Source organism: Vicugna pacos, chromosome 30 (assembly GCF_048564905.1).
Source record: "Vicugna pacos chromosome 30, VicPac4, whole genome shotgun sequence".
Taxonomy (NCBI): domain Eukaryota; kingdom Metazoa; phylum Chordata; class Mammalia; order Artiodactyla; family Camelidae; genus Vicugna; species Vicugna pacos.
The window spans coordinates 1,090,303-1,162,047 of NC_133016.1; the positions used below are offsets into that span (position 1 = coordinate 1,090,303).

A 71,745-nucleotide genomic window follows, 5' to 3' on the forward strand; every position below is an offset into this window, starting at 1 on the left:
GGCTCCCAGCTGGGGCCCTGCCCCCAGGCCCGCCCAGGGGTGAGGAGAAGACGGGGGGGGGCCTCAGGTGAGAGCAGCTCGCTCCATCCAGGTATCCCTGACAGACGTCAGTGTCGGGGTCCAGGTGGGAGGACCTGTTTGCTTCTGGGCGGTCCAGTCCCCGTAGCTGTGCTCTGTTGAGTGAGGTCTCCTGTGGGACTGGCTGACGAAATTAAACACTGTTCACAGATGTTTTAAAATTTAAGACATCCCCCAAATTACAGCTGCTCTTTGCAGACGAGGAGACTTCAGTCATACCTGGGACCTGCAGATCTCGGTATGAGGTCTTCCTACCATTAGGTCTTTTTAATTTGATTTTTTTAAATTACTCTTTTCATTTAGGAAATACGAAATCAGAGAGTGAGTTTTTCTGAGGATCCCGCCTGAGGCGTGGCATGGCAGAAAGTGAAGAGGAAATGGCCAAACACTACAAATATGCCATATTTGAATAACTGGAGTCTCCCTGTCTGCAGGGGGGGTCGTTCATGACTCAAGCTCATAGTCAGTTATAAACATCTCGCTCCGGCTTCCAGCCCTCCACGGTCAGATACACTGTTCCTTTTCTGACTCTTTTCCTCCTGTGGGAATGTTTTATATAATTTTTAAACGTGAGCTAATTTATCCCTTTGAAAATGAGCTGTATTACTAACACAACAATGAAGAACCCTAAGCGGGAGGGGGGAGAGCAGAGCGGGCCTCTCGGAGTCGGGGGCTCCCAGCCGGAAGGGGCACCTGGGGCTCTGAACCGGGGATTTTCAGCCAGAGAGAAAAGAGCTGTTCCCCAGAATGGGGGTGCTCTGTCGGACCCGAGTCCAGCGTCCCTGTGCTGTGGCCTTGGGCTCAGAAGGCACGGTCTGCGTGTCCTGATGTGTTCATCGTTTTGGCCATCAGTACTTTAGTTCAACATATTTCTTCTAATGCTGCTTATTTTTTTCCTTTACTTCTGCTGGTAAACAAACAAACAAAAAGCAACACTGTAATGAGTACCTTCTTACCAAGCAATGTTCGATTATGGAAAAAAACAGCAGACACTGCCTGAGTGCTGGAGCCAGAAGAGCCGACTTTGAATACAACCCTCCCCAAAATATTGTGAGTTTGGTTAAACATAAGCACATGGGAATATTTCATATTTGCCTCTTTTGGCTAACCACTGTATCTAAGTAGATTTTCTAAGAAATACCGAATTACTTTTAAATCCCTTTAGATTTTCAGATGTAGCTGGGGCAGTAATAAACTGCTCCTTAGTTTTTGTTGTTAATTTTTTAAGTTGAAGTCTAATCAGTTACAACGTGTCAGCTTCTGGTGCACAGCATCACGTTTCAGTCATACATGCACATACGCACGTTCCTTTCCACATTCTTTTTCATTATAGGTCGCTTCGAGACATTGAATATAGTTCCCTGTGCTCTGCTCTATATAAATAGATTAAAAAACAAATGTCTTCTGTATAGCTGTTCCTTATTAGAAAGTCTGCGATCCGCATTCCTTTGAAGTGGGCCTGAGTAGTGATCTCCCCAAAACCTCTGCTAGCAGAGATGGAAGTTTAACAGCTTAATGAGTAGAGCTGATTTTTATAGGTAAACTGATACTTGCCAAAGCTTTTGGGACGTGTGTTGTTCCAGCCACTTGCTGAGACATTTTTCCCAAGAGCCGGCATCTTCCCAAAGGGACACATGAAGAGTGTGGAAGAAAGAACATGAAATGAGAACAGGAAGGGTCCCGCCAGCAAGAACGGAGAGCCGTGACGGGGAACCGCCCAGCGAGCGCAGTGCCGCTCGGGGCTGCCATCTGTTCTCCTGCACGGGGCACCCGCCGCCGGGCAGAGCAGATACCGCCCAGCGCAGCTCCTTCAAAGTCACCGCAGATAATCAGAGCACGGACAGCCAGCTGTAAAAGCCGGATAGGTGGGCGAAAACGCGGAATATTGCATTTCTAAAATCTGTGCATTTTTAGTCTTGTTCAAATACACTGTGTCATTTTATAAGCTTTCATAGTCCTTTAGACATTTTAATTCATATGCAGTCACAGTTGTTACATTGTTAGAGTTCTGACTGGAAATGATGTCTTATAGAATGTGGAAGTTTGCTATTTTAAAAAATTCTTTTTGCACTGTAGTTGATCAGCAACGTGTGTTAGTTTCTGGTGTACAGCAAAGCGATTCACTTGATACATATATACTCTTCTCATTGTAGGCTATTACAAGATGTTGAATATAGCTCCCTGTGCTGTACAGTAAGACTTTGTTCTTCATCTAAGTTCACTTCCTTTTAGATGAAATTAATGAGTTAAATTTTAGTGATCTCTGCAGAGCCTGAAACGTGTGCCTCCCCGGGGCTTGCACTTCCTTCAGTAAATGTCGGGGATACTTTGGGGGAGCCCTCTAGTCACAAACTTCCAGAAGAATTGGTCCCCAGAATGACAGTCTGCTAATTCGAGCTTTTTCCTGCGATTGAAAACCAGCCTCCTGTGAGGGACCCTGGGGGAGCAGCAGGGACCCGCAAAGCACCTTCAGAGACCACCTGCCCGTATGGAGGGTCGCAGAAGCACAGGGCTCAGGCGAGGTCAGACGGCGGGGCGCGTGGCAGCTCCATTCAGCTAGCACACATGCACGAGGCATCGCTGCAGCCAAGTTGAGGCGCCTTCTGTCCCCAACTCATCCTCTCAGTGCACCTCACACGGGAGTCCCAGGGAGACACACGTGTTTGGGAAACAGTCACCAATTCCTCATTTGTCAAATCCACTTACCAAAGATTCATGCTCACCTAACTGTCAGAACGACAATTTTATTTTTCACAGACTACGATGAACATAATTAACATAGCGTCCTATCTCTGCCATCAAAGCTATTTTCTGTGAAATTAAAGCACTGATTTTACTACCCTCAGGTCGTCCCACTGAAGTAGCTGAGGAATTGCAGCCTGATCCGTATTCTCGCCCCGTCCCACCATCACAGCGTGCCCTCTGAGGGTGAGTGCCCGCTTGCCCCCACACCACTTAGACAGCCACCGCGTGAGCTCTGTGTTTCCTTCTGATCATCTTTGCTTCATCAGACAAACTTGAAAATCAAAGTAATTGACCTGATGTGCTGTGAGTAAAAGCAGAAAGTAATGACTCTCCCCCAAACCTGATCATGCCCGTGCAAAGACTGCTTTATACTGTGAGTGTCCTTTCTCACAGAATGCGTCAGGTGGGCAGGTTATAAATAACTCCCTGAGGACGTGCACGCCGCGCAGAAGTCCTGCACTAGCCTAGCCAAAGGGGTGCCGTTTGTCAGAGGATGGTAAAAAAAAAAGTCATGCTTGGAATGCGGGTTCTCATTCTGGGACTCAGGGTGACGTCAGGTCTGCCCAGCTGGACCTGAGTCTGCATTTCTGGTGGAGGAAATAACACATTTTAAGTGTGTTGCATGTATAAAAACAGAATGTACAGACACATTTTTGGTGATGAAGTGTGCAGAATTAAGGTGCACATTTCCATTAAGTTTAAAGAAATTCCCAAATAATCTTCTGTTGATTTTGATGAAATCAAGATGAGCCAGGGAAGAGGGTCCCCTGCTCTAAAGATCTCCTCGTTCTCCAGTTGAAAACGTTGACGTGACAGATTAAATCATTAGCCTACATTAGTTTCCCAAATTTGATTTCCAGTTTCCAGCTCACCGGTAATGAGAAATCTTAAGCCATGGAGAGGGAATGGACTCCTAAATGATTATCTGATCCTGGTTTACTGATTTTGCCGTTTTCATTAAACAGTGGAACTATTAGCTTCTTTACATGATGAAGGGCCTGAGTTCGGGGACTAAGGCATCCTTCACTCGGGTTACCGTTAAAATGGGGGAGACGAGCCCGTCTCCAGACAGGGTGGCTGGGACGCGGTTCCCTGAGCGTGACACGTGCCGCCCTCGTGCTCAGGACGTGTTGCATTGTCTGCTTTACACAAAAATGCTCAAAGTCAAATGGAGGCGACACTGACCCCGAGGCAGAACTCAGATGCCTGCAGCGCGTCGCTGTGCGGTCCTGGGCCAGCCCTCAGGCTCCACCTGTGCGAGGCTTCTGTGGCCCGTGCTTCCCGCCCCCATCGTGGGCGGATCGTGGACACAGGGCCTCTGTCGAATGTCCACGCGGGTCCAGCCTAATTTCACTCTCTGATGAGCAGCACAAGCCTCGAAAAGGCCCCGAAAAAGCCTTGTTTCTGTCTGACGCTCTGATGTGCAGAGTTCTCCCTGCTGACTGTTTAATCCCAGACACCCCCTGAGACACGTGGTCCTCACCCTTCTGTGTTGTGATGTTTGGCTCTGCTGCGCCAGCAGGCTGAAGAGGAGGGAAGCGACGGGGACAGTGACACACAGGGGGACCTGCGGTTCTTGGCTGAGCAGAGGATGAGTGGGCGGCAGGGACAGCGACAAGCAGAGCCGCACAGGACTCGGCTCCACCGCACGTGGATGTAGACCACGTTTCTGCAGATTGCTGCCCACGTGGCATCACACCCCTCGGACCTCCATCGTGCTCTGCGTTTGGAGTGTTGAGTGTAGACAAACTCAGAGAGAAAGCGGTGTTGTCTACGCTGCCAGCCCTGATGGTCATTTTCATTGTTTTGCCACGTGAGGCATGAGGGTAACTTCGCAGATTCGTACAGTCTGACCAGCTCTGCCAGGACGTCGCACAGAATGACAGGGCCCAGCATCCTCCTGGAATCGGGAACCGTCGCATAAAAAGAAGGTGTGGTTTCTCTCATCCCTGAAGTGGTGCCTCCTGTCCTGACGGGCTCTCCGATTTGCCAAAGCAAAGTAAAGGAAGCAAGGGTCTCAGGAGAGTCACCGACGCTGCCTCCGGAGAGGGGTGAGGGGAAGCCAGCGGTGTGACGTGTGCACTGTGGTGGGCAGTGTGGGCGGGAAGCACAGTGTAGACACCGGGGTGGGGGCTGGAGAGCAGACCCACCCTCGCTTCTCCAGGGTCCCTGAGACCCCCTGGGACAAGGCTCAGTGTGATGAAACAGGCTTCCACAGCTCAGGGAACACACCCGAGCGAGGCAAGCACCCCGAGGCCCCTTGGTGGGGTGAACGTGACTCTGAATGTAAGGAGTCAGACTCTCCGTCAGGGCGGGTCCAGCAGATCCAGCTGATGGACGGGTCCTTACCCCCCTCACCTCAAATTCACGCTCAGACCAGGAGGTCTCTGAAGGGCGGTCCTCAAGTCGAGTCCAGGAGGGCCCGCCTGCCTGGCTGTGTCCTAAGACACTAATAACGTCCTTGGGAGGCACCTTAGAGGTGAAACCAGGGGCCCCTTGCACTCCTGCCTCAGCCTTGTGTCGAGGACAATGAAGCCTCTTTTGCGAGGCGGTTACAGAATGGAGATAAAGCAAGGCACGTGCGAGGTCCCCAGCACGTGGTAATCGACTAAACCGATTCTCCCTGAGGCACTGCAAGTCACACCAAGGCGGCTGGCAACACCAGCGTGAGTGCCGTGGGCGTTCTGATGACCGCCCGTCGCTGGCATTAGCAGTCTGAGGTACGTGTGTTTAAAAAGACGGTTTTAGAACTTTTACCCCAAGGACATGCATCTAAATTTCTAATATATATTTATAATACAAATCTCATAAAAAAAACAATCAGGTGAAACTTTTGCTGTTTTCTCTTGCCTTGTGTACCGAGTTAATTCTTACGGTGGTAAATGTCACGGGAAGAGTCTTTAAAATTATATGTTCAGAAAAGATCAGATTCCAAAAATTATGCAAATGACTCATGCATGGTGCACCCGAACCTCCTCCTCAAGCCTCAGAGCCCACCGCTTGCACTGGGAGCAGCAGTTTCTCAAGACAATCCAGTTTCCTGACACTTGCACGTGTCCGTTAGGTCCTACGCAGCATTCGTCTTTGTACCCTCGCTTCACATGAAAATGTCGCTAATGATGACAATAAGATGTACAGAAATCTTTAGTCTCAGTGGAGAAGAGGGAGCAGGTAGAAAAGGCCTTTTTCTAAAAAAAAAAAAATTACAGAATAAACATTTCTTTCTCTCTGTGGAAGAAAACTACACTGTGTATTCCAAAATGCTCCCTCTTCAAATTTAAAGCTGAGAATTTTAAATGTAGGACCTGCGCGGCGACCGTCTTCCCACTTCTGGTTGGACGGTTCACACAGTCAGCGCTGCTCCTCTCGTCAGCACAGAAAGAGCGTCCCTCGCTCAGTCAGAGACGTCTTCATGATGGGTGCTGGTTCCACCTTTCAGGGGTTAAACCCTGGCTTGACAGGCTATAGAGGATGTCAGCCGATCTATTTATTCTTCATATTTTAAACCAGCAGCTCATGTCTCCCAGGTCAGCGGTGTTCCCAGGAACTGTTCATGAACACGCAGGCTGGCGGGGCGCATGAGCAAACCGGTGGCAAGTATTTTGTCTAGTTTTCATGGGTGGACGTGGATTGGACCGTTTATCCTCAGGCAAACTCCAAGCGCAAATTGCATTATAATCTCCCCTAAGGATTTTGTGTCTTAATAGTCCTTCATTCCTCCTCAGCCACCCACTGTCAGCGACCCAGATCTCTTCATGTAGAACGAGCTGTCCTCTGCAGAGCAGGGGACACTGCTGGTAACGAGTTGCTGCTGAGCCATCTACACGGCCTGCTCCATCTCAGGTGCCTTTCCGTAGGGGCCTCCTTGGGCTGAGCATGACCCCTGACTCTGGACCCGAATTTTCCCGGCCTGAAACGAACAGACGTGGGCACTGTGACCTGGGGCCTCGTGAGGTCACACGATGAGACATGCTTTAGAGTTATGTGAACACCACGGGACAAACAGCCAAAATGAAGGCTGTCTGGAGCAAGAGGAGGTGAGGAGGGCACGGGAGTCGGATTCTGTGCCTGCGAAACCCAGCTCTCACGAGGAAGTGCAGAAGTGCCTTCCGGCGCGGCGGCGGGACCCCCGCTCTGACAGTTCTGCTGAGTGTTGCCGACGCTCGGGCGGCCTCACGGTGACATCAGGAGAAGAAGCAGGGTAGCTAACAAATTATGGCGACCGATTCTTCAAGTGGATGATCTGACCGTGGGTACACATGGAAGAGAGGCAGCCGGCACATGCAGGCGTTGTCCCCAGTGCCCCAGAGGGAAGGGCAGTCCTTCCTGAATGGGGGCGTCGGGGGGGCTCTCCTTGACTTTTACCAACGTGCGGACCGGGGTCGCACTAGGTCAGCTCTGGCTACTGGAACACGCGGCTTCAGGTGTGAAATTGGGTGCGACCCCATTGTGTGGCTGGGAGGAGGTCCACGCCCACAGGTGTCCCTTTACCGTTCCAGTGTACGTGGATCTAACCGGGGCTCAGGACAGGGCGAGGGGTGGGGCACGGGCCACCCCGTCTCTCTGCCTGCGCTTCCCGCTGAGGGCCGCCGTGCGAGCGGGACCGGGCTGGTTTCCGGGGGACAAGTCTCCTCCGGAGCAGTCGCGATGATCAGTGTCTCCCCTTCTTCCTACTCCTTCCTTTTTCGGTCAGATCATCTTGGCACAACCAGCACAAACAAACTTTGTTAACAGCTTTCAACTTGGAAGCCTCCCTTTTTAAATATTTGCCGCTACATAATTGAAACAGCTGTTTTAATGAGGTACCTACTGCCATCATTTTACCCCGGCTGAGCTGGGTGACAACAAAGCTGTAGTAACGGATTCAATAATAATTAACTCGGGTCATCTGCTCATCTGTCACGGCCCATCAGCTTTAGGGAGAGAAATCCCAGTGAACTTCTCTCTTTTGTGAGCTTTCCAAAACTCTGCAATAAAATGCTTCGAGAGGACTCTAGGTAGCCCTTCAAAAGTTCTAAGCAAACTGGTAAGTAGGTTAATTAAATTTTATGCATGTTTAAATGCTAATGATCGCATTCCTGACATTACAGTGTAATCTGATATGGAATGATGTCATGCAAGCAGTGGTTTTAGTGCCGGCGCGCGTCCCCGCCCCCACGCGAGCAGCAGCTCCGCATCGTTTATCGAAGGGCAGGGAGCTGACAGCTCCGGAGATGCCAGGTTTCACTCAGGTCCCCTAACTTGTCTGATGCATGCTAATCAGGGCCGTCGCCGAAAACAACTGCTCTCAGCCCAGCGGCAAACCTGGAGTGTCATCGAAGGGTCTGTTCTTTTTTTGTGTGCCCTGCTTCTCAATTCATACTCTTGGCGCCGTGGGATGGAGAGGCAGCCTGCTTGCTGGTCAGGATTCTAAAAATGAAAGTGAGGTCAAATTGCCTGCTTCCTCCAAAGCCTCCACCTTCTGCTGTGGGCTCCCCACCGCCCACCCGCCACATCTCCTCTTGCAGAATTTCACAAGACTGTCAGTATTTTTGAGCAGGAAAATTCACAGATGTGCAAGCTTTTGCTTAATTATAAGATAGGATGGACGTGTCAATTTTGTAGACAAATCGCCCCAGCTTCATTTTTAGTAGCACAGGGCAGCACCTCTCAAACCACCCTCGGCACGTGGGCCACCCAGAGACGTGTGAGGGTGAACGTCAGGGAGCTGTAGGCCTGCGGTCCGGCCTGACAGCAGAGGCTGATCTGCTGGAAGCAGGGCCAGGCTTTGTGGACTCAAGAGTGTAGGTTTGGTCAGTTCTGGAACAAAGGAAACAGGGACAGGAGACGATTACCCCAAAGCTTGGAAGCCCTTAATCATTTCAATTCACTTTTCATTCATTATCTTCGTAGCTTTTAACAAAGATCTCCAGGGCTCCGCTTGTCTGGACAAGGGCTGTGGTTCTCCACGTGTCATTCAGTCTGTCGAGCAGCAACTGCCAGAGCTGGGGGTCTCCCCAGTCCCACCATGAAGCTAAATTGTATAGTTTCTGCTTTTCCCTGTAAGGATACTGCGCTGACAGAGCACTTTGCTCTTTGGAATTCTGTAACGTGGAGATCACAACATACTTACAACATTAGCCATGCGTTCAGAGCACAGCCTCACCACTCTCCCAGCCACAGTTAGAACAGCAAGGGAGCCCCGTGGGCCTCCCTTCCCGGGGCTCGAACTGGATCCACACTTGAAGGAGCTGAAGCTAGCGCACACACACCTTCTGATGTGAACGCTGGCATTTCGACGTTAGCCACGTTGGTAGGTTCTCGGGGCATCTCAGCGTTCTGCTGGGCTGTGAAGGGAAGGTCACAGCTCCAGACCAAACAGCCCGTACCCTGCTGAATGCTCATCATGCAATTTTCCCAAAATTAAGCATTTTGCAACGTACTTTTTTTTTTTTCTTTTCCTGAAGAACAGGCAGCTCAAGCCTTCTGTGCATGGGATTTGAACGAGGATATTTAAGACGAGCAGCACCGGCAGGGAAACGTATGGTGAAGTCCCGAGTCACCAGTAAATCACCCCCCCGCCCCCGGTGCCCTGGCTCTTTCTCCTGATACATCAGGAAGACCTTTGAAACCCCGTGTGCTTCAGTGAGCATCAAGCTGGGGACGCAGCGGCGAGGCTCCACACTCACCTTGGCTGGGAGTTTTGCCTTTTAAGGTTGCCTGCTGACTTCACCAGCTTTTTGAAGAGGTTCAGGGAGAGTGGGTAGTTTTGCATTTCAACAGGAGAGCAGAAAAAAGCCAAGTGTCAGGTGACAGGCATTGTTTTCCTTGCTCTGCACATCAGCAGAGGAAGGTGTTCTCAGCTGCAGGAACGCTGACATGGGGTCTGAGATTCCTAGCTATGTATTACAGGAAATTTTACAGAACCACTCTGAGAGTAAACGCAGCCTCCTGACGAAGAAGCATCCAGGTCAAATATCCAGCGTGAGCTAAACTGTAAAACCCCTTGAAGACAACAGGAAAGCCCCACGGCACTGGATTTAGCAGTGATTTCTTGGATGTGAGGTCAAAAGCACAGGCAATGAAAGAAAAACAGACAATTGGGCTCTCAAAGTTATAAACACTTGTGCACACCTCAGGGGAGGAGAAAGGCAGCTCTCAGGGTGGGGGGAAATAATTGCATATCAGACGTCAGAAAAAAAGGTGATTATCCAGAACATCTAAGGTACGCCTGCAACTCAACAACAAACAAGCCCAGGAAGAAACGGGCGAAGGACACACATACTCATTTCTCCAAAAAAATATGCAGTCAATCACCACGTGAAAAAATGCTCATATCACTAATTATTGGAGAAATGCAAACAGAACCACAAAATACTACTTCACATAAATTAAAGCTGCTGCTGCTTAAAAAGTGTTGAAGAGGATGTGGAGAAACTGGAGCCCCAGCGTTGCTGGTGGGAATGTAAAATGGTGCATCTTTTATGGAAGACGGTGTAGTGGTTCCTCAAAAAACTGAAACACAGATTAGCATGTGATCCAGCAATCCCACTTCTGAGGGTAAACTCAAAAGAATTGGATCAGGGACCCAGCAGATGATTTGTACATGTTCATAGCAGCATCGTTCACAACATCCAGAAGGTGGGAACCATCTAAATGTCTACCTACTGACAAATGGATAAGCAGAATGTAAGGCATCCGTGTGACGGAATACTACCAACTACACGAAGGAACGAACCCCTGTTACACGCTGCGTGGACGGATCTGTGCACTGTCTATCCAGTCAGCTAAGGTTTCTTCATCTCCCACAATGGGTCTGACACTCCAAGATGCACTCATGAAGCAGACAGACACAGCCCTGGTCCTCAAAAAGTCCACGTTAGTTGAAAAACCAGTCATATAAGTAAAGAAATATAACACCGTGCTCCAAAGTACCACTGGATCGCAAAGGAAAGACCTTCACCATTGAACTAGTACATATAAGTTGGTGCATGCATTCACTCAGCAAGCATTTAAATGCTTACCACGTCCCAGGTGCTATCCTGGATCAAAACAAAGAGGAGTCCTCTTTGGCCAATAGGCACAAGAGAAGATGCTCAATATCGCTAATTATCAGAGAAATGCAAATCAAAACTACAGTGAGGTGTCAGCTCACATCAGTCAGAATGGCCGTCACTCAAAAGTCCACAAATGACAAATGCTGGAGAGGCTGTGGAGAAAAGGGAGCCCTCCTACACTGCTGGTGGGAATGCAGTTTGGTGCAGCCACTGTGGAAAACAGTATGGAGATTCTTTAAAAAACTAAAACCAGACTTCCCCTATGACCCAGCAATCCCACTGCTCGGCATATATCTGATGAAAACTAATTCAAAATATAGAACACTACTTACAAGAGCCAAGACGGGGAAACAACCTAAATGTCCATCGGCAGGTTCCTGGATAAAGACGCTGCGGTGTATTTATACAGTGAATACTACTCAGCCATAAAAAGAATAAATTGATGCCATTTGCAGCAACGTGGATGGACCTGGAGTCGTCACACTGAGTGAAGTGTCTCAGCGCCAGCCGAGTAGGCACGTACCACACGAGGAGCAAACACCCCGGTAACACTGACTTGAGGTCAGCCAGGTTAAGCCTGTGTCCGTCAACGTAAGCCGTGACGCTGAAACACTTGTTCGTGTGAATCAGGCCTATCGAGGAAGTGCTGACCAAAGCAGGTGGAACCGAGGGTTTCCCCCAGCTGTGATGAGAGACGTGGGAGAGAATGGAGCAGTTCCGAAGGTGAGCGTGCCCCCACCCTGCCCCGCCGCTTGCTCGAACAGGGGGACTGATACCCACACCTGCTTCTCTTTCAGCGAGAAACCTCTCACGTGTGTATCTCAAGTAGACTGGCTATTTGGTGGAGCACACACGCACCCTGTATCTCCTCAAGGAGAGGGACACACGTCCGCTCTCCTGTCGTTGGCGTCTTGCCACTCCGAGACCCACTCTTCTCAGCAGCTCTGCCACACACGCTGTCTTAGGGACGTGTGAAGGTGGAAGGCACGTCTCCCCGGCAAAAGGCCTCAGGGCGGCTCAGCACACCGCGGGGTCACCCGTCTTTCTTACAAGCCTTCCCGGCTGGGCTGCCCGCATCTCACAGCGGACCCCCCGCCACCTCTGAGCTCACAGCGCTCGCCGTTGGTGGGATCCACTTGGAACTTAATTTCTGGTTCTGCCCTTTCCTTTCCTTGTGCCGGAGGGGCCCCTCCACGTTCAAAAGAACTTAAGAGGGGAAATGACACCTCTCCTTTGTCTGTATCCTCATATTTCTTAGCACACTGATCTCCAGCGAGGTTTGCCAATTGCTTGCTTAGAACGACGTCAGAACCAAAGAGGCTGGAGATGAAGTGTGGACCTTTGTGACTGGGAGGAAAGTTCCCGCAGACATGGGAAGTCCCAACTCAGAGCAGCAGACAGTGTCTACGAAGCTCACAGGTATCTGGAGATGCCAGGTGAGGGGGCCGTGATGGACCTACCTCGTGCAAGGCAAAAACTCAGCCAACTTTAGGGACAAGCGGTGTGTTTCCTCCTAAAGCAGCCTGCCTCACGTTCCTCCGTGGGGCACTGCACCGAGGATTGCAGCGGACCGAGCAGCCTGCCTGAAGCCGCACGTGTGCCAGCCGGAGGCCGGAGGCGCAGGCGCGGGCCGGGGAGCGCCAGGTGTCAGGTTCCCAGGGGGAGCGGCTGCCCGGATACTCACGGGGCTCTTCAGCCTCTGAGACATTTTTGGGGCGCTAAATGAGGAAGTGAGCCTAGCTGGTCTGCAAATCTCTCCCAGCTGAGTCACCTGGGGTCCCTTCTGAAATGCCCCAGCCATTGCTGTCAAGTACCAGGGAGAAATTATTGAGCTAAATTAAATATAGCAGAGGCAGTGGGGATGCAGTGTGCGAGTTAAATTGAAAACGCAGAAATTGAAGTGCGAATCCTGCAAAGGAATTTGTGATTGCACAAATAAAGCGTTTATATATGCAAACAAGGTGAGTTGTACACGCAGTGTTTTCTCAAGTGTCATTAGTGGTGCGTCTAAATATTTTTAAAAGGAATGTCGCGTTAGCATTTTTTTAAGTTCCAACAGTAGCCCAAAACGAGGTTAGGTGTCGTCATGTATCTGTCATTGCCGGGCTGTGGTGAATAGGTAAAGTTTAACTAGCATATGAATTGTTTGCACGGAAGTGTTATCACTAAATGACTGAAAATACTTTGTACTTTAAATAGGTGAACGCTCTGCTTTGAAGGTGTCCTAGTGACCTGCACGGAAGCGCCTTCTTCCTCGACGGCACGGAAACGCCGCTTCCAAAAGGCCCAGGGTTCCAGGGACGTCCGGCTCAGCGCCGCCCGAGTGTGCGCCGTGTCTGTCACTGTCACGCCCTCACAGTGGCCCTCGCTCTCCCTGCACCTTCGACGCCCCAGGAGCACTATGACAAAACAGACGCCAGGGCTCGCTCCCAGGGCTTTTAATTCAGTTCCTCTGCCACGAGGACCGCGCTCAGAGTTGCGAGCTTGAGTCTAGCGTGCTGCTGAGAGACATGCCACGGGCTCGTGGAGCTCGAGTATCTCTTGTCATCAAGACGAGGCTGCTGGACCACAGGCCGGTCTGTTTCAGGTCACATGGGATGTGCCCTCTCGGCTGCCTGGAGAGTTTGGGGTCACCTTCCTCGATTTAGGATTTGTTGTTTTAAAATTTTAACCACATTTTCCTAAGAAGTTGAACTGGAGAAATTATATTTTGGAGAATGTGGCGAAGGAGTTATTATGTCCAACAATGGGTGAGATCTATCTTCAGACACGGGTGGACTCAGCAGAACCGTAGCTCACTCCTCAGCATGAGTCAGGACTTCCAGCACCAAAGGCACTTGCCTGGCGCATATTCATGGGACGAACCCAAGACGGTTCCGAGGGCCCAGTGGCGGGGGACTGGGTCCCGACCGTGCGGCGGGGAGGCAGGGGGCCAGCCGGCCGGGCACAGCCGGCACCTCCCGCCAGCACTTCGGAGGAGCCAGGCAGGGACGCGCGTGGACCCGCTGTCCTGATCCTCGGAGCTGTAAATCCGGGAAGCAGATGTGGCATCTGGGAACTGGTCCAAATTCACTTTAGAAAAGGTGAAACTTTCTCAACAGACGCAGCCGTACCACAAGTGACATTTTTTATTTCTGTAACTGTCAAGCCAGGTGGAGACACTTGTCTGCGCCTGGAACAGAGGCCTCACGTCACCAGGGCACTGAGCGCGGAGTCGCAGGCTGTCACAGCGTGGGGGGTCGGTGCTCCCCCCGCTTCCCGAGGCCTTTTAGAGACATCCCTCCTCGGGCCTCAGGATGGACGCCTGGTCCCTGTCTGCTCCCACAGACAGGCAGGCAGCCGCGTCTTTCTTGCTCACCCATTACGGACACCTTCCTGCCCCTCAGTAGCGCCCACCCTGAGCCCGCCCCCCTGGCCTGCTCAGGTCATGGGCTGAACGGTCTTCCCTCAGAATTCTTACGGGGGAGCCCTAACCTGCAGTGTGACCCTGCTGCAGACAGCCCGTCAAAGCAATGAATAAGGTTAAATGAGGTCATGGGGGGGACTCTATCCTATGAAACTGTGTCCTTACAAGAACAGAAGGAGCCGAGGGGGCAGGCACCACGAGCAGTGCCCGTCCGCAGGCCAGGCAGAGGCTCCCACCAGGGACCCAACCTGCCAGCACCTCGATCCTGAACTTCCCCAAATCCAGAACTGCGGAAAATAGATGCCCGCTGTCGAAGGCATCCAGGATCCCGTCCAGTCCAGGAGAACTTCAGCCCCATAGCAGGCACTGCCCGTCAGCAAGCCGGCGTGATGGCTGTCTGGGCTTCAGCGGGCTCCTCGAGAGAGCAGCCTAACTGTCCTACGATGAAAGCAAACATTTTCTAAAGGACTCTTTCACACTTGATTTTAATTTGTAGAACATCTTCATAGAGGTATTTAATCAAATCCTTTAATCAAAGCTTTGCCCAAAAACCTCAGCTCTTGAAGTTTTGGTGAATTGCATCGTTGACCAGCTCCCAACTTAACCCTTAAGAAAAAAATCAAAAAACAAAACAAACAAACAAACAAAAAACCCTGCATTAAAGGAAGACAGAAATATCCCCATAAAACAAGGCAGGGACTGAACACGGTAAGTGCCATGAATTCAAAGAAGGTACAAGATTTACTTTTGGAAATTAATGAATACATTTGGAATATCTTAATTTATAATAAATACCTTCTGATGGGCCATCTACGACTAGTCACAGCCATGCACATTCTGAATGCAGGAGGGATGGAACTGACAATGCTTGTGATTTTACGTCATCTGAATTTGGAATAATTTACTCAGGAATCATTAATAGAGTGTCTTCACTTCAGAGCTCTTATTACATATGATTGCTATGTTTTTGAGGGTTTCTTTTGCTCCTGAATAAAGGAGAAAAAGTAGTAATTCAGAAAATATAGAGGCTGAAATATATACATACTGCAATAGAAAAAAATAGAATTAAGACTATCTTCCATTTAGGAGAATTTTTTGAGCTTACCCAGTATCTCAGTGTGGGTGGCCTTTTCCTAAAAAGAAAAAATGTGTTTTGTGGAAGAGTCAGCTGAAAATATCAATAATTTCAAACTTACTAATCATAAATTCAATTTTTGAAGAATAACTAAAAGCAATTATGTGAAAAATTCAAAGTAATACTAGATTTTAAAAAAGCCTTCAGGATGCTATGAAGACTTTGGAACAGAGACAGATAAGCCTTAGAAACTGGTTGTATGATGGACATGTCCCAAGGACGTGTAATCATACTGTGTAAGCTTACTTCGTGTATAAATAATTAGCATTATTTATATAGAAAGGTTTAACAGTCTGCTTCAGTGTTTACACTGAATAATATTCATAAATTTCACAAAAATTTAATTTTACAAGAGTTTTGAATAGAACTATTTTATAGATTTACCGATAAAATTAAACTAAATTGGCGGTCTGTAAAGAAACACTCTAGTCACATGATTTTAGTTATTGCTATTATTTCCCTTTATCCTGAAAAATGTTCCTGTTTGGATGGTGAATTTCCTAGTTGCGTCCCCACATACTGACTTTGTTCCAACAGTAGATTTGAGAGAAGGCGCCTGGGCGTCTGCTCTCAGTCAGGATCTGAGAGAAGCAAGAGGCTGCAGCTTTGACTCTAACCGTGAGAATGTGATTTTTTTTTTTTTGTAGGGAGGGAGGTAATTCAGATCATTTATTTATTTATTATTTTTTAAAATGAAGGCATTGGGGATTGAACCCAGGACCCCGTGTATGCTAAGCACGCGCTCTACCACTGAGGTCTGCCCTCTGCCTGAGAATAATACGGATAAGCCACAAAACCACAGCTTTAACACCCATCAGGAAGCTAAAGATGCACAGAAAACAACATAAACTTAGATCTAGACATGAATCTGTCCTTTCTAAGCAAGAAAATAGCCACCTCTCCCTTCCCATCTGGTGGGGCAATCATGGGAGAAAGAAAACACCACCGTGGTCGGGGAGTAAGGGGAAAGTAGGTGAAATTCTAAAGGACTTTTATTGACCATGTGTGGTCTGGCATGGAAGTCTAAAATCCTGATAACCCTGAGTGAACTGTTTTCCTAGACCTCGGGGACCGTGGCGGAGAGAGATTGCCACAGGTGCAGAACGACTTCCCAGCAACTCGAAAATCTGACAGGTAACCTGTGTAACAGAAAAAGATGCGATTCAGAAAGACGGGAATTCAACAAAGAACAGAGGAATCTTTAGACCTTTGTGGTGTTTAGATTTCAAGGCCAGAGGAAGGTAAGTTCTTGACTCTTCCTCCAAAACTTCTGAAGTCAATGTTGATCAAAACCCCACTGAAGCTGCAACAAAGAAAATTATCAAAATCAATAGCAGATCAGACAATGAGGTGGACAGAGTGACGACCCTTCGAGCCTGACAGAGAAAGGGCATGCCGTTAACCTGGTGAGCATTATCTATTTTAGTCTCTCATGTTGTTTTATACGCCATGCCTGGAGTGCACTGAAAAATTAAGACACAGGAAGAAGCGAGTCATTGTCACCCACAGTCAGGAGAGGAAGACAGAGAAGTCCCGATACAGTATTGTAAGACATGGATTCGACACTGCTATGAGATAGTGGAAAAACTGAACAACATGTGTGAAAAGATGAGGAAGTTTACCAGAGATTTAAAACTATCTTAAAAAAATAAGTGCCTTTGAAGACAGAACAATATAAATTATCCAGACAAAAACACAAAGAAACATCATAATCAAGATAATTATGGAAAAACAATGATAATAATAATGGAACTGAGAGTCTGAGATCTGAGAGACAGCACCACTTCACTGTAGATGTAATTGGAGACCCAGGGGGAGACGACCGTGAATAGGGCAGAAGAAGTATTTAAAGAGAAAATGGTGATAATTTTTGAACATTGATGAAGGAAATCAGCCCACTGATCCAGAACAACCAGCGGAGCCCAATCACCGCAAATACAAAAAACAGAAACAAAGATCTGCTTCTGGGCATGTAATAGTCAAACTTCCGAAGAACAAAGAAAATCAAAGCATCTGAAAAACCGTGTAAAAGATAATACAAAAGGAAACTATTTCCCATCAGGAAAAAAAATTGAAAAAAAACAAAACAAAACAAAGACAAGAAGATAATAGCTTGACAAATTTAAGTTCTGCAAGTGAAAAAATAAAAGGAAGGGAAGAAACTCAAGCCAGAATTCTACATTCAGCAAAAATGCCCTTCAAAAGTGAATATCTTCAGGTGACAGAAAATTAAAAGAGCCCGTGACAGCAGATCTGCCTTAGAAATATTAACGCGGGTTCTTCAGGCCAGAAGGAAATCACACCAGGTCATTAGGGAGGGACAAGCACAGGAGAACGATCAACAAATGGCTGTGTTTCTTCTTTCCTCTTAGTTTAAATTCTTTAAATGTCACACAACCTTTTTGCATTTTATATAAAGTGGTCTAATGATGACTCCAGGTAGATAATGGGAAGTAAAAGATGCACACTGCCATCGCTGGAGGAATAGGTAGAAAAGTAACATAAAGAGACATAGTTAAAAACGAAATCAGCGTTAACATAGACTACTAAAAATAGTTGTTTCAAAGAAGGTGGGGAAGATGAGACAAACACAAAGAGAGGTGACACTGTAGAAAACCCGAGTCACACTGTACATTAGCTGTACCTGCCCTAAATACTGCAGGTAAAAGGCAAAGAATGGTGCCCCAGGGGAGCTTAACTGATTTTGAATTTGCTCTTGAAATGAACACACATCCCGACTCCTGAGAGTGCGAGGCTCACTGCGTAGCTGGGAGCTCTCCAAAGTCACTGCTGGTTTGAACACAATGCTCATTAAAATACAAGTAGTAGAAATGTGCTTATTTGATGCTATATATACATATTATTATTATTACTAAAACTCGACAGTTCTATAGTAATTGTCTAGAATTTGGACCTATAAGCATTTTTAAGTCTTTTTTAGAGCAGTTTAAGGTTAGAGCAAAATTGAGAGGAAGATACAGAAATTTTTGTGCACCCCCTACCCCAAGACATGCACGGCCTCCCCCACTGTCAGCATCCGCCACCAAGGTCGTGAATTTGCTGCAACGGATGAAACCACACAGACACATTCTATACGTCAATAGACTCTGCGTACTCATCCTTCGCTGGGTTATCCCTGCAAGGTTACCCATTTACCCTCTAAAGGACACCGAGGGTACTTTCAAATTTTGGCAGATATGAACGAAGCTGCTGTAAACATCTCTGTGCAGGTTCTTAGGTGGACCCAGGCTCTCAGCTCCCTTGAATGAACAGCAAGGAGCATGACTGCGGGACTGTATGGTAGCACAGGCTTGGCGTTGTAGGAAGCGGTCCGACTGTCTTCCAGAGCGGCTGTGCCATGTCGTGCTCCCGCCAGCAGTGGTGAGGGCTCCTGTGGCGCCACGTCCTCCCCAGCATCCGGTGTCCTCAGTGCTGTTGTGCAGTGGTGTCTCATGGCCTAAATCTGCAATTTCTGGCTGACATATAACGTGGAGCATCTTTTCATACACATACGTGTCATCCTCTTACCTTCTTTGCTGAGGTGTCTTTTGAGACCTTTGGCCCATTTTTAACCAGGTTGCTTGCTTTCTGATTGTTGAGTTTTAAGTGCTGTTTGTGCATTTGGGATAACTGCTCTTTATCAGACATGTATCTGGCAAGTACATGCTTGTGGCTTGTCTTCTCATCTTTTGACATTGATTTTCTCAGAGCGGATGTTTTAATATCAGAGAAGTCGAGCTCATCAGTTACCTCCCGCGTGCGCTGTGCCTTTGGCACCGGACGGAAGCGGCTGCGGCCAAACCCACGGTGGTCTAGGTCTCCTCCTCTCTTATCCCCAGGAGTTTTACAGTTTTGCATTTGATAGCAGTTTTTTTGCAAGAAGCAAATTGTACAGAATTGCAGGCACATGGTGCCAATAAAAAGCAGACAAAGTGCAAGGCAGTTTTATTATTAGTTCCAAATCCTCCGCAGGTAGTGCCCCCTCCTGCAGCCTGCAGCCATGACGCACGGTTCCCTTGGTCCCGCCCTTGATGGGCTGCGTGCCTTCCTGGTTAGAACACCTGTAACCCAACAGGCTCACAACCTTCCAGTCTCACTTTAGAAGTCCTTTTATCTGGGAAGGTGTATTTTTTTTTTATTCCAAGATTTGAGTTAGTGCCATTTCTAAAGTCTGCCACGACACCTTTGGTCATTTCCCTGTCATCACTCGTATCAAATGAGCTTTCCTTGTCTACTTCGCGCCCTACCATTCACTGGGTCTCAACAGAATTCACCAGAAATCCCTGTCTGTAAGGACAGGGTACATATCCATAGCTGTCTGTCCGTCTATCATCTGTCTACTTTACCATTTAGCTTAGCATATAATAAACACCTAAAAATCAGAAGTGCTTAGTAAGTGTTGGATGAAGGACTATCGATCCACAGTGTAGAACGTATTTCCCATACACATCATGGGAATAATTGATTAATATTTGGAAGACAATCTGAAAGAGCTCTTATAGAGTTCAAAATAAATTAAAGATAATAAGAGATAAAATATTTTTAAAGGGGCATAAAATAAATAGAAGACAGTTTGGTTGAATCATTTTTTAAATATTTGTATGAGGTTGGCTTTTTTGCCTTTTGTACTTTCGTTCTTATATTAGGTGTCATTTATCTTATTAAAATTTTTTCTGGCTTTGACAGTTAGGTCTATTATTCATCTCAAATTAGTGTGTGTGTGTGTGTGTGTGAGGATGGAGTCGGGGTCAATTGTTTTCCCTTGTGACTATCCAGTTGCATAAGCACCAATTATCCAAAAAAAAAAAAAATCCTTTCAGCCCTGAATTGCAGCGAGGCCTCTGTTGTAAGTTAAGTGCACGCATGTGGGTCTGCCAGAGACACCACTCCCAGTTCACTGGTCGTCTTTTTCTTCTCTCACAGGACACCATACTGTCCAAGCGACCGTAAGCCGTAAATTATATTAATTTATGCTATCTGCTAGACTGACTTCTCAGATTTTTTTCTTTTTCAATATTACCCAAATAATTCTATGTTACCTCATTTGACTATACATTTAGAATCAGTTTGTCCATTTTTACAAAAAAGCACAGGAATATTGATTAGAATTACACTTGATGTATAGTTTAATGTGTAGAATATTGACACAGTCAGAATAGTGCATATTAAAATCCCATAAACAGGAAACATTCTCCATTTACTTTACTTTTTCTCAGTAATGTTTTAATAGATGTTTTCCACAACTTTTGTTAGACTTATTCTAAGTATTTAATTTTTTAAACAATTACACACATTACTTTTAAATTTGCTTTTCTGTTTGCATGTTGGTAGTATATAAAATATAATATATTGATGTAGGATTTAGAAAATGTCTTAATTTTATTTAACTATCTTTAAGTGTTTTTGTAGATGGCTGTGTATTTTCCAAAGAGATCGTTATGAGACTTGAGGGAAGAAGATGGTTTTATTTCTTCTTTTCCAATTTTAATATCTTTCTTTTTCTTTCTCTTTCCTTGTTACACTTGCTGGAACGTCAAATACATGGTGAAAATAAAAGGCAGTGGTGAACGTTGCCTCCCTGACCTCAGGGTGAAGGCATTCGGTGTTTCACCATTAGCTGTGATGATGTTTTTATCATTTTAAGAAAATATATTTCTATTCTTAGATTTCTGAGAGTTTATCATGAACAGGTGTAGAATTTTGTGAAATGATTTTGAGTATCTAATGAGATGACCATATAGCTTTTCCTCTTCATTCTTTCACTGCAATGATTTACATCGGTTGGGTTTAAAAGATAAATAAGTCTTGCCTTCTTGTAATGATCTCCTTTCGGCCATGGCAAAAGAATATATCTTAATATGCTTTTGCATTACATTTGTTCCTATTTGATTAAAATTTTAGCTTATATATTCATAAAAGACATTGGTCTGTAATTTTCCTCTTTTTCAATGTCTTTGTCAGGTTTTCACCTCAAGGCCAAAAAAGCAAGGATGTCTGCTTTTACCACTTCTGTGTGACACTACACTTCATGTTTTACCCTGATAAAGAGAAGTTATATGCATTGTGAAGGAAAAAGTCAAACAATTGTTATTGCAGATGATATGAAATCTCAAAAAAAAAAAAACAAACCAAAAACCAAAACAAAAACCCAAAACAACACCCCCAAATACTCCACCTGGATTAGCATGTGAATTTAGGTAGGTCTTAGGATACGAGGTCAATACATAATGTGACAGTATAACAGTGTCTACAGACTACAACGAGCAAAAGGAAACTGAATTTTAAAATCACAGTTTTAAAATTGCATTAAAATGTAATAAAAAATCAAATGCCTAGGAATAAATTCACACTGAAAACTACAAAACATTGTTGAAAGAAGTTCAAGAATTAAGTAAATGGTGAGATATATACCATTTTCATGGATAGAAAGACTCAAGATGTTTGTTCTCTCAAAATTAACCTATAGATTTTACCAATCTTATCAAAATCACAGCAGGTTTTTTCAAAACATTGACAAGCTGATTCTAAAATTACATGCAAATACAAGTTGTCTAACATATGAAAGAGAAATGAAGGACAAAGGTAAAGGACTCAATCTAGCTGAATTCAAGAGTTTATAGAAAGCTATGTTACTCAAGAGAGTGTAGTTATGCAAAAGTCATAGATGACAGGTGAACAGAGTGAAACATCATGAACTAGAGCCACACAGACACAGTCTACTGCGTTTCAGTCAATGTGCCACGGGAATTCAAGGGAAGACGGGCATCTTCTGGGACAAATAGACAGACACACGTGTGAAAATAAGCTTAAGCCATCACATGACTTCTTCCCCAGGAATTAATTTGTGATGGGTGTAAGCACACACTTGAGGTGGGCAAATATTTCTTAGGAGAAAGCAAGCATGAATCATAAAAGGATATATTAGGCTTAATCAAAAGACAACATTAAGAAAATGAGTAAGCAAACCACATATTAAGAAAAATATGCAAAACATATTTCACCGAGTAACTTATTGAGAATATATTGAGAATATATTTAACCAAAAATAGGAAAAAAAAACAACCTGATTTGTAAAAATAAATCATAAAAGACTTGTCACAGAAGAAAATGCAAGAGTGTGCACGTCTATGGAAGGTGCCCAAGACTGCAGTCATCAGGAAGATGCAAATTAGATACCACTCCACCCCGACCATGAGACGGAGAGGAAACGGCGCAACGAGCTTCTGTGAGCATTTGTGCCACGGGCTGACCTGTGTCCAGAAAAATCCGCGTGTTGAAGCCCTGACTTAGAGTGTGGCTGTATGAGGGGGCGAGGCCTTTAAAGAGGTGGCCAAGTTAAAATGAGGCTGGCAGGGGGCCTTCATCCAGGGTGACTGCTCTCCTTCCAGTGAGAAGACATTTGCACACTCAGGGAGACAGGAGGGGTGCTTGCACACACGGAGGAGGACTGTGCGAGGACCCAACGAGAAAGAGGCCTCAGGAGAAACCAGGCCTGCCAACATCTCGATGGCGGACGTCCAGCCTCCAGAGCTGTGTGAACGTAATGTGAGGCCGGTAAAGCCCCCCAGCCTGTGGTCCTGTGCTCTGGGAGCCCCGGGACGAAGGCAGCACGGAGCAGTGGGAGCTGCCGGGCACTGCTGGAGGGCGTGCAGGCCGCAGGGCACCGCCAGCAGTCTGGCGGTTGTTTCCAAAGTTAAACACTTGCCCTCTGGCCCAGCAACCGCACTCTTGGGAAGTGCACTGATACCAAGTGGGCGCCCGTGCAGGTCCAGAGAGGGACAGCACGTGGGGAGCCGGGAGCCAGTGTAAGGGCTGGACCCAGTGGACGACACAGGAAAGGTGTGCTGTTAGTCCCACAGGAGGGTGATGGCTGGACTGGGGACACCTGGAGGGCGGGGACCAGAGGGCAGGGTGAGGACCCCACGCACTAGATGAGAATTGCTCTGACCAGAGGGAATGCAGAGCAGTAAACTTATACACAGGCTGGTAACAGGGAAGAACAAACCCGACTCCCTATTAGATCTGCTCCTTCGGCTCTAACCCTGGGCTCTGTCTCCTGGGCTGAGTCATGCTGGCTCTGCACCTTTTGTAAAAGTCGTTGCCTAGAGCCTGAGATACACAGGAGAGCCCATCCTCCAGGCTCTGACCTTCAAGGGGAGAACTCTTTCCCATTCACAGATAAAAAGTTGCAGAACAGAGAGTAGCATTTGTCTAGTTAGAGGTTTACAAGGACACCACGACCTGACCCAAGCACACGGCTGCAAGAACAAAGGATTCTGACGCCAAGAGGCTTGCAACAACCAACCGCACCCCCTCCGCTCTTAGCATAAAAGGAGCCTGAGCTCTGACCTGGGGAAGACGGTTCTCCAGGACGTTAGTCCCCCGTCTTCTCGGTCTGCCGGCTTTCTGAATAAAGTCGTTATTCCTGCCCCAACACCTTGTCTCCCGATTTATTGTCCTGCCGTGCGGGAGCAGAATGATTGTGGACTCGGTAACAGGCCAGTGTCTTCTGACTAACTGGATGAAGACCTTGTTTAACCCCTCAGAACTCCCTCTGTAATTACATTCATATTTGTGAGAAATACAGTTTGCCAGAAACTCGTGGGCTGGTGAAAATTGTCACAAACCAATTTGTTTTTCGCAGACACACGGGCTGGCATTCAGAAGCGCAGAGTTTTCCTTCGTTGGTTGCTGAACCCTGTGCCCCGTGCGTGGCTGCGCCCCGCGGCGCCGCCCGGTCCACGCGCTGGGTCCCCTCCGGCCGCTGTCACCGCTGCAGGGGAGAGGAGCCCGCGGGGGAGCGCGCCCCCGGAAACTGCACCGAGGAGCCGCACTTCCTAGCTCAGGGCGCTGCTCTGGATCGTGGGCAGAGCATCTCGCCTCTCCTGGGCTCGGAAACCTTCAAAATACTGAGGTTACCTCCGGGAGGTTCGTGGTCTTTTCCGTCAAGCCTCTTGATTCTCAGAGAATCCCTCGTCTTGAGGAGAAATGACCTCAGACTGCAGAGAGCAAGAGTTTCGAAGTGCTGCGGACACCCCGTCTCGGCAATGACCCCCGCAGAGCCTCAGGTGAAACTGCCCCTCCGTGTGACGCGGGGGACCCCAGCGTGCCTTGGGCCCACCGCGCCCCGTGTCCGTGGACAGCACAGCTCTGCGGTGAGAGGCCCCGTAACCACGTTTGCGTCCAAATCCCAAATCTCTGGCCTTGCGAGGGGGGTGCAAAGAGCCGGGTGACAAGTGCGTCCCTCCCGGCTAACCTCGCAGCCTCGCCCCCATCGCAGCGGAGGCTGCTGCTCGCAGACCCTCGGGCCTGGAAGGCTCTGCAGAGACGCACGCCGCCTCCCAGCGTGACCGGAACGCCCGGCCCGGAGCAGCTGTCGTGACTTTGCCTTTGCTGGGTCTCGGTGTCTCAGAGGGACGCCCCCCCCCCCCCCGCCGCCACATCGATCCCTCAGCGCGTCTCCCTGGACAGCGCGGCCGCGGCGTCCCTGGCTCCAGACGGCACTGACGGCGGAGCAGCGGGAGCCCGGGCCGCGCCAGGGACAGCGCTGCAGTCTGGGCGTCTCGGGCCCCAGACTGCGGCGAGGATCAATGTGACAGCAGGAGCCTTCATTTCATCGGTGATGTTTTCGAACGTTAGTAACAGTAAGGGCAGATTGAGGAGGAAAAACAGATTCTGGAGCCGCGCAGAGAAAAGCGTGGAGAAGAAGGAGCTAAATGACTGCTCGCGGGCCCGTGGGCGGGCTTCCTGCCCCCTGTCCCTCACCTGCTCCCTGCCCGGCCGCCTCGCCCCTTCTCATGGAGCCAAGGAGACGGCTGCTGAAACCAGACCCATCGCTTTCCGTATCACAAGGGCGGCAGGCCGAGAGAGGCTGGGTGGCGTTCAGCATCCCCGAGGAGTGACGAGCGACGGCACAGGCCCTTCTCCGAGGTGTTCTGGCTTGCGAAAACAGCACAGCGTGCTCTGAAATAAAATCGGCACTGCCTTGGTGAGAAGGAAGCACGCGCCCGCCTTGGGAGGGGGGTGTGTGCCTTTAATCAGTTTCTGCACATCTGTCTTTACACAGTTGGACTCCTTCACAGAAGTCACCCTAACTACCTTAACATATGTAAAGCCAAATTAAAATTACTTTATCAATCTTGCATTTTCAGCTTCCCCATCTTTGGGGTTATTTTCCATCCATGTGTTCCATTATTTCAGTGGGGCCGCATAAGCTCCCTAGCTGAGGGAAATCAGCCAGTAGGCACCGAGCTGAATCGGGCTTGGGGTGGGGGTGGAGGGAGGGAGGAGGGAGACCATCACGCACCAGCGTTTCAGCCTCTTGTCCACATTCTAATCTTAAGACGTTGCAACGTTTTAATCGTCACCATTTCTCTTTCTCTTTTATGGAGCAATCTATTTTCCCTGAATTGGGTCCTTTCGACAAATTTCTTTTTGCGTTAAAGTGGGAGTTTGGATGGAGTGTAAAAGAGAACATTCTCTTTTATATCTGTAGCAATCATCTTTTAAAGGCAGTAACATTTGCCCCCAATGTGATTTTGTAAACCTTTCAGTGCCCAGGTCGCTTTTGCAAGATGTTCTTAAAATGGCCCAGCCCAGGCAGTAACACCTGAGTGAACCGGGGCAAGGTGGAAGAAACAAAGCACGTCGGATGAATGCAATTCTTGAGAATATAAAATACAAACGCCACAGAAATTAAAACAAATGTCCAGCTAGAATAAGGATAAAGATGCAACCTTGCCTCGCAAGGTTTCGTATAATTCACTTTTTCTGTGTCTTAAGCTGCTTATCACGTGTGAATCAGAAATCCAACATTCTCTTTTCTTAGCGTTCTTCCAAATTTTATGTGCAGGAGTGAAGCCTGCTTTATTCCTATTGTCCCTTCACCACATCAAAACAGGATATCAGGATAGCAGTGAAAACACAGAGGAACTGGATACAGATGCCCGTCAATGTTCGGACAAGCGACGGGTGGGGACCCCGCCTGGACAGCGGGCTTCCTTCAGTTGACACTGGAGCCTCTTTACCTTTCAGTGCACGTGGTAAGATGTTCAAAATATGCGCTAGCTAGCCGGGCAGAGCTGACCCTTTCAGGACCAAATAATAACTTCCTCAAACTGAAAGAATAAGCAGGAAAGGGAAAGCGAAGAGGAATAATATTTCTCTTTTGGGGAAATTCAGTTATTTGGTGGCGAATGGCTCCCCCAGTATGTTCCTCAAAGTTGCCCCGACCACATCCAAGGAAACAGACTTCTCTTCACGCGTCTCTCATTGTAAAACGATCACACATCTTATTTCAGCAGGAACTAATCCAGACCCAGGGACACAGTTGGCCCACACCGTGGACGTGCGCTGCCACTGCTGAGCTGTGCTCCACGTGTGACAACGCCCCGTTGCTGGGCCTCTGACCCTGGTTTGCTACAAGGCAAGCAAAGATGGCGCGTGCTCCTGTTCCCGGTGGCGGGGCGTTTCTGCGAGGATCTGGCTCAGGCGAACGGCCAGAAGTGCAGCTGCAGGTCCGGGAAGGGGCTAGGTGACATCAGAATGGCTCCTAAAGCCGTGCTTCTGAGCTACATCCTCACTGATGGAGTCTGTGTTCTCAGGGATCCGTTGCCACCAACAAGTAGTACTGTCAGACTTTGTAACTTTTGCCAATCTGGTGGGTGCAAATGGCATCTCATTATTGTTTTAATTTGCATTTCTCAGATTACTAATGAGTTAAGCAGCTGTTCCTGTGTTTACTCGCCGTATTTTTTTTCTCTGCTGTGAACCTATTAGGTTGTTTGCCTTTTTATTACAGATTTGGAGAAGTTTTTTTCATATGCATATTCTGATGATTAATCCTTTGTTGGTTAAATGTGTTGCAAATCTGGACTCCCAGTTGATGCCTTGCCTTGTCACTGTTTTGACGTGTGTCTTGAGACACAGGAGCTCTTGATCCCATGCAGTTGGGTTTCTTGCTTTGTCTTCTTTTTTTTTCTGTTGGGTTTGTGTTTCCTGTGACTAGGTTCGTAGTTTCCACCACCTCAAGGTTGTACAGTTATTATACTGATTTTTCTTGTGAGAGCTCTAAGGTTTAGTGACTCATATTGGTGTTCTTAATGCACTAGAATTGATCAGGGTTTGTGGATGGGGTGGGCTGGGATAAAATTTCACGTCCCCCCTTTGGACAACCACTTTCCCAACACAGATCACTAAGTGGTCCCTTCCACTCACTGCTTTGTGATGTTACCTCTCTCCTGTGTCAAAGTGCACTTTTTTTCAAAAAGTTAAAAGCATTTTTTCATAGATACGGGCGGTGAGCATTTGTCAAAGATGTAGTAGATCTTTCACGAGGGAACCAGTAAGATGCGGAGCTGCTTCAAAGGAAGATACGGGAATGGATGCAGTTAGGCAGGTAAAAAGCCACACTGGCGGTAACAGGACTGAGTCAGATACAAAGCTGCTCAGCATCTGATAGGAAGGGACAACCTTTGCAGTCATCTTCTCTCCTGGACAGAGGTCACTGCCGTTTCTTCCAGACAGAATCTCTTACGTTGTGTCTGTTTCCTGCAAGTGCCGGTCTCGCTGGCTGGGGGCTGGGTCCTCACCGGTGGGAACACGTCACCCCCAGGAGGTCCCCGAGGCGGACTTGTCATATGACTCCACAGGCCAGTGGTTCTCAGACTTGGACGAATGTGCCATTTAATTCATTCACAGAGCTTTTAATTCCAAATATTAAATCATTTTTTTGGTTGAATAAAATTAGTTTTCTATTGACGTGTAGTCACTTTGCAATGTTGTGTCACTGTCTGGCGCACAGCATCATGCTTCAGTCATACATGTGCAGTGACTCGGTTGTGCACATACACACACAGATTTATCTTCTTTTCAGATTCTTTTCCATTATATGTTACTACAAGAAATTGAATACAGTTCCCTTGCTCTGCAGTAGGTCCTTGTTGTTCATCTGTTTTATACATAGCGATGGCACACCTGTTACTAAAGGGGCAGAATGTCAAGGTGCTACGTGAGGTGGTTCCTCAGCTGGGTCCCTGGTATGGAGGATGTGCCAGCTCACAGGCCAGCAGGTCGGTGTGGCTCTGTTCACACAAAGCTCCTCTGACACAGCAGGCTGGCCGGGATGTGGCCCGAGGGCTGCGGAGGAGGGGCAGCCATGGATGCTGGGTTCTGGTTCTGAACTCGGCCACACCACTAACTACTCAGTCTTGAGCAGGGAGCTGGGCCACCTACAGCAAATTAGTGAAGGCAAAAACAGTGGGGGACCCTGCAACTGGGCCCGCCTAGAGTTCTAACCTCTCACCCTCGTCCACTGGAGGTGCTGGGTCTTGCCTGAGGTCTGAGCTGCAAAGTACAAAGCCGAGGGCTTGGACCAAGGCCTCTCCATCTGAAGATCAGGTCTCTTTCTCCTGCCCTCACTGTCCACGTGGAGCTGGAGCTGAAGGGGAAGGGGTGAGGCTGCAAAAGAGGGGAGTCTGTTTCTGTTTTGTAAATAAGTTCATTTGTGTCATTTTTTAGATTCCACATATAGGTGAGATCATATGATATTTTTCTTTCTCTGTCTGGCTTACTTCATTTAGAATGATGATCTGCAGGTCTATGCATGTTGCTGCAAATGGCATTATTTCATTCTTTTTTATGGCCGAGTAGTATTCCATTGTCTAAATCTACCACAGCTTCTTTATCCAGTCGTCTGTCTCGGCTAAGTCAGTTTTGGGTAAAGTGAAATCAGTCCGGTTCACTGAGCAGATCTCCTCAGGAGAGTGGTAGCTACCTGAAGCCCAAATAAATAAGCATCCTCAAACCAAGCGACCAAATCACCTCATTTTTATTGTTCTTTGTGTTATTTAGTTAAATTAATTTTTTCATTTAATTTATTGTTTTAGTTGAAATCCTTTAAAGTTTTTCTGCGGGAATTAATAAAATAATACGTCCAGATCCCGCCATTCCACCTCTGAAATGATGCGTATTTGTGAGTTACTATGTGTTTTCTCACTCTTCTCTATTAGCAAAGGGTCACTGTTCCCTCCCGTTCATACTCACTTAGATTTGAAATTTTCCCTGACTTCTTGGAAAGAAATCTCCAATTCACTCAACAGCATCAGGGATCATTTTACAACTCTTGTCATCACAAGTGTCATTGTCACTAAGATACGTGAACCCGACATCTGACGCCACCGAGGAAATGCAGCGTGTCTTGTGAACAGACAGGTACCTGTGACGCTAATAGGCACGTTTCACTTGGAGTTTTCCCGTGAAGTTTTGATTAGCTGTCAATCATTTCCCCAAAGGTAACATGTCATCTGCCTCCTCGTCATTTTTGAGCATTTGATAGGCCTCTAGGCACGCTGCCACACCCGGAGGACATCGTTTTATTTAAAAAAAGAAAACAAAACAAGAAAATCTGGCCCTTGCAAGAAGTGGTATTGCTGAAGAACAATTGAAGAACAATTCTGAATTCTTTACCAATTGGTGAATCTTTGTTTTATCTCTTTTAAAATCACTGGGCAATCACGGGCATGGTCTTGGCACCGGAACCCCTGCTCCTGGACGTCCCGCTGCTTTCGGGACGTCTTCACAAGCAAGCGCATGTTGGACGCTCCTGTGGTCAATTTAGAGGCTTTTCATGGATTCAAAACTGATGTTTTTAACTTTGTGTTTTTCTATTTTCTCTTCTTTTTTCCCCCTATTTTCCAAATTATCAGACCTTCCATAGCATTTCATGCTGTGTTTAAATTCAAACTGAAGCAACTACTTGACGTCACACACGTGCAATCATTATGACCGTTTGGACCGCGGTGTGGACGGGCCGTCGATGGACAGATACCTGACTTCATCGAGGCGGCTGACCAGCCGGAACCGCCTGTGTTCCTGGTCTCTGCTGTGATGAGAGTTACCTTTAACTTGCTGGGATCCTGTCGCAGTGGAGGCTGAGCCCTTCCCTGTGGGTCACCCGAGGGAGAAAACGAACGAAGAGAGAGAAGCTGAGCTCGCCTGTGGGAGTCATGCTGCTTCTTGTTTCACATTCCAGTAAGAAGTGTTTCTTACCCGTCTTACGCAAACTTACCTGACCTGTTCAAGAGGAGTGACGTGTGTGCTGGTGTAAAGAGATGCTCGGACTGGTGTTTCACCTGTCTGCGAAAGTGACCAGCTTCCGATTTCTTAAATGAGGAACATGTGTAGACTGGACCTTCAAAATGTCGCTGGTTCGGGCCCTCATTTAAAAAGTGAAACAGGCCTCCTAGGGAGACTTGATAACTCACTTGAGATCACACAGCTGTTTGCAGTCAAGTGACAGCTACAACCCACTCTTCCAACACTGGCTCTGTCGTCCCCATGCAGCCCACACGCTACAGAAAACCACAGCATCCCTTGTGACCTGGTCACAGTTTCACTAAAAATCAACCATAACGGTGAGTAATTCAGATAGTCAGCACATACACTCACTGGAGATTAGGAACCAAGACGGCCATGCAGAGAGCCAACCTCAGCTGGTTTTTGAATTTGAATTATTTTAATTGAGTATTTGTACAGTTTCAGTGATGTGTCTGTTTCTGGTGCACAGCGTCATGTCTCAGTCACCTCTCTCTATATGTTCGTTTTCATATTCTCTCTCGTTATGGGTGACTGTAAGATACTGAGTGTAGCTCCCTATACTGTGCAGAAGGAACTTGTGGTTTATCTGTTTCATTTAGAGTAGTTAGTACCTGCAAATCCTGAACTCCCAGGTAATCCCTTCACCCCCCGTTTTCCCCCCAGTAACCGTGAGTCTGTTTTCTATTCTGTAAATAAGTTCATTTGTGTCTTTGTTCAGATTCCACGTATCAGCGATGTGGCATTTTTCTTTCTCTTTCTGTCTTATGGACCTAAGTTATTTGGACAAACTCTTGAGAGGGTCTCAAGATAACACCATCTCGGGGAGTGAACAGAATCCCCCTGAGCGTGGCTTGCACACTTTTACAGACACATTTTCTTTGCCAAATGCATCTGTTTAAAAAGCAAATCTCAAGCTACATTTTATTAGAAAACTCTCCTAACTGACATCCATGGGAAGCACAGAGCTCTTTCCAGCACATTGTTTCCTGCAGGACCGTGACCAGCCCCGCGGGGTGTTGGCTCTCTTTTCCACCTTGTCGGTGACCATCGGGGTCAGGTTTACTACGCAAATTACCAAAGTTCACCCAGTAAAGCTGAGACGCGAACCCAACTGTCAGACTGAAAACCTTTCTTCCCAGCGCCCCAGGCTGGGATGTGGGAGGAGACACGGGGCGCAGAGGCAGGCGCGGCGAGCTGTCAGTCTCGGGACGGCCTTGGACTCCGCGTCCTGCTCTCAGAGGCTGTTTCCCCCGTGAGGCTGGACACGCTCGCTGCCTTCCCGTTCCTGCTACACAAGTGGCCTCCCCCGTCCTCTGTGGTCTGATCAGGGCAGGTGTCTGCTTCCCAGAGATCTTCCCGAAACTAGAAGGCATCTTCATCTCAGTGTGTGACAAAGACCGTTGCTCAAAGTAATGATCACATACACAGAAAGCTTCCGAAAAATCTTAGGCAGTGAAAAAGGGAACCAGGATGATATGTGAAGAATCCAGTTATAATTTTCACTGAAAGGTGCCTTTTATGTTGCTTCGCACACGGCCACGAAGCCAGGCGATGCCCCCCAGCCCACAGACGTGCCCTCCGCGGCAGGCCCTCGTCAGCCAGCTCAGCGTCTCACCAGCTTGGGACGTGCAGAGCGGGCGGAAAGTGACCATTGACGGCGGATGTTGCCGAGTCTGAAATGACGCACTCTTCAGACTGCGCCCGGAATGAATAAAAGTGTGCACGCGTGTTGAACGTGAGCGCTAGGCGTACGAGACGGTGTTTGAGGTGGAACCTTGCTGCTTGATTTAAGAAATTCCAGAAGTGCGGACACTGAGGCAGCTTGGAGTTTTCTTTTTTTTCACTGAAGTATAGTTAGCGTACAATGTGTGTCTGCTTTCCTATTTGGGACACTTAACCGTTCACGAGCGACTCCTGCTTGTGCTGACTGCTGGTGGTTACTGCCTGAATGACACTGCTGACTTCCGAAGAGATATCTGTACCGTCCTCTGGTTGTAACTCTGTAGCCCTCGCAGTGTAATCTGCAGTGACACCTCCTCCGTCACGGGGCAAAGAATGTTTGCCAACTAGTGGGTGCACTTTGCCTTCTGAGGTGGCTCCTGCTGACCAGCTGCCTGGGGACGTCACTGGCTCACCTGTTTTGCTAAACCCACCAGTGATGACAAGACCCGGGTAAGTCTGGTGTGGCCCCTCACACATGCTCACTTTGCTGCCCTGTACTTGTCCCCAGCGAGCAAGTACCTGAGGAGGTGGCCCTTTCACATTATTTTTTGTAGAAGGATGGTTTCTTTTCCTGTTAGAAAGTGCACTGAGGACAGGAAAGAAGAACAAGAAAGAGAAACCGTCTCTAGGCCGAAGCGTATAAACTGAGGCGGAGACACCAAATGCCTGGGTGATTCAGGCTGCACTTCTTTTTCCTGCAACGCCGGTGAGCTCTGAGGCATTCGGGTCATTCCAGGTAGAGTCAGCACATCCATGTCTCCAGCAAAACAAAATGCCTGCCCCCTTCATTCTGGGGTGAGCCCCTCCAGGTGGCACCGTGCCCCGCAGTGACGCGCCCGTGTGTTTTACTTAAGAGTCTCGACCCCCCGCCACAGGAGGAGGGGGAGTTTTGCTCCCATTGTGTAGATGAGCTTGCTGGGGCCCAGAACAGCGGCAAATGAGCCAGGCCTCTCCAGGCCCGTCTGCTCCGCGTGCACCAACATCCGGGAAGAGTTTGGGCTGATCTCACTCGCATCCATGAAGACGCAGAACAGCGAGGAGCTGTGTTCCTTTAAGCGAGTTGCACAGAAACAGTCCCCAACAGCGTCGCTGGCACGGCAGACCCCTTTCCTGAACAGCCCCCCTGAAATACGAGAGGTGGGGAGAGGCGATGCCTGTTCTGGGCATTTTCACACAGACCAGAGACATCATCGCAAAGACGGGGAATGGGGTGTGAAAGTACGCAGCCTTCGGAAATGGATTAGACGCACATACATTTTGTAATGAGTGACTGTAATGAAAGTCAAATGAATTATAATAAAATATGGAGTTTTGAAAGAGAAAACTGCTCCCTGCATAATGTTGCTGGGGAAACATTTAACAGTTTTTCACTGCGTGCTATTGTCAAAGTAAATAACTACCCAAGATAAACTTACAGAGTGCTTTTAACTCTAATGTGATGCAGAAAGTCAGTCATTTAATTTGTTAATTAGTATTACGCCAGAAACTATCTATTCAATATGAAGCAAATATGTTTACAATCTTATCTGCCATCTGTTTAATAGATGAGAGAATCCTTAGAGCTGGATTCTCAAACAGGGTTGTGGAAAATTTGTTCTGCAATTAGAGGAGCAGACTTTTTAATTCTGGAAGAATTCTGCATGTGTGGGGAGCACCTCCACCAAGAAGACAGTACATCACAGCACAGCCACGCAAGAGCAGCGACTGCCTGTAATGGGTTTCAGCAGATGCTCGCCAAATTTAAGGAGCGGGGAAAAATTTTTTTAAAGATACCTATGAATGCTCCGATGTATCTATTTAAACATAACAGCAGCTCGCGAAAGGTGGAACTGGTTTGGCACAGAGCGGTCTGAAGCCCCAGTGTGGACGGGGCACGGACGGCTCCGTCTGCTGACGACGCGCTGGGTCTGCAGCCAGCCGTTCCTCAAGAGTTCGTATGAGAAAACTTCAATTATGCGGTACCCTCGCCGTTAAAATGAATTCTCAAGGTGCTTTTAAACGGCTGCTTAAGAATGGCTTTTAAATCATTATTTGAAAGCGATCTGGAAACAAAATTGGAGATAATCAAGTGCCTTCGCAGGAGTGCCGCTGCTCCGGTCCTGGGCACTGAGCAGCCTGCGTGCGCCGAGCGCCCCGAGCAGACAGACGGCCCGGCCTCGCCGCGCGCTGCCGGGGAGCCGGCTGGCTCGGTGGGCGTGAGGGCTGCTTATGCTCTGCGAGGATTTGCTGCGACTCACGTTGGACTTTCCCTCCCCTCTCTTTAAAGATGTTCCAGGTTTTACGACTCTCACTTTGTTCACAGCATCAATTATCAGCCAAGTACATCTTCAAGAATTTTGCTAAACACGTCGTCCCGTGTTTGTGACCACCCCTGCTCGTAAACATCACTGCCTGTTGTTCAGTGCCAATAACACTTTGTTTTTGCCAGTACCCTGACTCACAGGCACGCAATTTTAACTCCTGTTAGCAAATCAAAACAAAAATCTGTATTACTACCCGTGCTCCTGGTTCACTCCAGTCCTCACGGGTACGCACCGGCGCTGCTAAGCCCCATTCTCTGTTTCTGCTCCTGCATTAGTTTCAAAGCAAAAGGCAACATCTATTTTAACAGCTCACCTTCATGGGATTTTTGGGTATTGCTCTGGAATTCTCTAAAAATGTGCAGTCCCTGCAAAAAGGATAACAAAGATTATCTAGGGAAAAAAAAAAAAACCTGATGGTGGTCGTGCATCCTAATTCATTGTTCTGTTCCATGCGGTGTAATCCCTCCCTTGCTTGTTCCCATTTTGCCTCCAGACTGCCTCCCCAGCGGAGAGGTTTGGTCCTTATGATATGAGCGACCTGCAAGGAGCGGGAACCCCGTATGATTTATGTCACGAGAAGCTGCTCCAACGTTTAAATCACTTTCCTTCCCCAATTTTTTTTTTTTTTTGCGATTTGTATGGAACTGACCGTGGGAGCGCTGGCCCTTGGGGAACGCACTTTCTGGGATTCTGACGTGTCTGCGGACCCACCGTGTCCGGGCTGGTAGCTCTTCCCCCACGCTGTTTTACAGTGTGTTGCAGGCTCTCCCCAGGCTGCAGAAGGTGCCACCGGGTTTGGAATGATATTTTAACAAACTGCGGTTGTCTCCCTGAATGCATTTCTGCCCCCCACCCCGAATCCGTCCACAGCGATGATTTAATCCTTGAGGTGTCTGAGCGTAAACAGTTGCACACGATTTGTGTTGATGTGTACAAATACCTGTGTATCACACCCAACAGCCTAATTTGCCAGGGACCCTGCCTGTCAAGCCAGTAGGAAGATTTCTGTTAGATAAACAACAAGTTCATGCTGGACAGCACAGGGACCTGTAGTCAGTATCTTGCCGTACCTCACGGTGAAAAGGAATCTGGAAATTAATATACGCGTGTTCATGTGTGACTGGAGCACTGTGCTGCACGCCCGAAACTGACACAGCATTGCAAACTGACTGTACTTCTGAAAGAACATATACAGAAAAAACAGCTTTTTGTGTAAACACCTCCCCTATCCTGCCCCCTATATCTTAAAAAAAAAGGCTGGGGGCATTTTTGGCAACAAGGCTTAGCTGAACGCCAGCTGATTGCCCAGGCCTTCTGCACAAACACCGCAAGTCCCACGTAGACATCGCACGATCAAATCCACTGCGACATTCTGAGACTCGGTTCAGCTGCTCCTAACAGTGTCTCAGTAGAATCCCAGTAACCTCTTCTGTGCAGCTTCATCTGGTCTGTATTTGCAAACACTATTAAAAAAAAAAAAAGCCTGTATTCAGGGGGAAAAAGTCTGCGTTCAGTCTCTCGGCAGAGCTGCTGGGAGAGGTGCGGGCGTCTCTGCGGGCACGTGTGTTTGCCAACATACCATATGGGAGTCATGGCTGGGACTTTTTTTTTCTGGAATAATTAAATGTTGATGGCAGAGTTCAAATGGATCATTAAAATTCAAAAGTGTAAGAAACAGATTTTTTCTTATGTTGCTCAACGCTCCAGAGGGTCGCACAGCCAGCAGAAGTGAGCCAGGCTGCCGTCCTGCGAGCAGCGAGCGTCGGGATGGTGCTAATTTGATCATAATATAGTCATCTCTGAAGATTACAGCTATTCAATTAAATATTCTAATTAACCTGAAGTATTAGGCAAATGATACTAATTACAAATATTCTCCTGAGATTCACAGCAATGAAAACCCCACTTGCAACTGCTACTTCCAGCCAATGTTTCGTGACACAATGTCCCTATATCACGGGCTTTCAGAATATTAAAATGCAGTTAATTTGCCTAAACCTCATTTGTTTAATGGCATTAGCATTTTGTTTGAAATTGTAATAAACGTACATCCCGCTTTCAAGTAAAATTTAAAATGAGTGTACTCTTGGGGTAACTTAAGATTCCTGTTTACAGACCTCGCACTTTATTCAGTAAGCGGAACAGTCTGAGCTTAACTTTCAGCCATTAAACATATTGAAATTGTTTAAAAATGCTAATAATTTGTCTTTTCAAATAAAAAAAAAAAGGATATTTTGCAGTAAAATTTCACGCCGTCGCCCACGTGACTGGGCTCCGACTGCGAGGGCCCTGGTGCTTGAACTCCCCTTCAGTTCCAGGGAGAACGGCTGGTGGCGGCTTTGGGGACGCAGGTCTGTGGGAGGGGCTGCCGTGTTCTCTGTCCCCCGAGTGGCTTTCACTGCCCTCCCACGTCATGTGTCCCTGAGGGTGGAGGGTTCTGCGCAGCCACCTCGGGGCTGGGAGGCCCTGCCACCATCCCTGGGTCCGGGCCCCAGCATCCCAGCTCTGGGCTCCTCCACGTCCCCCCGCCCGGGGGGGCTTCCTCCCCATCCCCCGAAACACGCACCAGACTCCACCCGGTCCAGAACCACGCGGGATCCGTGCTTTCAGGGACAAAAGTAGCTCCAGGTGTCCCGGGTTGCAATTCCCACCAGCGAGGGAAGCTCTGAGGACAGAGTTTGCACAGCGTGGTGGAGCGAGCTCGCGGAGCAGAGGCATGTGCGCCCGGCCGGAGCTGCCCTCCTCCGGGAGCTGCCGTCTGGGCAGCCCCTGGTTGGAGTGTCTTCGTGATCATGGTGTCGGACGGGGCGGAAGCCAAGCAGAGTGCGGGTGTCAGACCGTGATTTATGGCCCAGTCGTGTGTGCACTGCAGGGGCAGGAGGGGGTGGGTCCGACTGAAGAGGAGAGACGGAGTGGGCATTTGAAGCAGGGGCTGTGCCCTGTGACCAGCTTACACGAGCAGGCCGTCCGGGCTGGGAAGGCTGAACACTGCCCTCGAACGTTGCATTGCCCTGGTGATGAAGAGGATCTGGACTAAAAACAGTCAGAAGTAGGGAAGAGACTGAGGCTGCTGAGCGCACGGGACCATGCAGGAGGGCTCGGCCCCGCCCGGGCTGGGGCGGTGCCGGCGGGTCCACGCAGGCTCCGGCCCAGCCCCGGCGTTTACGACAGGAAGAGCGATACTGTGGTGCCTATTTACCCTGGGGCCTAACACAGGCCCGTGGCCCACAGACATCCTCGGGGGGAGGGGTACGCTGCAATGATTTACCTTTATAGACACCGATGCAATACACTCATCGTGAAACGGTCGATCTCAAGTCAGAGGAAGTGAGGGAGGGGACTTCCATGTCCATAAAGTGAACAGAACAAATAATAAGCCCAGGGATGTGCGCACTTAAAAGTCTCGGGTCCGCTTCTGTAAGGGGAGGGGTTTCCGCCTCCGGGCCTGCGGGGGGCCTAGCCCGGCGGCCGCCCCACCCCGGGGGCGCATGCGCGGAGGAGGGCGCTGGCTCCGGGCTGCTGAGCCTCACGCGCACGAGGGCGTTGGCGCCACGGGCCGCACGGGCCCCGAAGGCCTGCTGCTGGGCCTCTGACGGTCGCGGCTGCTCGCCGCGGGTCTTCCCGCGCGAGTCCCACGGGGTGTGAACGCGTCTGAGCAGAAGACGGCGCGTCTGGGGAGGCCCCGGTGCTGCTGAGAGCGGGCTCCGGGAGGCCCCGGGACGCAGGTGCGGGGCGGCGCGGGGTGGTGCAGCCCCTCCCCTCACAGCCAGGCGGAGGCGCCCCGGCCCCACGCGGGGTCGCTGCTCGGGAGGAGCTCCCGGGGTTGCTGAGCGGGACGCGGTGGCCGCTGGCCTTAAACCCCGCCCCCCGGAGTCCAAGGACCATTTCTCTCCTGAACGTTTGCATTTCCTCCTTTAAGTGGTGGGTACGAACCGTGCAGCTTGGACCGAGCAGCCAGAGGTGGGTTTTTGTCGGACGGTATTTGTGTTCTTTTAACAGAAAACAAACGCTGTGTGTTAAGGTGAGGATAATCGCGCCCTGGTTCTTTCTGGTGGAAGACTAGATCTTTACCCAGAAGTGGTGCTTTTGAACTGCATCCTGAGAGGGGGACTACAAATCGGCTTTGGACGCATCCGGGCAGGAGGTGGTGGACGGAGCGCGGTCGCCCTGGTGACCAGCGGGGCAGACGGTGTGAGCCGCGGGTCTCTGTCAAGGCCTGGCGGGCGCTGTTTCCCCCAGTTCCCTCTTCTGGGAAGATGCTCGCTTCCCCCGAGGCTCCTGGGCTCCAGGCCCCTGAGGGGTAGCCGCTCAGCTCTGCTCTCTCGGTGGGGACATGGGCCAGGCCCGCGAGGTTGGCGTGGTGGGGAGGGTGACCTGGAGCCACACCCGGGCCAGGCGTAGCTCAGCTCATCAGGGGACGCACGGCCCCTCCGAATGCCACTTCCCACCTCTGCCGACTGCTTTAGCAGCCTCCTCATTCACTGGGAGGCAGCACGCTTCTGCACACGTGCGTGTGTGGGTGTGCGCACGCACGTGCCCTCGGGCGCCTCCGCACCTCAGCTGCTGCTGCAGGCTGACACGTGTGATTCCCACGTTCTCCCGACACACACGCAGGGGCTCCTCGGATGCCTGCCGTAGAGAAGACCGGGAACACCCCCGTGTTTGGGGGGAATCAGGACATACAGAGGCACCGCTGGCCGCACAGCTACTGCCCACCGCGGAGCCGGAGCCAGGGGGAGCAGGCAGAGGAAAAGCCGTGAAGTGAACTATTTTGCGACACGTTTTTATGACATAATGGTATTGATCTGAAAGACACTCATCCAGAACCACAACCTTTTCTACCCCCCCAGAAAAAACCCTGAGCCTGTATAATCTTTTCAATCACTTGATATTCATAGTCTTACTCAAAGGTCTCCGAATATGTCATGTGTGTAATGCCGATGCAGGAACGTGGCCCGCAGTCGCCGCCAGCAGCACGTTTCAATAAGGTAATTTTCCCGCTGCCTGAGAGCATCAGCGGGGTGCAGCCGGGAACCAAAACAGAGGATGACATCTTATTCACGCATGCATGTGGGGGACAGGACTGTACTTTATTAAAGGGAAATGGGATTTCAGGATTGTTTTGACAAGCCGTGAGAACGCACCCCAGGCTTGCATACAGGACGGCCGCGACGCTGAGGGTCCTGGCAGCCCCAGTGACACAGCCTGCACGGCCGGGGACGGTGGGGACGCGTCTTGGACGGTGCGGGCGCAGCACCAGGGAAGGGGACGTGCGTGGCTGCGATGTTCTAGTTTCCCTTTTCTCGCTTGTTCTTGATTTTTGGACTCACCGTCAGTGGTTGCTCTGGGGACCCCCTTGTGCAGGGGCCGTCCTTCCTTTTTTAAAGTCAGCCAAGGCTGTTCTTCCTTTCTTTATATTTTAGGGGCATCCAATCCTCTCTGTGTAAGCCGGGAAAAAAAGGGCACATTCTTTGACCTTCTTAAATCAATTTAAGCATGGAGATTTAAAATAAATACTGAAAATAATGTCAGATTTTAAAATACCAGCTGTGCTCAAACACTTGCCTTCCTCTAAATCACCTGCTTTTATAGTTCTCCGCATCTTCATTATCCCTCGCAAAGCCTGCCAGGGATTTCAGACCTCTGTCCCCGATTCTGATGACTGTTTTCCTAGATTTCTGCATCAGAATGGTCAAAACAGTCACCGTTTCAGTTACGGGGAGCAGCGTGGATTCCTGAAATTAATCACCTAACAAATGCGCCTGTGAAAGGAGGCGGCCTTGGAATCCAGGGCAGAAACCGGTGCGTCCACGTCCCAAGGGCTGCACGCCGTGGGGCACGTCCTGCTCTGGAATTCTCCAGTGTCCCTGCACCCGCCGGAGGCGGCACTCAGGGCTTCTCTCTGCAGAGAAACAGCACAGATAATCCTTGGAGCAAGAGTGAAAAAATATTAAAAGTAAGATCAGGCAAGTCAAGCTCTAGAAAACATATTAATGAGAGAGGAACACAGATTATTAGGGAAAGCGTCTGACTGCACGAGGCAGATGCGATTGCAGCCCTGGATTTTGCCCCCAAAATGAAACTGTGCTCAAATGATCAGATTTTGATAGTTCCTTATTCTCAGTAATCATTCTGTGATTTAGTCTATTTTCGTGGGGCTGGAGAAGATGGATTCAGGAACAAATTTTCACTGTTAAAACGGAAATGAATCCCCAAGCCAAATTCCTTTAGTGAGGTCACACGTGTATAAAGCCGTTTGGGGAGGATCATTTGCTGAAAACATTTCTAAAGATCCTTCGCCAGCACAGCAGTAAGCTGAAACCTTCCCGGAGTCTGGGGTTCTGCGACGCTGGTGCTTGAGAGTTCCAGGGGGTCTGTCGTCCCCTTTCAGTTGCCGGCTTTCAGATGATTTGTCGGCCAACAGCAAATACCTCGATCGTCCCGTAGCCCCCAGGTAGCAGACTGCCCTGCTGTGAAGGGGGTGTTGTACACGCACGCTGCCAGCGCTCTGAGAGGAGCATCCGGGCTGTGAGGTGGCTCCCCATGACCCAGGGTCCTTTAGAAGAAGGAGCGGGGACCCGGGGAGCCCTCGGCTCCACGGGCAGCACGGCCCCCAGCACAGGAGGGAGGCTGGCTGCCATCCTGTGTGCGCTGAAGCAGCTTTCCCACCGCTGTCTGTGCGTATTCAGGGCATCCGTCGTGGAGGACAGAGCCCCCCGGCACCTGGCCTTGACCGCGGGGACCAGCTCTGGGTGCTGGCGGGAGCGTCCCGGCGGGACCCTGTCCTCCGTGTGCTCATCCTCGTGACCGTCTACCTCGCAAATGACGAGAGCATGCTCGGCTTCTCCTGCCTTCATCAGAGGCCACGCGGTCTGCAGGGAAGGGGGAGGAGGCGGCTCAGAGGCACTCTGAGCTGGGGACAGCCGCCGGGCGGGCAGTGTCCCTCCAGCGGCGTGGCTGCTGCAGATGGGCCTGGTTCTGGTCCAGTTCTCACGACACAGCAAAGAGCTCTGTGGAAACACAGGTCCCATGTTGGAAATGCAGTAGCAGAGAGACTGCTTTCTGTGACCTGAACTCGGTCTTATTCGTGGTGATCTTGGGGGTGTTTTGTTTGTTTTTGCTTTTTTTTTGCATTTCATTCACTATAAAACATGTCACATATCAAGGTTTAGACTGTATGGAGGAGCGCAGTCCCCAGAGTCTACATAGGAGAAATAGTAAACGTCGCTTTTGCCACAGCCACACGGCCTCACTGAGTGTGCGTGCTCTTTAACCACACAGAACTCAGCGACTATACTAAGACGTCCATTGGACGGAAACTGTTTTTAAGAGAACGTTCAGACAATGACCGTCACCTTCACTGTTGTCAGCGCTGGCTCTCCTGGTCCTGGAAGACAGCTTCTGCCTCCGCCTCAGCACGTCACTTCCCAGGCGGCCATCTGGGTGCCGGTGGGGCCTCCTCCTGACAGAACTTGGAGAGGAGGGCACAGACAGACGGAAACGACACGACAGGACAGAGGAGGGGCCGGGAGGAGGCACAGGCAGGTCTCTCTGGGCCGCGGTGTCTCCTTGCTCCATAGCGCACAGCTGGGTCCTCAGCTCCAAGGCAGACCGCCCCAGCCCCGCGGCCCGGGGCCGGTGCGTCCTGAGCCTCGCTGTCTGGTTCATTTGTTCTAGATCGAAAACGAAGGTTCTGGTGGCGAGCGCGGGGCTGTCGGTGTGCCCAGTGCCTGGCCCAGTGTGGTGCTTAGTGGATGCTCAGACACTGGATGAGTGAGAGCAGGAAGGGTCCAAAAGTGCACCGATTAGTAAAATCAGAGCCAGGCTGTCACACCAGCTGTGTCCCTCAAGGCCAGGAACAGTGCGTGGCACCGTTTGTTTAGCGCACCTGTAGCCTGTCAGTGTGACGCGTGTGTTTGGGTTTTGGCTGGACCAGGACTAGACTGTGCCTTGAACGCTCTGACTCAGTGACTTCTGAGCTCATGTCTCGGGCAGAAACGCCAGGATCTCTCTCTGCTCTTTCCATCTGTAGAACTATCCAAGTGGACGGGGCTGTGCTCCGCGGTGGGGATCCCACTTTCTGAAGGACAATTTAACTCCTTGGTTGCAAGTCAGAAGTAAATCCAAAAAAAAAAAAAATAACGAGCAAATGATATTTTTAAGAAATACTTTCTGTTTTTGGCTTCATGTTGAAGCTTAAAGAAACAGAGACCAGAAAATGCTTCGCAGCCTCGCGCTATTCTGTCCTACCGCCTTCACCCGTCATCAGTTCTTAATCCAGAAACTCATGCAGGGGACTGTTCTGGCTCAGTTCACCAAGCTAGCGCTGAGAGCTCCAGGGATGGGGCGTGCTCTGACTGCCATCATCTGTGTCTCACTGGACAATTACTTAGGATGTGATGCGAGCACAGGGAGGATGCGGTCTAGGGACGGCCCGGCGGCCCCGCCAGGCTCTGCCAGGGGAAGCGGGGCCCTGTCCCGACAGGAGCGGGCATCCTGAAGGCTGCTTGTGTCTCGCAGACCCTGATGGAAGTGACACCCATTTCCTTTCCCGGATCAGTCTGCTGTGACCGGGCGTGGGGACCACCGTGCTGCGGGCTCCAAGGACGCTCCGGCAGAGCTGTGTCTCCCCAGCCACCTTGTGTCTGTGTTTCCTTTGTTCTGTGTGCACAGACCAGGGAGAAGGTTTCCTAATGGGCGACGCCCGTATGTTGCTGAGACGCACCCCTGACACCCCAAAAGGTGCCACTTTGCTTGGAGATAAATTAGTTCAGTGGTCTGTGGATTTCTGTGTGCATTAGGGACTCTGGCTTCTGTTTTTCTCTCTGTAAAATGGGACGTGCCCTCACCAACTTCCTCAAACGCTGCTGAAGAAGGCAAAGCGCGCAGGGAGCATTTACAGCGTCCTCAGTCGCTCCAGGGCCCTGACCCGGAAGGCCTGGTTCTGCCCACGTTCATGGCAAAAGTGGATTGTGCTGCCTGGGACGCACCGCACCCCAGCCCTGGGAGGGGCGGGCCGGCCTCTGAGCTCGAGCCGTCTCTGCTAAACTCCGAAGGCAGTGTTGGGAGCAACGACAGAGACTCGGATCAGAAACTGCGTGACTCTGACAGACAACAAGGACCTACTGCAGAGCACAGGGAAATAGACTCAATTTCTTGTAATGACCTATAATGGAGAAAAGGACATGAAAAAGAATAGCTATCTGTGTATGTACATGCATAACTGATCGCTTTGCTGTGCACCTGAAACTAACGTTGTGAATCAACTACGCTTCAATAAAAAAATAAAATTAAATCAACTTTACGACTTTAAGGTTTGCAAGCGTTAGTTTCTACTCCTGGCTCGCTGGCTCCAGCAAAGGCCACCCCAGAGCTCCCCGGAGGCCCGTCTCCATCCCAGCCTTTCTCGATTCCCTTACTTTCCAGGAGGCGATGGACTCCTGCTAATTCCTCAGGCTCAGTCTTTGCAACTTTCCAGAAAGCCTTCGCCCCTTTACCTCTGCATCCAGTTGGCCATCACGTTCTGTAATCTCTCCCTCCATTTTGCCCCCAGATGTTCACCCCCGCATCCCACTGCTCCAGGGGGAGATGCCATCGGGTCCGCAGGTTGGGCCTCAGGAAACTGAGCCCCACGCAACTCATCCAGAGTCACAGAGGCACAGCTGCTCGACCCAGGCCAGGACCCCAGGCAGGCGGGTGAAGAACACCTGTCTTGCCCACTCTTTCAAAGACCCACCTGCTCAAAATCTTTTGAATGCACTCCATTCTTTAATGAAAAAAAATCCCAAACTGCTAAATCTGCTATTCAAAGTCCCCTCTCTTGACTTGTCCCAGCATCATTCTAGCTGCTCCCTCTGTCCGCCTCCCCCGAGGTGCACACACACACATGTGCACACACCTTAGCCTGCACTGGGATCGTGCTAGACAGCCCAGGTTGCCCTGGCACACCCCGGCAGGACTTCCTTTTCTTTTATGGCTGAATAATATTCCACTGCATGTCCCGATCAAGCAGTCAGAGAAAGGCCCTTGCAGACCAAAGAGAGGCCACTTTTAGGGTCAGTTTAGGGCATAAATTAATGAGCTCATCCACACTGCCTGCCAAGCTGCTGTTATGTCTGGAACAAAGTTCATACTTGAGAATTTGAAATTATGAATCTCTTACAATTTAACAGGATATGCCCTAGACATCATATGTTGCGGCTAACACACGTGTGTAAACTGCATGTTGGATGGATTAAATGGAGCTCGAATTCAAAGTTGTATCTAAAGCGTTATTTTCCAATCGGCCTGAAATTACCAAAATAGCAACCACGTCCCAGAGGAATGCTGAGCGCGGGCCTCGGTGCCTCCACCCCTCGTCTGCACGGAGGAGCGACATCCGAGGAGACTTGTGAGGACGCTCTCCGCTGACACCACCACTGTCTGCTGGTTCTGTGTCGAGGACAACACTCTGGGCCCCTGCCTTGAACTCAGTGTTTGCAAATTTTAACATAGCTTGGCCTCTAAAACAGATTTGCTAAGTGCCAATGGAGCACGCAGTTTTCAAAGTGATATTAAGAGTAAGAACTCTTTTGATGGGATTTATGTTCCCCTGGAATTAAACTGTGACTCAACTGATGCTCAATAATCCAAGCTGCTTCTAAACATCCGCTTTGTAAGGTGAACCGCGATTTCCAGTGTGTTTATTTTTAAGATGTAAGCTGTGTACTCGTGCTGCCTCCGACGGGGCTCAGCCTGCGTCCCACAGCCGGGCACAGGGCAAGCCAGAGAGCGTCTGTCAGCAGCCTCGGGGGTCTGCTGGGGCTCGTTTGCCGAGAATTCCGCACACATCCCTGGGAGCCCTGATGGCTTTTTTTTTTTTTTCAAATCTCACTTTGAAAATGAGAACGCTGTCGCAGAGAGGGTGGGACTGTCACACAAAAGCGCACGCTCTCCCCGCTGTTGCAAAGTGTCTTTTCAGTTGTTTACTTGGCTGTTAGTCTGTCCGCCCTTAGGAGTTCTTAGCCCATCAAGACGTGTCTGGTCCGGTTTAGCAGCATCTGCAATGGTGATGTTACCCTCCCGTTCTAAAGGCAGATTACATCTGCTTTAAACATGGTTTTGATGTGCTAATGGTCCTGATGGATTCGGTTAAAAAAATAAACCAGTCAGACCTCTTCTGCAAGGTGAGGACATGGACGCGGTCGCCATTCATCAGCAGAAGCTGGTTGGTTGCTGTGTCCGGCCCAACGTAAAAGCAGATGTCACAGGAAATGCCCCGGATCAGTCGCCGCGATGCCCCTCCACGTGGGGGAGCCCTCTGGGAGCCTCCCTGGGCCAAGACACAGACAGACGAACAGCCCCCACCCCCGAGGGTGCAGACGAACAGCCCCCCACCCCCCAGGGTGGCAGACGAACAGCCCCTCACCCCCGAGAGCGCGGCAGCTGGAGGGGCTCTGGGACGCCCTTGGGCAGTTTGAGGAAGCTCCGCTTCCGACAGGATTTGACGTCTGGACTCTCTGGAGCGGGCCACAGTGGTTTTTGTTTGCTGATAGGGCGAGTTACGTCGACTGCACTTCGAACGTAAAAGCGAACGTGTGTTCTCGGACTCAGCTCGGGTCGCGCTCTGTTACCGTCCGTTTTTAAAACCTGCTGGACTGACTCAGTTTTCAGAGATTTTATTTAGAGTTTTCACAGCTGTATTCGTTAGAAGTACTGGTCTGCAGTTTCCTCGCATTGTTTTGGTCTGGTTTTGGTATCTGGGTGACACTCGTTTGTGTACAAAATGTTGTGTACAGAAATACTCCTTGCTCTTCAATTTTCTGGAAGAGTTTGTCTCAAATCGGTGTTATTTATTCCTTAAGTGTTTAGTGGAATTCATCAGTGCATCCACCTGAGCCTGAAATTTTTGAGGGGAAGGTTGTAAACTATAATTCAATTTTTAAATAGATGGAGAAGTACTCAGCTTAGCCATTCCATGTTTCCCCTTGCATTGGGTGCCTGTCCTTCAAGGAAACCACCCATTTCGCCTCAGTTGTCAAAATTACTGGTATAGACATATTTACAGTGTCTCCCTGTTTATTTGGTGACCAGGATCTGTAGTGATGTCACCTCTGTAACTCATGATTGTGGTCATTTGTGCCTGTCTCTTTCTTCCCCCAATCTGTGTGGAGGTTTAGCGATTTTTGTGATCTTCTCGAAGAAACAGTTTTTCGTTCTTCTGATTTTCTTTCCTGTTTTTCTGTTTCTACTTTATTATTTTTCGTGCTGTTCTTTATTAATTCTGTTGTTCTGTTGACTTCATGTTTTGTTTGCTTCTCTTTTTTTCTAATTTCTTAAAGTGGAAACTGAGGTTATTGGTTTGAGAAGTTCATTCTTTTCTAATATAAGTCTACTTGGCTATCAGTTTTTCCCAAAGAAACTCCTTGGTCGTGTTGTAAGGTTCATTTAGAGGAAAATAAGTTCTAGTTTTTCTTTTGATTTCTTCTTTAACCTATGGGTTATTCAGAAACATTTCAGCCTTTTCCAGAGATCATTATGTTACTGATTTATAATTTATATTGTGGTCAAAGAGCATACTTTGTATGATTTAAATTCTTTAAAAAAAATCAAGGCTTGTTGGACAGGCCAGCAAATGGTCTATCGTGGCAGACGTAGCCACCTGAGAAGGACAGGTGTCCTGCTGGGGGTGGGGGCTGCTCCAGGAGCGTCAGTCCCGCCCCGCTGGTGGGAGGGAGGCCGTGCGGCCCTTCCGCGTGGCTGATGGGCGGGGTCGGTTTCCATCCCCGAGAGAGGAGCCTCGATGCCCACAGCACGACTGTGGATTTACCTACTTCTCATTGGAGTTGCACCAGTTTTTGCCTCAAGGATTTGGACGCTCTATTCTTATTTTTATAAATGGTTAGGACTTCAGTGCATCTTGCTGGAGAACTGCCCCCTCACCGTCACACCCCCCGCCCACGGTGATGCTCCTGTTCTGAAGCCTGCCCTGTCTCACGTTAACACGGCGGCCCCAGCTTTCCTTCTATTGGTGTCGCCCGTGGTGTGACCTCCCCCCTTTTATTTTTAACCCATCTTCGTCTTCATACTCGAGTGGCTTTCTCGTAGACAGCCTGTGGTCGGGTCTTGCCTTTCGTCCGACGCGATGTCCCCTTGCTGTTAATTGACAGGTTTAGACTGCTTTAACTTTCAGTGTCTGTGACATAGCTGGACACGATCCGCCATCTCCCTGGCTGTTTCTCTTTGGTTCGGCCAATCGTTGTTCCTTTTTTTCCATTTGTTCTGCTTTCATTTGGATTAATTTTTATCGTTTCGCTTTATCTTCACCATTGGGTTACTATTGCGCGTCCTCTCATGTTCCTGTTCTTTGCTCTAGTGTTTACAGTAAGCGTCACTGGCCAATCAGAATCTGCCTTCAGTAACAGATTCCTGCTGGGACGTAAGATGTGGACTTGACCCCACCAGACCCTGGATTCCTGCTGTCAGTCATTTGTGCTGTTTTAAAATAGGTTTCACTTTTACACGTGGCACAAATATATACCTTTTACTGCTACTGTTTTTGCCTTAAATGGGGTGGGTCTTTTTATGCTGTCTGTCCCGTCTGCAGGGGCTACCAGTTCTCCGAGGGTGACAGTGTTTGCTGCTCCCCCGGGGGTGGAGCTTCGATCCATGGGGGAGATGGGCGGACAGGGTCCTGCCAGGGCTGGGTGCCTTTCCCGGAGTGGACACTGGTTCTCCGTCCTAGATGCGTGTCAGGAACGCCCCAGCCTCCTCTCTGAGCACCAGTGGACCACGTGGAGGAGAGTCTGTGGACAGACGCCCGGTGCCCAGTGCCCTGTGTCGGGTCCCCTCCCCTGTTCTCCCACCACCCAACACTCAGCCTCAGCTGCTCAGTCGGAAGTTTTCCTGAGTTCTTCTCACCTGTGTCTGGTTGCGTGAGCCCGCACACGTCCATGAGTGTGCCCCTCTTTCCCCCTTTGGATTGCGAGTTGGTCGACGGCCGTTGACAGCGTTCGCTCATCTGGATTCAAAGGGAAGCTGTAAGTTTGCAGACCTCCCAGCTTTGCTCCTGTGGCAAGGGTGGGAGGGGTGCTCTTTCCAGCTTCCTAGTGTGCAGGTGGGAGCGGAGCCCTAATTCGGCTGTTCGCTTCCCACAGTTCCCCCGAGATTTCCACCCCTTTCCGGCACAGCAGAGGTTCCCAGTGGGAAGGAGAACCCTGCTGCCGCCGCACAGAGGACATCCCTCTCTCCCTGCGTCAGAGGAGCTGCCATTCTATGTCACCATGCTGTGCCATGTTGCTTCTAGGAGGGTGTGACCCTGCGCAGGCGGCAACGACACAGGGAAGGATTAGCGGACGATGCAGCCGCCCGTCCGGGCCTGGGGAGCGGTCGTCCTAGAGAAGGACCCCGGGCTCTGTTTCGCGTGAAAGGCCAGGGCAGGGTGGGGGCCCAGAAGGGCCGTGCAGCCCGGCGCCTCCCACCTGCTCCCGCGGGAAGGATGCAGCTGCGCAGCGGCTGATGGGTGCCCTTTCAGAGCTCCTGTCGCTTGGCCAGTGCTCATGGGTGTCTAGGATCGCCATCCAGCGACGGACCTGTGGACACTCAGTGTCTCCCTGTCCGTCTGTTGACACCTCCTGGGCTGTCTGACTTCCTGGGAAATTCTTCACAGGATTTTCTCTTGTCCAAAGTGTTCAGGAGACAGGGAGGCTAGGAGACCAGAAGAGTGGGGAGGCAAGTCTTGGGGCTACACTCTGTCCCTCTGTCACTCTGTTTGCGGGCCCAGGCGTCTCCGGACACTTGCCTAAGTTCTCCTAATGACCAGGGTTTCCAGACGAGGGCTCCTTACAGACCAGGTGCTAACTCAGAAGTTCCATCAGACGGGATGTTGGAACCAGCTGCTCAGAACAGAGCTCTCCCGTGCTTCTGTCCCCACTGGGTATTAGAAATGAGAGGCACCCATGGAGTTAAGAATCTCATTTACTAGGCTGAACAGATAAGGAAAAAAAACCAACGACCGTCTTTACTTTTCCTCCTCTTTGCTTGAGGGTTTTCCCTCCATGCTTATGCTTTATTGGCGATTGGTTATACCCAGTGGAAGATGCTCTCGCCGCAGCGACGCGCCTTCTGATGTACGAACACAGCGCATTTAATTTGACTCAGTGTATTACAAGCTTTGTAATCCCCCTTTGACTTTAACATGATCGACTAATCTCATCTGTTCAGAGGGATGAGTCTGTCTCAGCCGTGATGACAGGCTTAGAGGATGGCAGAAATTAGGGCATTCTTAGAGATTATCAACTGTGACAACAGATAAGGTTCTGAACAGAGAAGGGTCCACAGGTGGTTCCCTGTGGAGGCCGGAGGCCTCACTCTCTGGAAGTCATGAGTCAGGGCGTCGACAGTTTGCACAGAAACAACAGACAGAAGTCACCCTGCCCAAACTGGGAAGGCACCAGCAGGCGAAGACCCGGGGAAGTCTCCCCAGGAACGGCGCAGAAAGAGCGTGGACCTTTGTGCACGTCCTTTGAGCAAAAATGTAACACTTAGGGCCGTGATGATGGTCCACTTCCACTTAAACCCTTAATGAGCCAGCTAAAAGGAAAAAGGAAGGAAGAGAAGGGCGGGCAGCAGGGGGAGGGGGAGGGAGGGGAGGGAGGGCTTTGCATCTCACTAAACTGTTGAAGGCAGAGATGCCCCTGAATCTCCAGCCCTTTTCCTTCTTCCGATCACGACAGCCCCCCATTGACCGGGTCGGGTCCAGGTCCTCGGCAGGCTGTCCTCTGCGCCCCCCTCACTGGGGCTGTGCCTTCCAGGCTCAGGACACACCTTGTTCCTCCTCCTGCGGTGACTTCTGCGGCTCGTTCCCAGGGACTCCCTCCAGGTGGAGGACAGCCCAGGACAGTAGGAGGACAGCCCCCTAACCCGTGAAAGGGCAGCGAAAAGCCCAGGCTGGAGGAGCAGCAGGCGCAGGCGTGCAGACACCGTGCGTCCCGCGTGCAGCTGTGTGCGGCCGTGGTCCTTCCCCGCGCCAGCGTCGCGGACGTGGATTCCCCTCTTTCCGCCATTCCTGTCTGATCTCACTGGACAAAGGTTTACGAATAAATTTACAAGGGCAACTATGAGCCTGAACGATCTTGGGGTGTCATTCTGTGACCCGCAGAGTGAGCGAAGTTAAAATGTTAAAAGGGAAAGTTCTAACTAGACAGTAGGGTTACTTGCAGGCTACAGCACGTGTGAACAGCTCAATCCAGAAGACGCATCCTGTTTCCTCAAACGTGGCTCGCCGTGCGTTGTAAGCTCTGCCAGCGCTTCGTGCAGCTTCAGTAAGAGAAGTAGTCCTGCTAACTAAGCTGGGACACACCAACGTGCCACTTAGAACTGGCATTTTTTTTTTGTTTTTACTTAGTGAAGGAGCTTTTTTGGTCTTATTTTAACAAGATCTTTCCCTTTTTTATTTTTTTTTATTGAAATGGGGTTGATCTATAATGCTAGTTTCAGGTGTACAGCAAAGCGATTCAGTTATATGTATACATACATATATGTGCACATACATTTTCAGAGTCTTTCCCATTATATGTTATTACCAGAAACTGAATATGGTTCCCTGTGCTCTGTAGTAGGTCCTCATTGTTCATCTGTTTTATGCACAGCAGTGTGTACCTGCTCACCCCAAACTCCTGATTTATCCCTCTCCCCGCTCCCTCTTGGTAACCAGAGTTAGTTTTCTAAAAGCATAGATGCTTCCTGTTTGCACGACTGCACTCACGTGGAAAGGAGATGTACGTAGAGACGCAGCGGTGCAGGGAGGCGGGCGCGGGCGGTGCTTGGCAAGCGACGCGCAGCCGCGCGCTCACGTGGCCCCACTAAGCGCTGAGCTCTGCTTAAATTGGGAGCACGGGGGTACATAAAAGTGGGGCCAGCTGACTGTCTGGGGGCAGAACAAGTCAATGTTATTTGGGAAAGAGTTGTGTAAATTTAGACTCCTTTCCAAGGCATAGGGGAACCCCACCTTTTGTTCCAATGTTGGGGCAGAATCTGATGTGGGAAACTGGGACAGAGCTCAACCAGGGAGCTCCCTTGAAACAAACCTGCTGACTGCTGTACGTAAGATAGATAAACAACGAACCTCTTCTGCAGAGTGCAGGGAAACGTGTTCAACACCTTGTAGCAGCCCATCGTGAGAAAGAGTATGGAAAGGAATGCACGTGCACGTACGTGACACTGCGCCCCAGAAACTGACGCAGCGCCGTAAACTGCCTGTGCCTCAGTGAATAAAAAAATGAAAAAATATAAATGAAACAAACCAAAGCCAAACTGCCCAATCACAACTACTGGCACAGTTAGCTTCTTAAATTTTCTCCTAACGAAGCCCAGGAAGGAACTTTCTGAAATACCTGCCCAGAGCGAAGGCCGCTCGCCGGGCGTTAACCAGGCTGGGGCTGGGTGTGGCTGGATCACCACATGGGCAGAAGTGTCTCCAAACCCCTGCTCCGACCCCTGCGGGCCGGAGAGTCGGGACGAATCCGGGCATCAGTGACACCTCTGTGTGACTCTCATGAGCCTGTTCACAACCGCAGAGAATGTTTTAAAAGTAAGGAGGCTCCTGGTGCTTCTACAGAGACACCCACGGCCGACAGTCAGGCTGCGTCCGCTCAGAGCCCCAGTCTTCCTGGAGAAGGGCCCTTCGTCACGGAGCTGGCCCTGACAAGGCGCATCAGGGTCCTGGGGAAAACGGAAGACGTTCATTTTATATCTGGAGTTTTTATTCCACCCTTTGAAGACTTTTGTGGGGACATAAAACCACCAGGAAAGGCTCTGGGGTATCATCACCTCTTCAAGGCAGGCAAGAAATTCCAAAAATGTTGAGCCCATTTCTCTCCACTCTCCCAAAGCAGAGGTTATATTTCCTTTTTCAGTGCCTATAATCTTTTTAGAACCTTCCCTTTATTGGGCCCGTAAACATCACAGGGCCGCAGCAAATCATCGCCGTCCGCAGAAACCCCATCAAAAAAGCCACCCAGTAAATGGCGCCGGGAAGGTGGGGTCCGTGATGCTTGAATTAGCTAATTTTACGGTGGTATTTACAGCACCTGAACTGTTTGGGCCCATTGTTGCCCAACAGGCCGTTTGATGGATGGAGGTGGGCTTCTGTTCCACCAGTCCTTTCAACCTGCTGCGTGTTTTTCAGAAGTTCATTCCACCCCCTCTTGCTTAATAATAGATTACAACTCTGTGATTTGTATGAAAAAAGATACACTGGAGGAAAAACTTCCCCGTTTCCCTTCCTGTGATGGAGTCGGGGCGGCCTGGAACAGACACAGCCTGCAGGTCAGACCCTCTTGGCTGTACCGGATTCTGCCACCACGTAGTCCGGCCATCATCAGATTCCGCGCCCACAGCCGCCTGCCTCTCGGCCGTAAATGAGGCTTTTGACCGGATGTTCCACATCCCCGCCAATTGTGCTGCCTGGGTCAGGCCCAGAGAAACAGAGAAACACTTCAAAGAGGTGATGTGGTCGGATTTAAGATCTTTTAACAGTGCCAAAAGCACCTCGTTTCTCACTTCTATCAATAGAAGGAAAGGCGTCTGTGCGGCTGAGCGTTGAGCTGGGGCCACTCTGACGAGGATGACACCAATCAACAGCCTTGGAATGGATTCTGCAGTTGTCCACGCGCGTCACGGACACCGACGGCCTCTGTCACTTCCTGTCTCTGTCACCTCGCGTTCCCCAGACGCCTTCACTGCAGTTCATCTGAGTCACGAGAGGCGTTACTGCATGTGCGTCTGCTACCTGCATCCACCACCACAGACAAACTATTTCACTTTTTCAAATAACAGATCCATCCTTTTCTAAATGAGAGAATGAGGCATTTTTTAAGCTAATCCTATGTTCCCTGTTAATATGAAGTGATTTTATAAGGTTTATGTCGTTAGAACGTGTCATTTATCTCCAGAGGATGATGCCGTCCAGCGTGAGAAGGTGTCAGCAGGGGCAGAAATACAGGTTTCCTACTTAAAACAGCATTTTGGGGATTAAAAGGTCCTGGAAGGCACTCTGACCATTCATTCGCGAAATGTTTTGAAATCTCCATATGAACATTTCTCAGTCAGAGAACCATTCCTTAAGGGGATTTTACAATCACCTTCAGATCGCAGGGTTTTTTTTCACTGTGTGAACTGACTGTTTCAACTTTTGGTTGTCCAATCAAGACTTTACTCCAAATACATCAAAACCACAACAAAAGAGATGCTACTGAGGGCTATATTAAAAAACGTATCTTAACAAAAGTGTGCATTTTATTTTTTTAAATTGAAGTGTCGTTGGTTACAATGCTGTGTTAATTTCTGGTGTGTAGCAGAGTGAGTCGGTTATAAGCATATACATTCTTTTTCAGATTCTTTTCCGTTTTAGGCTATTACAAGATATTGGATGTAGTTCCCTGTGCTGGACAGCAGGCCCTTGTTGTTCATCTATTCTGTACACAGTAGTTTGCACCTGCCAATCCCAAACTCCCAATTATCCCTCCCCAGCTTCCTGCTTGGAAACCAGAAGTTAGTTTTCTACATCTGTGAGTTTGTACAGACTGTACACTGTGTTTTTTGAAAGTGGACATGCAGTGAGCTCTGATGGCAAAATGGCCCTCATATGCTAACCGATGCCTCTTTCCACTGCGATGTATTCATTCGAGATCAGAACAAGGCAGGGTCCTGGGAACTGAACACGGCGCGTGAATGAATGACGTTCCTTCTCCTGTTTATCAGGGAGGCCCCGATTGTGTTTCATGTTATTTTCACTGTAAGTTAAAAGCTAGGAAAACCTTAGGCGGCAGAGGTCCTACAGTGCAGGCACAGGTCAGTGAGCACGGTGGCTTTTGTCTCTGAGAAGTCCATAGGATAGCCATCTCTCTCCAAAAAAGAAGAAAGAAGGAAGTGAGAACAGTCTTTGACACTAAACCATATTTGGAGAAACTCATTGCCAAGTGGAAACGCGTGTATTGCTCCCTGTAGGACCGTGAGACGCTGTCAGAGATTGGGGGGACATTAGCAGCTTGTTTGCCCAAAGGCAAGCGAGTGAGTCGCATCAGAGCCGAGGCAGGGCTTCCAGGCTCAGCGTAACAGGTCTGCGCCTTCTTCTGCTGGCGCATCGTCGATGGCGCCTCTGAGTCCTGCAGACGCTTTATGCCCAGTTCCTTTAACAAGGTGCAGGCAAGAGGGCCTGTCTGGCTCACTCGTGCTTCCTGGTGGTGAGCGTCGTCCGTGCCTCCGGGACACAGGTCAGTCTCTGCCCCGTGCGGGTGCAGCCCCCCAGCGAGCGGAAGGGACCCTGGCCTGGGTCCTGACTGTCCCCCCACCAGCCGGGTGGCTCTGGGCAAACCGTGCAGCTTGAAGCTCTTCGAAGTGAGCGTTGTGGATGTGATGTCACTGAGAGCATGAAATCTTCACGATTCTGTGGGTGGTTGAGTGGCTCCGGGACCACCAGGGGAACAGAGAAGCAGAAGCAGAACGGAAACTGGAAGTTTTGGTATCAAATACATATTTCAGTGCCCTTTGGGACTTGCCATGTGCTGTCTTAGGAGCGTGATGGAAAAAATGTGGTTGAGACGGCATTCGCCAGGGGAAAACCGGGCTAGGGGCGATTCTGAAGAAGTCGTGTGATTGATGGGAAGCTGGCGGAGGGCTAATTTACGACAGGAGGCGACTTCGCAGCCCTCACCAGTTACATGGGTAGCGGCTGCTGGGTCGGCCCAAGCGACGCGTCTCATTTTCCCTTCTCCCCTCTTACTGGGTACACGCTTTACTATGCCTCCTTTTGTGGTTGAATTTCGAGTGTGCGCGTGTTGGTAACAGTAATAATAAGCTCCTGGTGGATCGTGTCAGCAGGACTGCAGTTAGCCTGTGTGTTTACACTTGCATCATGTAAACAGTTTGATCTGAAGATGGAACTTGGCTATGGGCCCCTCTCGCTGTGACCGAATTGTTTGGGGTTCGTGGAGGGCGGTGCAGCCGGGGGTGGGGTGGGGTCCTGTGCATTCCAAGGGGCTCGGGGTGACAGGGTCAGCCCCACGGCAGCTGGTCTCCCCCCGACGCTCCACATCCCTCGCTGGCCGTCAGGCTCCCCTCTCTGGTCCACATGTTCCCTCAGAGGCGGATGTGGGAGCTCGGGTTTCAGGGGAGCTCCAGTCGCGCTGCACCTGCCCGGAGGCCCTTCTCCCGGCTGAGCCCCAGACCCGCGTCGCGGAGCGCCTTACGAGGTCTGCCTCCAGGCTGCACCGACGGAGCTGGTTTCCTAAAGTTAGCGTCGTCGCCTTTTTCCGAAAGGGAGTTTTCAAATGCAAAGTTGACATGGCAGTTAGGGCCGGCTTTTCTTCAAAACACAGTGAACTGGTAAGTGCATAAATGATAACTTCAAAGTAAATGCAGCAAAATCACTAGCAAGTGGTACTTCGGAAGAGCGTCGGTAAGTGTGTCTGAGGGTGAGACGATCACACCCACTTTCTCAGGTCTTTGAACGTGGACGTGGATGAGCGCATGGAGCAGTCAGCGTGTCTGCGGGCGATTCCGTGGGGAGAAGGCTGCCGCACAGCCCGATGGGTTACTCCGCTACTTTTCAGAGAGAATTCTGCAAGGATAACGTTTAAACCGATTGATGTGAATTTCTAAATCTGTGACATACATCATATAAAAATGAATTAACACTTTTTTTATGATGGATTTGAGCCAAACACATTGATTCAATGACTGGTGCGTTTCCATTTCATAAAGTCTAACTTCTTACTTTCTGTCCTATACTTGGTGTGGGGTCTCAGATGATAATTGGTCCTGGCTGTCTCCGCGTCATGACATTTTTAGTCCTTTTTTGTATCCGGTGATGTCCACAGGCAGGTGAAATCATTCAATTTCACTGAATTCAATTCAAGCCAAGGCACAAATACGGACTTTCAGTTTACTGGTGCAATTTCGGACACTTTCAGCCTAGTACAACTAACTCTCACCTGGGAGGCGCTTATATTCTGGTGTGGAAGAAACATTTACCCTCAGGTCCGTACTACAAGGCAGAGGTCGTATGTATTATAAAGACCATAGAAGACAAAGGAGTGATTTCTGGTCCAAAGAAAGGAGAATGAGGATCATTTTGGTTACAGTTAAAAGGAACTTTTGAATCATGATAAAAGATTGCTGATTATGCTTTTAGGCAATTGTTTTAACACAAAAGATGTTTCGGTCTCACTGTTAAAATAATCGTCCCAATTTCAATTGATCGATTAATTCATAGCTATTATAATCATTCTGGCAATTAGGTTTTGGTGTCCCTCTGCTCTGAAAATTACTATTTTTCACTATAATTACGATGTTAGCAATAACTCGTCCTATTTGAATACGTACTGATTACTCTTAACTTTGTAGCCTCTAAAAGGCTCCTGCGTGCACGTTTTACGACGCTCAGATCTGTCCTGTGATTTATGTTGCGCCACTGAGCTGGGCCCACTCGGAATCCATGAAATGTCAACCCAGAAGAGCAACAGTGCTTTATAAGCTCAGCTGGCGCGCGCCCTCGTTTACAATTTTATGGGGCGCCCTCCTGGTACGGAGAACCATTGGGATTTCTGGACTCTTTAAAGCCATCTTTATAAAGATTTCCCTGAGCCAGTAATTTTGAATGACTATGGTACCTTGTCAAGGGCCCTTGATTAAAATCACCTCCGAATGTCGGCAAGAGGAGCGGACTAGAGAATGATTTAAAGACTGCGGACAAGTCTGGGAGGATGGTATTTTCCATCATTTTAACGTTTCCCTTTTGCTAAAGAGACTGAATAGATTATTTATAAACATCAAGCAATTTTTCTGGAATTAAAAAATAATATTCATATCCCATCCATTCTCTGCACACGGCCCTCGTCAGGAGAGACACAATGCCATCTAACTTGAGCAACGAAACACGGGCCGTGTTCTAGACGTGAAACCCTTTCCACACTTAGATCCTGGTACAATGGACTCTAATGCATATTCCTGTTAAGTAATTTGATTATTTGAACTTTTCCATCTCTGAAATTCCGTTGTGGAAGACACACTGAGAAAAGGCAGCAGAGAGCCCTGATTTGTAGTTAGCAAACGGTTAGACCCTCCGGGCTGGTCCGGGCTGTGGGGATGCTGTAGGGAGCAGGCGGGGAGACGACATCGCAGAGTATCGGTCTTGGATCTTACTCTTAGCAGGAAGGGACGTGAGGTGGGAGACAGCAAGGCTGTGTGTCTTGAAGTGGGTTTGCGTGACTGTGAGGGAACCAGAACTTTCTCCCACCAAGCTTCCCTGAAGGTGCAGAATCTCACACCTCATGCCCTCCTGGCTGACCTCCCGGGGCCGTGGTCTCACTTTGTTGTGGCTGGTTATCCCTGGGCAAGGTCGACAGGAAGGGGAGCATCTCCCAGGGTGGCCCTCCCGCACCCAGAGCATCACAGGTGTCCTGCATCCTCAGGCCCCTCCTTCCAGGGTGCAGGGACGCGGACGCTGTCCCGGGCCTCCCCAGACGGGCTGTGGAGGCGGGGGCTGGGGGAGCCCTGCTCATGTGGAAGGAACCCGAGGTCTGGGGCCACACTCCCCTCTCAGCTTTGGGTTTAGATTCATATTCAGGGTTCGGATTTGGGCACAGAACAAATATTCTAAGGCTGGCATCCTGCACAAAGGATTCAAACTGGAGAACGGAGCTGGAAGGAGCCGCCTTCTTTGGTCTTAAAGGGTTGTCGGCAGGTTTCCACTCGTCACTGGATGAAGCCTGACAGGGCGGGTGGGGGGCAGGTCCCTCACATTTAAATCATCAGGTTTATTTCAGTTTTGAGGACACCGAATTCAGAAGAGTGGTTCCCCTCACTTTCTTTGTGTTCTTATAAAAATCTGTGTCGAGTTTCCTTGAGGTCTATAGATTTTACTTTGTTTTAATCAATGGTTTGTGTATGATGAACACTTAATTTATAGGTTAATCCACATTTGCTTTTCGAGCACTGTAAACCAGGTGTTCTCGGAGAAAAAAACTTGAGCCTTTTATCTGTGTGTGTGTGTGTGCGCGCGCGTGTTTTGCTTGGGGCATAAAAATCATCCTTGCCTCTTCAGGGAGGTTGTTCTCAATTACAAACATGTTGCTCCGCGAGCTCTCACACAGTTAGCGGTGTGTCTGGCCATTGGTTTACCTTTCAGCATCCTGGGGTGAGTGCAGTTATTATGTTGGATATATTTTTTTGAAAAGCTATTCAAATGACAACCTCAATATCATCAAAAGTCCAGGGAACCTGGCCTCCTCTGGCTCCCAGACACGAGTTGGGGAGGGAACACGGGTTCCTCCAACCCCCGGGAAGCACACATGTGCGGCATGTGGGGCCGCTGGCCTTCAGACAGTTACTTGCCATCCTCGCTGCACTGTCACTGCAGGAGCCACAGCCCCCGAGGGGGGAGGCCAGCCGTCCCCGGGCCCTGTGACCGCGAGCCCATGGTGCCCCCGGACACCCCAGCCTGCACCCACTTCATATTTGGTGGGCGTGCTGCAGAAACGCAAGTGACAATCTGAGTATTCCATTGCCTTCCACAATGCCCTCACGGAAATCATAGTTCATACAAACAAGAAGGAAGATCCACGCTGCTCTCCACCCTCTGAGTCTTCAAGGACCTCACCACAGTGAGGCAGTTAATCCGGGGGACCAGAAATGCCCACAAAAGCTTTCCTAGGGAAGCTGCAGAAATCCACTGTCGGCCTGAGAGCCTGGGGTGTATCCACCGCAAGGTAGACGACCCTCTGGGCTGGTCCGGGCTGAGGGGGTCTCAGGACCGGGGACCTCCAGCCTCAGGACTGGTGAGGTCCCGACACACCTGCCGACATCCGTCAGTCCCATTTGTCCTCTGCGCTGCAGACTTCCCGACGTCGGCGTCTGTGTCACCAACACCTTCCTTTCCACTCCTGCCCCAGCACTGCTGCCGTAAAACCTGAAGCAGAGAGGACCCCACTGGTAAGAAAACCCCAGCTCAGGTCAGCTCCGGCGAATACAAAATAACAAGGAATGGAGGCCGGCCCGCGTGGACGGAGGCGAGGGGGTGTCCTGGGTGGCTCCCAGGCTCTCAGGCGGCCCGGTGGGGCATGGTCCTTGGTGCCCCTCTCGCAGCCTCCTCCTCGTCCAGGACAGACGGCCTCCCTCAGCCCGGGGAGGAAAGCGGACCCCCCCTTGCTGCATTCACCCCAGACAGGTGGCGACCCCAGAGAACAGGGAGGAGTCGGACGTGAGTTTCCATCCTGGGTGAGGACAAAGGTTGTCCAGCTCTGGCCACCTGCCCCAGGTTGTGTCCGGTGATCACAGTCGTGATCCCAGCCTCCTTCACGTGCCTGTTTCTTGCCTGACGGGGACAGCGTCCTCCGATGGTCTGCCAGTCCTGGTGCAAACAGCAAGTCTCGGGTTGAGACCCAGCAGGACCCCGAGAGAAGGACGGGGGGCCATCGCTAGGCAGAGAGCAAAAGAGCCTCAAGCCACAGGACAGCAGGCGTCCTCCGCAAACACACCTGCGGCCCTCCCGCCCGCGGGCCCTGTGTTCTCTCTCCAGGAGCCCGAGACGCACTCGGGAACCGGGGACTTCGGCCGGGGTCACCAGGTGTGACACAGCTGCCCTGCCGCCGAGGTCAGTAACTGGACTGAAGCAAGTCCTTTGGCCTCAGATTTGAGTGGGGTCCTTCACCCCACTATTCACACCTGTGTCGTCTTCAGGCCACTGCCTTGACCTCTCTGAGTGCCAGAGTCCTCGTCTGTAAAGAAGGGTGGCAGTGAGGGCATCGGAGCACCTTCAGAGCAGGGGCTAGGAAACACCATGTGGCCGCCTTGGTCAGGAGGACCCGCACCATCGCCACCCAGGAGCCCAGGGGAGGCTGCTCCCAGCCCAGCGCAGCCCGTCCTGGCCCTGACCTCCTCCTGAATCCGTGATGAAGATGCCACATCGGCTGCCGGCCTTAGTCACAAGGGACAGACCCTTGTGACTAAGTGTGGCCGGCACTTCATCTTAGAGAGCTGGTCTCACCTAGTTCTCTCGCCGTGTGAGAGGCACGTGGGCAGCCACACGGGGTGTCTGGCTGGTGTCCACCCCCCTCGGCCCTCCTAGAAGGCTCCCTTGTTCGGGCCACTCTCTGCCTCCCAGCCACGAGTTTTAGGTACGGTTGCCCACCTGCAGCCAGCGGGGACGGGTCCTGGGAGGTCAGTACAAGTCCCTTGTCAGCCGCTGGGCACTGAGCCCCCGGGCAGGATGCCGGGCGTCTGGTGGGGATGGGGGCGGGGGGCTCTGTGGACAGAGACCTGCAGCCTGTCGCGTCCGGCCTGCCAGTGCCAAGGTGTCCGTGAGGCTCTAAGGGGACAGCCTCGTGGTGGTTAAGGCAGGCAGGACACCAAAAAACCATCACAGACACTTTGTTTTACTGGGAATTCCCACTGAAAATAACTGAAGGGCCGTGGTTTTCATGCTGCGCGATGTGCAGTGGGATTCTCAGAGCATCCGTACCATCCTGCAGCGTTTTCTAACTGCCGCTGAGAAACGCAAACACTTCCATTCATCATCCGTCTCAGTCAGGGGAGCTAGAACGTGCTGGGGAGTGCTGAGTCCCCGCGGCTTGTGCGACAGATGGCCGCTGGGCCGCGGACCGGACCTCAGGACGCGTGCTCACAGCACGGCCAGGCGTCCACGCGGGGGCAGCGCTCCTGCTACTCCGGTCTCCGGATTGCCACTGCTGCCTTTGGTGGTTTTCATCTTGAAAAGCCAAAAATGAGGAACTGAGGTGGGGGGTGGTCACCTCTCCCCTGATTTGTAAAAATCACCTTTGGACAGGTCTTGCTGTCTTTGTAAGGGAATTTAAAGCACCAAGTGCATGTGACAAAGTAAGGGGATAATTGTCTAGTAATTAGTGGAGGGAAGAACAAAGGAGTGAGGGGGAGAAACGGTGGGGGGAGGGAAACGGAAGACCCCCAGGGGCTCCCCACAGTCGGTTCTTCCCGCTTGCAGAGTCTCCTCTCCTCCACGTGCGCCTTAGGCTCCAACCCCTGGTGCTGGGAGCATCCGCCCTGCTCTGCAAAGGCAGCTCTTCACGGCAGGGGCTCCTGGGTAAACAGGCATCTACAGGGGACGCGGAGGCGCACGCGCACGTCCCTTCTCAGCCTCAGTCTCAGACCTTTCCCTCCGGAAGACAGGGAAGCTCTGGTCTCTGACGACGTCTCAGTGCCCCGCCCTTGTGACGCCTGCTCCAGACTTCCTGCCTCAGGTGACACTTTAGTTCCCAAAATGAGCCTCTTCCGGTCACGGCAGCGTGAGCGTTCGAGCCTCTAATGACCGTAAGGTCCCATTTCCCAGCTCGCAGAGGACACGAGGGAGGACAACGGGGTATGATTACTCTTGGCCACACGGCGGAGCCTGGGTGGTTTGAAACAGCCAGCGTAGCTTCCTGGGCGTGTTTCCCACCCGAGGCAGCTGCTCGGCCACAGGGAGACCCTCCCTCTGCATCTCGGCCGGGGAGCTCGCCAACAGCGGGTGAGGCCGGCCCACTAGAGCACAGCAAACCACAATTAGATTTAGTTCCTAAATTTAATGCAGCACCGAAAAGGAATTATAAACCAAATGCCTTGGGCATGAGGTGGGAAGAGAGAGTGTGGAAATCGTCTAAGTGGAGGCTGGCGGCCCCGCGTGGCAGGTGCTGGGTCAGAGGTGGCGACGGTGGGGTGAACCCGGGCTTCAGCACGCAGGTGTTCGTAGATACGTCATATACGTGCAGGTTGGTGCCACACACCTGTCCTTGCTCTGCTGGCTGGGAGGGCCCAGAAGTGAGGATGCAGCAGGGGCAGTGCCCACTCAGAGCCCACGTGAGCCCCAGTCAGAGCAGCCAGGGACGTTCTGCCCGGCGGTCAAGCCGAGCATCGAGGGTGGCGTCGCGCTGAGTAGAGAGCGTCCCTGGTGGGTGATGGGAACGGTGCCCACCTCTGTGCTCTTCAGCCCAAACCCACAGGCCCAGTCTCAGCGTGAGAAAAACGCCAGACCAATCCCCCCCAGGGGTGTCCTTCTCAGACCTGTCAGTCATCCAAAACAAGGAACTCCTGAGACGCCTCGGCCCAGAGGAGCCTGAAGGGACGTGAGGACTAGTTGCCACGCGGCATCCTGGGTGATCCCCTGAGATGAGGTCCGTCAGGACAAAAGTAAGAAGATCTGGCCGATGATCTGGTTTGGTGAATGAGGATGCAGCAGCACGGCTCACTAACTGTAGCAGATGGAACATATTAATGTCAGATGTAAGCTACAGGAAAGGGTGTGTGAGGAGTACACAGGAAGCCTTGGTACCATCCTCATAATTTTTCTGTAAACCGAAAACTGTTCTAAAGAGCAAAGCTTGTGTTTAAAATAAGCAAAAATAAAACCTGCAGCTGACATCATCCCTCATGGTAAAATAATGAACGATTTCTTCCTAAGATGCGCATCGAGCAACGTGTATCTGCTCTCACAAGTCTCATTCAACCTTGATCTGGCACAAAACAGCAAGACAGAGAAAGAAAAGCATACAGATTGGACAGGAAGAAATACGATGTCTCTATTTGCAGAGGACAGGATTGTCTGTGTAGAAAACCCCGAGGAGTCTGCAAACTTCTAGACCTAATAAGCCAGTCAGTTCAACAAGTGTGCAGAACGCAAAATCAACACACAAAGACTAGCTGTACTTCCAGGCACTAACGAGGAACATGCAGAAACCAAAATCAAAAACACAGCTTCATTTACAGTCGTGCCAGAGGACACGAATGACCAGCAAACCACGTTCCGGACCTGTGTGCCGAGCGTTACAACATGCTGACGAGAGAAATCAAAGGAGACAAATAAACGGGCAGCTCTTTGTAAATAAATGAATAGGCACATCGTGCTCATGGACTGGAAGCCTCATCACAGGAGAAGACTCGTCACCCCAAACGGGTTCTTAAGTTCAAAGCAATCTCTTCCAAAATTAGAGCAGAATTTTCAAATACGGCGACGCTTACTCTAAGTGCTTTTATGGGAAGTCAGAGGTCCTAGAACAGCTGAAGCAGTCGGGGGCTGGACATGAACCTCGCAGACACAGGCAGCAAAGGCAGGATCCATAAAATGAAAACTCACACGGAATCTCCCCGAACTATAAAATTCTTGGTGAAAGATTTTATTAACATGAGGAAAATATAAGTTACAGACTCAGAGAAAATTTTGGTTGAGAAAATACTTGCAAATCACATCTTCTGACAAATGACCATCACCTGAGCTGTACCCAAGTGCGGCAGCATGAAGGGACTGGCCCAGTCACAAAACGCCGAAACATACAAATGGGCCTTTGGCCACGAAGCTATACAGACAGCAAAAAAGCATATGAAAAGGGTCACTATTATCATCTAAGGAAATGCAAATCACACCACCATTAGCTGCCACCGCACACCTGTCAGAAGGACGAGAATGAAAATCAGGGACAACTCAAAATGCTGTTGAGGGGGAAGAAACTGGGTCCCTCCTCCATTGCCGGCAGGACTTGGAATGATGCAGCCACCCTGGAAAACAGCTGGCGGTTTCCTAGGAAAAAGCAAATATCCAATTAGCGTCACTCTAAACTGCGTGTGCACACTCAGCCACAACTGCCCACCTTGGGCGTGGATGCCACAGAAATGAAAGCGGACCCCCAGGAAGCTCTGCGCAAACGTCCAGGGCCGCCTTATTCACGGGAGGTGAACGTCGGGAACGACCCCGGTGCGATTCCTGGCTGGGAGGTTAAACGCTCACCGTGGGGCGTCCAAGCGTTTAAGGGACTCTGCTCGGACGCAGAGCAGCAGGCTCAGTGGGCAAGGCTTGGGCGGGTCTGAAGGAGCCGTGTGTGGTGACAAAGCCAGTTTCATAAGGTTACAGACCACGTGAGTGCAGTGACGTACCATTTTTGAAATGGCAAACGTTTAGAAATGGAGACCAGATCAGCAGTCACCAGGGAGTAGGGACCGAAGCGGGGAGGGTGTGGCTATACATGTGGCTATAAAAGTAGCCTAAGGGCTCACAACCTGCAACGTGAGAAAGTTGCACAGGATCACACACACTCAGACACACACACAATCCCGCAATACTTGTTTCTGAAATCGAGCTCTGAGCAGCCATAAAAATTTCTGTGTGCCTTGTTGCAAAATATAGGAAAGAAAGAAAGAAACAGAGAAAATCAGTCTGTGTGGGTCAGAATAAAAAAAGTCCTAAATTAAAAGACCACCCTTTTGATGGCAAACAGTTGGGGCTGAGAAGCATGTTTGTTTACACAACAAAGGCCAGAACGCACAGGATTGCTGTCATTTTCGTCTTTCATTTTCATCAAGGATTTGCTCCCCATCTGGAGGCCACCCCGCGAGATCAAGACAAGCTCACCTTGTGGCGCAGCCCCGCCAAGGGGCTCGGCTCCCTTGCAAGCGAAAGGTGGTCCCGCCTGCAAGCAGGGTCTTCCTCTTCGGGCTGCGACAAAGGCACCTCACGCTTTGTTCCTCCTGTGACACTAGTGCAGTCCCAGTGTCCATCAACGAGCTCATGGGGCCAAAAATCTGGTTTCTTAAAAGATAAAATTGGATCAATCCACGGTAAAATCTTAAAACCCGAGAGGGGGATTTCCCCTCTGCAGCGTGCGCTGCAGGCAGGGACCCCGGACTTTGCTAGAATGTGCCCCCCACCAAGTCTAACTCTGCATCTGTGCATGGTTTCCTAGGGGAGGCCGGCTGCGAGGGGCGAGCACGAGGGTGGACGTAAGGGGCCAGCCGGTCGTGCCTGGGCCCGCTTTTATGTCTCACTTACTATGTTTTAAACAAGCTCTGATCTGGGTTGGGCTTTTCAGCTCCTTCTGATCAAGATACTACGAGCCTGATGAGAATGCAGTTTAACAGGATGGAGACGGCGACCGGCCCCTCCCCATTTCCCCGTCCCCAGGTCTGGGCACCCGCCATCCTCCTCTCTGTCTCCCGGAGTTGACCTCTGGACGCTTCGTGTAGGTGGGGTCCTCCCGCATCTGCCTTCCTGTGACCGACGTGTCCCCTGAGCATCGAGTCTTCAAGGCTCACCCAGGCTGTGGCAGGCGTCAGAATTTCCTTCCTTTCTGAGGCTGAATGAAGCGTGCATCACTTATAAAGACAAACAGCGCACTTCCCCCTCGTCTCTCTCTGAACTGGCCTATGTGTCTTTTTGCTGGATGACCTGGGAATGGATGGAGGTGGACTGGAATGATGGATGAGAGAAATTTTAGAAAAATGGTAAAGGAGAGGCTGCTGTAATGTTAGACTTTGGATGCACCTAATGGAATGAGGCAGAAGGAAGCCAGACCTGGACCCGAGCTGTGAATGGAGAAGGGAGTCCAAATTTCTTCCTTCCCCACAGAGTCAGCCCTCCACCTGCAGGGCACAGGCCGTACGGCTTTCCTTCTGCATGGGGAACACCTGGGGGTTGGTGGGGGTGAGTCACGGGGAGGTGGGCTCATCTCTGCTGGACTTTGCCCTGGAAAGAAGGAAGATGACATCAAAGGCAACATGTCTGGGGTCACAGTGAATGGCCACCTCATGCTTCACAGGGTCAGGGGGAGCCCGGGGGTCAGGATGCCCCAGACACCCTGCACCACACGGGGCCGGGATCAGCATCTCCGAGAGGTCGGGATGGGGACGTGTGGTCAAGGTGGGGGGTGGGCAGCTGCTCCCATGAAGACCCCCCAGGGCAGGACCGGTGCAGATCACAAGGTTCCAGCTGAGGATGGTGGCGTATCAAGTCTGCACATAGGAAAAAGGTGAAATGAGTATGTGTACATTAGTCTCCTGTGGTCTTGGTTAAAATAACCCTCTGACTGTGAGCAAAGTGACAGTGGTGATTCCAGAGGAGAGCCTGCCAGGACGGCCGGGACCTCCTCTGGAGTCTGGTCCTACCTGACTCTCCATCCTCACGGTCCCTGGACTCTGGGTGACGTGGCGCTGTGACCACGTTTAGGTTCCACGTGACACTCCTGCCTAGCGTGTTTCTAATCTGTGTAATTGCCTGTGCTCTTGCAGGAGAAAGGGGGCAAAAAGGTGAGCAGCCGTCACAGGGGAGCTGGTGAAGATTACGAGAGAGACGCGTGTTTCTGTGCTGCAGGGAAAACATCCATGTATCCTGCGGTGTGATCCGTCCGTACTTCCTCCAGGTGTGCCCTGTGGTCAGCACACACGCCCAACAGGGAGTGCCATGCAGGGAACGAGAGCCCAGAACAAACCTGAGACGTGCGGTGTGCCGGCTGCCCCGGGGCCCGCTCGGCCCCCCTCCTGGCTACGTGGGCGGCTCGGTGCCTGTGACCCTCCCACGTTGTCACGGAGTGACTTGACGGTGGAACGAGAGGACCGGATGTGATGTGCAACTAAAGGAGAGAGAAAACAGCAAAAGGAAATGAGGACACGTGTATGAAAACTTTGCTTCATTTACCACAAAATCATTCCATATTAATCATTTGACAAGAACAAGACCCTTACACGAAATCAGATACACAAATCAGCATATTAAAACATTAAAAAAATGTGTAAATGCCAACTGCTATGAGTTTGCTGAAAACAATCTTGAGTTTTTAGTATGTTTCCTATTTATTGCAACATTTGAACGCTCTCTGAATTAGCTTTTATTCAGATCTTGAATCACTTTTGTTTGTGACTGTTTAAAACAAGGACGGCAAGGAAGAAACAGCTTGCAGCCCCGTTTCCTCTTTTTCTCCTTAAAGATATGAGTTCTGAAATTTATTTTGGCTTATTTATTTATTTCACTGTTGAATGACTGCAGGATAGGGTGGAGGCCCCGAGGCCGTGGGCCCGGCTCCAGGCCAGAGGGGAGCTCCCTGCGGGAAGACAGCCCCCTGGGTCTTCTCTGCTGCCCCCTGCTGCTCTGGGGTCTGCCCCAGGCTCTCAGGCTCCGAAGGGACCTCTCTTTCTGGGAGGGACAAACTGCCTGCAGCCATCACTCAAAAAGCAATAGCTTTTGTTATATTGAGATACCGTCCCTCTGCAGCCACTTCGGTAATCCAGCAGTCCCACTCCTGGGCATGTATCTGGAGAGAACTGCAACTCGGAAAAATACACACACCCCAGTGTTCACAGCAGCACTATATACAGCAGCCAAGACATGTTAACAACCTCAATGTCCACTGACAGAGGACAGGATAAAGAAGTGGTATATTTATACAACGGAATACTACTCAGTCATAAAAAAGAATAAAATAATGCCATTTGCAGCAACACAGATGGACCTGGAGATCTTCATTCTAAGTGAAGTAAGCCAGAAAGAGAAAAACTATATATCACTCATATGTGGAAGCTAAAAAAAAACCCTAAAAAGACACAAATGCACTTATTTACAAAACACAGATAGACTCACAGACACAGAAAACAAACTTGTGGTTACCAGGGGGAGGGGGAAGAGGGTGGGGAGGGATAGATTGGGAGTTTGGGATTAGGAGATTTGCACTGCTATATATAAAACAGATGAACCACAAGGTCCTACTGCTCAGCACAGCGAGGCATATTCAGTATCTTGCAGTGACCTAAAATGAGAAAGAATGTGAAAAGGAACATACGCATGTACATGTATGACTGAAACATGACGCTGGGCACCAGAAACGGACACAACATTGTAAACTGATTATATGTCAATTAAAAATCATATATAAGTTCCCAATAAAAAAGTAATAACAAATCAACACCACTTTCAAGAACATGGCAGGTGCACGCACACGGTCCCTGCTGTCACGTGGCCCTCGCCGCGTCTTGTGGGCTCACGTGTGGGGACCCGTCCACACCGCTTCTCCACCCAAGGCTGTGGAGCCACGTGAGCCCCCTGCTGGGAGGGTGTGGGTCTGCAGGGGGTTGTCCAAAGCTGAGGATGTGGAAGAAAGTCGAGGAGGGGGAGCAGCTGGGCAGTTCCCTCGGGGCAGGAGGGTGGACGCGGGTCGGGAAGCAGGAAGCTCTGAAGGGTTGGAGGCTGGGGGTGATGTGACCAGATCGTTGTCTCAGGAAGACAACTGTGGCTCCTCTCTGGGGGTGGAGGAGGCAGGGTCTGAGTGGAGGCTGCAGGGAGCCCTGGTGGAGCTGAGGACACCTTGGTGACAGACAGACAGACGGGCAGGACTGGGCGTTTACGAACGTGCTGGTGGCGGTGGGACTGGTGAGACTTTGTGCTGCGTGGCGCGCAGGCCAGTGAATGGAGGGCTGTGCCGGGGGTCCGGGGCTCGGGTGGACCGTGGCCGGCGCGTGGCATTCACCACGGTGGCTTCAGACACTCAGCCCGGAGCTGGGAGACGCTGCGCTTCTGATGTTTTAACTCCCCGGCTTGTTGCGCTTCGTCACTGTGGCCCCGAGACACGAATGCAGCCCCGCTGACCACGGGTGGTGTCCGCACGCACCCTCGAGGTTTCTGCGCAAGAGGAGATGCGATGAACACCGTCTTCTTCCCGCACCCGCCCTCCTTCCTTTCTCAAGTGTGTGTCATGCTTAATGCGATGCTGAGATTCTTACGCATTCAGGTCAAATATTGATATTGGGTACCGGGATCTGTAGCTCCATTGTCACAGCCTTTTCTTAATTTAAATCACCAGAGGCTAGTGCATCACTAAATTCTTCTTTATATTCTTTTGTTTTTTTTGTTTGTGTTGTTCTGCTTTATTTTTTTCAATTCTGGTACCCAGGAATGACCTCCTCCTGATCCACCCTCTGGATAAATGGATTCATTAAAAACACTCTTTTTGCCAAGTGTTGCTGAGGGGATTTGGAGCTAAATAACATCCATTTAAGTATAGTTATAAAGTATATTTTTATTGATTTTTTTTACCAAAGAAGGCTGCTGATTTCCAGTTTCTTGGACCCGCAGCTCTGTGGATGGGAACGGCAGGACCGCAGTTTGAGAGCTGCAGGGCGACCTTTAGTTTGACCATCGGCAACTTGAAGCTCTAAGATCAACCTTCTCTGAGTCTCACAAGAAACCAAAGTAAATCTATTAAAATCGGTAAATCTTCGGGGAAGCAAAGCAGATGGGACCAGAGGTATAAATACTTTCTGCCCGAGGTTTACGCTGTCTTTTTTTTTGTATTCGTATTTTTATTCTCTACCTAAAAAGATTTTTTTCTTTACTCCTTTGATTTTAAAAATAGAACTAAGACAATTAAAAACTCACTACAGGTAATTATGAGCAACACCTAACTGGCAGCATTTGTGGATTTGAACTGATGTAACCTAATCACCACACGAGCCAGAACAAATTCAGAATTGGTCTCCCATTAGTGGTTTGCTTAAGTAGGATAAACAGCAGCAAATTAAACTTTGGAGAATCCCAAAATATTGAAGAACAAACACTGGGCTCATTCAAAGAAGGTTTTGCTAGTCACCTTCTGAGGAAAAAAAAAAAAGCCACATCTTGTATTGAAACAACCGAACTAAAAGATGTTTTTCTGTTTCATTTAATTTTTGGAAATAGTCCTTTAGCCATTAATGGATGCATGCAGTAGATGGGAGACATAACATTTTGTAATATGTGGTCTTCCTTTTTAATTGTAGTGCTTCACACCTGGCAAAACTGTCTCCGAATAAGAAATGGGACCACCTTACCCTTCCTCCCCACGTAAACACCTTTTTTCCCTTTTTCTCTCCCACCATGTGAAGTTTCAGAATGAATTGCCATTAGCAGCAGCTCAAAGTCTGAGGTCAAAGGAAAGACAAAACCTAACAAAGAAATTGATCCTGGGGCACCTATGGAATTCAATAATCAGACACATATTCTAGACACCAGCATCCTCAGCAAATCGCCTCTGAAATGTAAAAATTTAATTTGTCAACATGTTTGCATCGTATGTTCCATCACTGTCGAGGTGGTGGCAGGGTGTGGGGACACGGGGCTGCAGACGCCGGGCCGGCTGAAATGAGGAGACGTGGGCTGATTGGAGTTCACACTGGGTGGAATTGTCTCGGACAGCTCAGCAATCAGATTATTAACTCTGATACCAGAGACTCCATCTCTTCCCTGGGATTAGCATGAAAAATTTGATATGGATCGATAAGCAATCTTTCCTTTATAAAGAATCTTTGCAGGCTTCATTAATCTGTGTGTATGTTTATGTCAAGGAATTAAGACATCTTGATTACTGCTGGGTCTCCTTTTAGTTCTTTGGGAGGAAAATCTCATAGAAATTTATTAAATAAACTGCCGGCCTGCCTACCTCCAAGAAAATTGCACCCTTTCTTCCCCTCCTCACTGGCCTCAGATGCGATCACAGTTGTTCTGTGCAGCAGGAAGACAAGGAACCACTTTCTGCAAACCAGTAGGGAAACCGCGATATCAAGCTAGAAGGCCTACCGTAGACCATGATTTAAAGAAAAAAAAATTTGTCAGAGGCTAACATTGCAGAGAAAAGCACACTTCTCAAATCCTGCCACAGCGTGGTCCACCTGGGGACATGAGTGCCGACCTTCACCTGCGCGGCGCCCGCCCTGCCCACGTGAGTTAATACCCACTTCAAGTGCCCAGACTTTCGCCATTTTGCAGATTATCTCATCACCACGGTGAATTCATGGCAAAGTCATTTTAACTGGTTTCCAGGTTTTGTTATTTAAATTAGATTGTGTAATTGTGCAATCAAATCTAGAGGCAAAATGAAATTGTTGAAAGACGTACATCTCCATTAGCTTCCAGACTTCTTTTTTTTTTTAAATAACTTATTTCACTGAACATTTAGGAGGCTGTGAAAAGACAGCCTGAAACTCGCCCAAGGAAAATGCTGTGACTCCGAGGAAGAGACCACTTTCGCCTAGTTTTGGCCCTGGGCAGATGGAGTTTGTTGTGAAAATTACGTGGACACCTTATTAATTTTTGTAAAGAGTCTCAGTAAGAGGCTTCCTTCTCTTTTTTGGGTGACAGCTGATGGAAATATCAAAATAAAAATGCGAAAGAATTTTCAAATCTCTGCATGCATTAAAAATAAATTCAAATTGCTTTGAAGATTATTTCAATTCAAATGCAGCTATTGGCTAGTGGATAATATACTGAGATTGTCGAGATTTATAGTGTTCTTTGAACAGGTTATGCCAAAAGATACCAAAATACACCTGATTTAACATGCATGCATTTCTTAATTTTTAAAACTCTCATCATCTCAGCTGGAATGAGGTGGCAGGAAAATAACTCCATCGCCACCAAAGCACGAGGAAGACTCATGGCTGACGTTGTAC

The 71,745-nt window shown here is 49.8% G+C and overlaps 1 long non-coding RNA gene across 1 annotated transcript; it reads right to left on the reverse strand.

Annotated features, from left to right (window-relative positions):
• Positions 1–35,674: 35,674 nt before the first annotated feature.
• On the reverse strand, positions 35,675–37,893 carry LOC140690384 (uncharacterized). Its single transcript, XR_012065654.1, has 3 exons — positions 37,790–37,893; positions 37,088–37,186; positions 35,675–35,984 (listed from the first exon to the last, which is right to left on the reverse strand). It is a non-coding gene; the product is annotated as an uncharacterized lncRNA (long non-coding RNA).
• Between the last annotated feature and the right edge of the window lie 33,852 nt (positions 37,894–71,745).